General features: G+C 36.9%; 5 protein-coding genes across 9 annotated transcripts; all 5 read right to left on the reverse strand.

The window, feature by feature from the left end:
- Positions 1–4,069: 4,069 nt before the first annotated feature.
- LOC116735527 (protein NLRC3-like) lies at positions 4,070–16,009 on the reverse strand. The gene is made up of 12 exons (XM_032587476.1): positions 15,883–16,009; positions 15,334–15,634; positions 14,642–14,673; positions 14,292–14,525; positions 11,475–13,326; positions 10,242–10,415; positions 9,208–9,375; positions 8,796–8,972; positions 8,378–8,551; positions 7,857–8,030; positions 7,674–7,723; positions 4,070–6,248 (listed from the first exon to the last, which is right to left on the reverse strand). Exons 2-12 carry the CDS (start codon positions 15,609–15,611, stop codon positions 5,719–5,721), a joined length of 3,843 nt encoding a protein of 1,280 aa, XP_032443367.1. The 5' UTR covers positions 15,612–15,634; positions 15,883–16,009; the 3' UTR covers positions 4,070–5,718.
- Positions 16,010–16,795: 786 nt separating this feature from the next.
- Positions 16,796–29,214, reverse strand: LOC116735525 (immunoglobulin superfamily member 1-like). The gene is made up of 19 exons (XM_032587475.1): positions 29,090–29,214; positions 28,750–28,782; positions 28,361–28,672; positions 27,185–27,493; positions 26,569–26,880; positions 24,439–24,750; positions 23,963–24,271; positions 23,134–23,433; positions 22,436–22,720; positions 22,062–22,355; positions 21,685–21,969; positions 21,325–21,612; positions 20,902–21,189; positions 20,029–20,322; positions 19,652–19,936; positions 19,292–19,579; positions 18,883–19,170; positions 18,346–18,627; positions 16,796–18,277 (listed from the first exon to the last, which is right to left on the reverse strand). Exons 1-19 carry the CDS (start codon positions 29,112–29,114, stop codon positions 17,976–17,978), a joined length of 5,091 nt encoding a protein of 1,696 aa, XP_032443366.1. The 5' UTR covers positions 29,115–29,214; the 3' UTR covers positions 16,796–17,975.
- Positions 29,215–34,183: 4,969 nt separating this feature from the next.
- On the reverse strand, positions 34,184–43,726 carry LOC116735528 (deleted in malignant brain tumors 1 protein-like). Its single transcript, XM_032587477.1, has 13 exons — positions 42,894–43,726; positions 40,737–40,772; positions 40,334–40,651; positions 39,771–40,052; positions 39,370–39,678; positions 38,437–38,730; positions 37,633–37,917; positions 37,259–37,552; positions 36,882–37,166; positions 36,522–36,809; positions 36,108–36,395; positions 35,571–35,852; positions 34,184–35,498 (listed from the first exon to the last, which is right to left on the reverse strand). Exons 1-13 carry the CDS (start codon positions 42,922–42,924, stop codon positions 35,197–35,199), a joined length of 3,294 nt encoding a protein of 1,097 aa, XP_032443368.1. The 5' UTR covers positions 42,925–43,726; the 3' UTR covers positions 34,184–35,196.
- A 765-nt stretch (positions 43,727–44,491) lies between these two features.
- On the reverse strand, positions 44,492–53,290 carry atf7ip2 (activating transcription factor 7 interacting protein 2). 4 transcript variants are annotated; one of them, XM_032587481.1, is made up of 15 exons: positions 53,207–53,290; positions 52,089–52,334; positions 50,797–50,869; positions 50,449–50,580; positions 49,846–49,914; positions 49,678–49,715; positions 49,539–49,579; positions 49,393–49,448; positions 48,558–48,603; positions 48,295–48,368; positions 47,970–48,012; positions 46,737–46,795; positions 45,443–45,622; positions 45,176–45,363; positions 44,492–45,046 (listed from the first exon to the last, which is right to left on the reverse strand). In XM_032587481.1, exons 2-15 carry the CDS (start codon positions 52,310–52,312, stop codon positions 44,836–44,838), a joined length of 1,434 nt encoding a protein of 477 aa, XP_032443372.1. In that variant the 5' UTR covers positions 52,313–52,334; positions 53,207–53,290; the 3' UTR covers positions 44,492–44,835. The 4 variants fall into 4 exon arrangements, with proteins under 4 accessions (XP_032443372.1, XP_032443369.1, XP_032443370.1 ...); XM_032587478.1 differs by having other exon boundaries at positions 45,443–45,625; XM_032587479.1 differs by having other exon boundaries at positions 45,443–45,625; positions 52,089–53,249.
- A 778-nt stretch (positions 53,291–54,068) lies between these two features.
- emp2 (epithelial membrane protein 2) lies at positions 54,069–70,312 on the reverse strand. Of its 2 annotated transcripts, none has more exons than XM_032588259.1 (5): positions 70,016–70,312; positions 56,835–57,115; positions 56,633–56,741; positions 56,403–56,543; positions 54,069–55,917 (listed from the first exon to the last, which is right to left on the reverse strand). In XM_032588259.1, the coding sequence occupies exons 2-5, from the start codon at positions 56,910–56,912 to the stop codon at positions 55,748–55,750; spliced, it is 498 nt and encodes a 165-aa protein (XP_032444150.1). In that variant the 5' UTR covers positions 56,913–57,115; positions 70,016–70,312; the 3' UTR covers positions 54,069–55,747. The 2 variants fall into 2 exon arrangements, with proteins under 2 accessions (XP_032444150.1, XP_032444152.1); XM_032588261.1 differs by having other exon boundaries at positions 56,835–57,137.
- Positions 70,313–71,250: the final 938 nt, after the last annotated feature.

Below are 71,250 nucleotides of genomic sequence, written 5' to 3' on the forward strand. Positions count from 1 at the left end.
AACTCTCCTTCAAAACCCATTATGTCATTCATATCCGCAGCTCTGCAATCACTCCATGGAGCTTTCTCAGCTTATTTCCTTCAAGGACAATAAACCTGTAAACACAGTCAGCAAGGACTCACCCACTGGAACAGCAGAAACTTAACTCAAACTTGCACCTGTGCCTCCGCATTCTCAGTCTTTCAGAAACACGGATATTTTCATACGTGTTGCTATGCACATGTTCTCGTTTATTTCCACATGTTGTGCTTTAGCGATTAAAGCTCCATTTGCCAATGTCTGTTATGCTCTCTGTCTTTGCCGTCTGCACGCAATTTGTTTTTTCTTTCATCTTTTTTCTCACCTCTTCATTTGTCTCCATTTTGTTGGTGCATGTTTACAGACAATTTAATCACGACAGGTCTCTGTTCCGTTTTAGAGACTTCAAAGCATCCATTTTAGTATTTCTGTCAGTGACCCTCAAAAAAAAAAAAAAAAAAGGATTTCTTTTTTTCTGTTGCTGCTTTCATTTTGCATCCTTTTGTGACCCTGTCATAAACAAGAAAGAGAAAGCTCGGCGTTCGCCTTGCCTCTGTGCGGCTGTTGATGATTAGTTGCATGTTTATAGCGGCTGCTACCATCTCTGGTGTTGAAAGTTGTTGTTCGTGCTGTGTTTCTTGCTTTTCCTCTTGGATGGAACCTTCTGGGTGGAATCAAATATTCATGATGGCAAAGAAAGGGAAACATCAAACTCTACAAGCTCGCTCCCCGCGCGCCACACTGCGTGCACACGGTTGCCATGTGATAGAATCAAAATGAAATATGTTGAAGCGCACATGTGTATGGCTCACTTTTTTTCTTTCTTTTTTTTTGAAGTGGTGAAGAATTGAAGTGGGGCTTATGAGACACTTTTACATCCAGAAATAAACTATTGTTCTTCCATCCATTCATCTGTAAATAAAAAGAACATAAAAGTTATTTTTTTCCATCAAAACTGAGGCATTTTTCCACTGTGCATTAGGTGTGAAGAAAGCCCGCCCTCTTTTCTTATCTAGGCCCATGTCTGTTTGCTCGAGGGGCCTAAAAAATGTAGGCTTTTACCTTCAGCATTTACTTTTGAAAGCTTGCTTTTTGAAATATTGATGCTTCATCTTGTTAAACAAGACTGCTGCATTGACATTCTTAAGAAAGATCACCTTTCACTGTTCTTTTCCACCTTACCACCGATTCAAACTGTATTTTAGGAGCGAAAAGAACAATTCATTAGTTTCATCAGAGTGAAAAATTTATACGCTGGGGTGAGAAGAAGTTCTGTAAATATGCATATTCCAGTCCCTGCAGCAATTAAGATTTAAAATAGATATAAATAACTTGTATTTACAATTTCCATCTGAAAAGAATTTAACTGTACTGTATTTTAAAAAGCTCAGGGAACAAAACTTAGCGTAAGGTATATTTGTATTCAAAAAGCAGAGTTTATGCCGATTCACTTTGAGTTCCACATTGAACTAGAAGCAAAATAACAGATTAGATCTTTAATTGATATTTTCTTGTCTAAGTTAAGAAAAAGTCCCAACAAGACTGTTTTGATACAGATGTTTATACAATTAAAAAATTATCTACACTGTTGAGTTCCAATCAAAATGCTGCAATACATGCCGTCTGCCAGCAGGTAGCAATAACATCAATTTCACTGCATTAAAAATACAGGAGGAATATTCAGAGCACAGTTAAAGGACATTAGGCTAGATAAGATTAACAAAAATAAAAACTAGAAAAACACCTATTATGTGTTTCTGTTATTGAGCTTCCTTTGAAGTTTAAAGGGAAAAAAGAGTTGACAAAGCAAAACAGACCTAAAAACTGCTTCGCTGTAATTGAGTGCATGAGCAAAGTGGCTTACAACTGTAATGTGCTGTTGTAAGCCACATTACAACAGCAAATACACGCTTTTGTAACACTTTACAGACTGAAAGTGTTTGTTTTGTTACCTATTCTTGAATTTTTTTTTACATCAGAGATGATATGATATGTAGAAATCTTTTAGGATATTTCATGTTAACAGGTTCTGTCTAAGTGACCTCTTGACTACAATGAGGGCCGTGCAAACTAGTCAAACTGGAACATGGTTACTCACAACTTATTTGTCAATTCAGAATATCTGTCTGACATGAAAATATTTGATTATCTAGAACATTTCAGAGTGTACAAGACGTGGGTCTATTCATTTTCAAAAAAATGTTTAAAAATCTTCCATGTTTGGTATGAAAAACTCAGTTTTGCCTGTGGACAGGAGAGCAGGCAGTGCAGAAAACGTCCAGTATAGTGTGGACAAGGTCTAATCTAACAAGATGCTTTAAAATTGCATCCCAACAGTTGCATAGACTACAAATAAAACTTCATTACATGTCACAACTTTTATTTCTTTGGCAATCATTTTCCAAGTATTATATGGTCTATTTATGATGTGTATATTCTGTAGTCTTTTGGGGAAAAATTATCTATTTCAGCTCTCAATATGATTCTGCTTGTGTGCTTTGAACATTTAAACACTTAGCCCACTTTTGAAAGCAAAAAAAGAGAAAAAAAACAGGATTCATAACATTTCATGACTGAAAATATGACTTTAAAGCATCATGCAAATTGCAATTTGACCACTTATTATTACATGTTGCTTTGTTTGATGCTAATCATTAGGAGAATTAATTGTGTTGTGAATTATATATTATATAATTATATATATATAATATATATATATATATATAATTATAATTAATAATAATAATTATTATTAAACACTGGGCAGTTCCAAATCTATTACTGAATAATCTGAAGGTCTACAGGGTCTCAGGAGAACTTTGGTTATTGTTGTCATGTCCCTAACTTTTTAATCCCCTGAAACACTTCTACACCTTCACCTTTAAAACATATGGTGAGAAGCAAGATGAGAATATGAATAAATGATATGCAAAAATAGGGGGGACTCATGCGTGAAGGATTTGGTCTTGTCATTTTTAAAAGGCTTTAGCTCCATATATTTCATGCCGTGTGCGTGTGTACGTGCGTGTGAGTGAGTGTTAGCTTTCTTTCTTCTTCTAAAGTACAGATAAATGCACTTCATCCCAAAAATCAAACAGGAGCCTATGAACATGTCTTAGATTCTCAGATTCAGATTCTAATTAGTTAAGAGTTTATCTTAGTGCTTACCTTATTCTGTAAAATGATTGTGTATATTCAGCAAATGCATCTTTGATTACAGTTTTCCACACCACCAGTAGACTTTTAGGATGCTGGAATGTCATATCCTTTAAAACATTGCCCTCTAGTGGTAGATGAATGGATTCCAGTACAGAACAGGTGAGACTCTCTGAATGTCTGATAGTAGTAGGTTTCTGTATCACATCTTTATTTATGAATGCAGTCTGTGTAATGTTGACAAACAAAAGACTGTTTGTCCCTTTAAGACAGGGGTATCCAAAATGTGCTCCTGGGTATTTCCTAGCCTAACACAGTTTGCTGCCTGGCTAGAGTAGCAAGGGTATAAAAACCAAACTGCATAGTGATACCATTTCATTGTTTTTGACTTCAGACTTTAACGTTTAGGCTGCTTCTAATAAAGAATTTGTGAGGCTTCTTATACCAGCCAGAGACCAGAGAAGTAAACCTTAAGTCTGTAAAACTATTAACTGTGGTGTCTTTGAAAGATTATTAGTAATTGTCATTGTGTGGAAGCAAAATATACATGATTGAATAAAGACTTCTTTTCATTACTGTATGGTCCATTATGAAAACAAAACTTTTACCCATTGCTGTGTTTAACCTGCAAACTGCCTGTACCTTAAGAGTGATCTATTCTTATAAAGATATTTCGTTATGAACCTACTAAATGCCTGCCAAGTTGTTTTAAAATGATCAAGCAAAATGTCTTTTTAAAAGACCACGAGGTATGACAGAAATTTGGTCCTTCATTTTGTCATTTCTGTCATTGATGGGAGAAAATGTCAAGGTGCAAAAATATAAATATGTTAGTGACTAAATGACCACAAACCAGAGTTCAAGACTCAGAGCAAAAGAAAAAGTCAGATCCATGTTAAAGTTTTTTCAATTTTCACCAATTTCATTTATTTTTTCCTCTCTCAACTGTGAAGGTCAGTTTGACTTTGTTAAGTGAACACAGAAGATTTTCAAATGCGGGTTCAGATCTCACAACACTTGTACAGTATTTCATCACATATGCTGCAACTTCTAAACTTCATAAATAATTGAGATGCAAGATTTTTGGACCTCAAGTTACCATCATCTATACTATACAAGATAAAATGTCAAAACAAAATTCCTCTCAACTAAAACAAGTTTATATGTTTCACAGATTTAGTTTTTTTTTTAAAAAAAAGGTAAATAACTCCAACAGGAATGACTGAACAAGCATACATACTACGATGGATTTAGATACTGACATAGCTTGGGTATGTTATTGTACCATATATATTATCTCAGTCCAAAAGTTAAAAATCCCTTTGTAATTTTCCTTGTAAAACCTCTGATAATAAAAACACATTATTTTAAACTTTACCATTAAACAAACAAAAGAAAAAACAATGCACTTAACATCAAGAAAATATACATATTTTAGTTATTTTGAAATAAACAAAAACAATCTGTAATTTTATGATAATTGCTTTAGAGAAAAAGCTTTGTTTCAGAGGTCATAAAGTAACAATGGTTTAAAAATCAGGGGGGTTTTGTTGCTTTTTGTTTTGTCTGTTCGGTTTAATCGGTATCCCTATGCTGGACTCCTTAATTCTCGTTTGAATACAGAGCCTTTGTTGTATACAGGAAACATTTTCCATGGGCTTTATAGCACAGAGTTGTGTATTGGTGTCTTCCTATTATTAAATCGACCTAACCTCATGATAAAGTGAGATTAACTCATTTAGATTCTTTCTTGGGATATATCACAATTTTTTGTTTTCAAACATTTCAAATACGTCATATTCTTGAATTTGTAATGTTAGACTGATGAAAGGCAGGTACTGTAATATTTTTTGAGAATTTTATCATTTTAAGGTTTTGTACAGATGCTGTTTTTCTGAATTGAATGAGTGCACCAGTATTTCCTGCTTAATTGAACAACCACAGACATCACTGCAAAAGAGGAAACAAAGATCAACCAGGCTGCAACAAAGAGATGCAGATGCATTGAACTGAATTAATGAGAAAAACTGAGTTTTTTTTCTCAATTGAGTCTATTTGTCACTTTGTGAGCTGAAAAAACTAAGCAATTCCCCCAGGCAATGAAACTGCTATGACAGGGAAAAAAAAGAAACTTATCCTGAGACGGTGAGATAATTGTTCATTTAAATAAGAAAAGCAATCATTTTTTAGCAAAAAATGAAAATTAAAGAAGTAAAATGACCGCAATCAAATTTTGCATTGAGGCGTAACCGACTTAAGGAGGCAGTTTAAACCCACAACATGAATTTGTTATTATTTATTAACCTTATACACACAATGCACTGAGCACAGTCAGGGTCATCTTAGCTCAGCACATTTCAACAAATTAAATATTAATACATGGAAATGTGTTTAAACAGCACACAATATTTAGAAAGCTGAGGCTTTGGGGCAAAGCAGAAAAACTTTCCCTTTATAGAAACTGAATAAAAGCATTCTTGTGCTACGCTGTTTCATGCATTGTCTATGCCTCACAGCAACCTTATTTAGTCAAATGTCCATTCTTTACTCCATTTCTATTTTTTTTATGTACATCGATCCGTAAGTTAAACCAAAACCAGGATAGAGTGGTTCAGTAAAAGTTGTGCATACTGTGTGCAGGTGAGTCAATTCATCTGGAGACACTTCAAAGAAGGACAAAATACCTGCTGGCCAGTCCAAATACACTCCAAGGTTCCGTGTTTTAAACTCAGTCAAAATCCATTCAGTGGGATCATTGTGCCAAAAAGTTCCATCTGTGGACCAGGACCAAGATTTCTCATTCCTTCCTAAAGAAAACTCACTACTACTGTCTCCACTCCGGGCGATACTTTTGTATGCCACTCCCACCTCACCGTCTGCCAAACTGTGAAACTCAACCTCCCAGTAATGGCGCTCTGTCAGACCCTCTTTACAAAGAACCTGTTGCAAATCAAATCTGTCTGGATGATCAGGATAATGTTGCTTCTCTTGATCAAAATGTGCTTGTTTATTGTCTTGCGTCAAAGTGATTCTTCGCCCTGCAGTGTTTTCATCCAGCGTCAGATCACAGGCATCTATAAAGAACATTATAAACATAATTAATTCTTGAACATCGCATTTAAAATCTGGTAATATCATCCTGACTAATCGAAGTAGTCTAGTCTAGCAACGTTAATTTACACGCAGAACTAAAATTTGTCCAAGTAATCCAATCCCAGTTGCCTGCCTTACATGTAAACAAGTTCAGCAACAGCGCACTGAGATTTTAACATATTGAAAAAGTCAATAAAATGGTCCAACACACACTTGCAAAACTCTTTAGTGGATGTCTGTGATGCTGTATAAACTGGACATTTCAGGCATTTGTGCAAAATTATATTGAAGTTTATAGTCCAGATATTTTCTCAATCCATGAAACCACAACTTTTAATGAGCAGGATACCAACGAGTAAAGATTTCATCTGAAAGAAACCCTTCAGATAATTCCAGAAAGCTGCTATTAGCTGTCTGCAGTCAAGGGACTAAATTCCATCTCATTATTGGGGGGGACCATAAACAAGCAAATTTATTAAGAGCAATTTTGGGCGGGGTCAGCAAAGTCACGGTGAAATGTAACGTAAAATGTGGTTTTAAAAGGTTTTAAGCCACATTCAAGCTGCAGGACCAAAAATGACTAGTAATGTAGATCAAATGTGTTTTTCTCAGTAAGCAAACTGTTGAGAAGTAATTGTTTTTGTTGTTTTTGAGAAGATTGTTTTTGTTGTTGTTTTGTTTTTGAGAAGATTGTTTTTGTTGCCATGTTAAAAGGTGGTTCTCTAATGTTTCCAAGACAGATTGCTTTCAGGCTGTCAAACCAATGCAGACACATTCAAGTGCCGTGGAACATATCTGAAGGTTGTCAAAGGGGCTCCTAAGTATTTAGCTTAAGACCTCCAAAATAAAGGTGCCAGAACCTGGCGACCTGGAGAAGTAAACGATTATTTACTTCAATTTATTTAAAAATAAATATTTGGAGTCAAATAATTATGTAGTAATGCAGCAACTAAATACATTTACATGTGTAAATGTCTTGACTGATGCTCTTTTAAGATGAGGCTGGTCAGAGTATTTTAAAAGATCAACTAGGTTTTCACACAAACCATCAATTGGATTTACAGACAATGAGCTGAGAAAGAGAAAATATCCACAGAGCAGCAGTTATTTTTATGAAAATGCCTTTTTAGTGTCAGAGCAGAATGGGCAGATTGGTTTGAAATGACAGAAAAGCAACAGCACCTTCAATAATGTGGGTCACTTAGACTGAGCAAAACAGAAACCAATTTTGTAATCTAAGGCGTTCAGGCCTTATCAGTGTGTTGTCTCCTTATCAACACACTGATAAAGAGACAAACCTTCAAAGCTCTTGAAGGTTTGAAGGTATTATAAGCTGCTGCTTATAATATTGGAAACTGCTAAGTGGAAGATAAACAAATGTCTATAATAAAAAGCTATATACTTACATCTTCGCAGTAGTTTATGGTTAACCCAGCATTCTTCATTATGGTCCACACTGATGGCAGGGAATACAGTAAAAAAAATAAAATATACAATTATCACATAAAAGATGCATGTACCAAAAAAGCCAAACTCAATCTTGCATCTTAATGCTGAAATAATAAGTTCAGACTCAAGTGAGCTCTTACTTAAGATTTTCTAGGCTGCAGTGTGAATCTCTTTGTTTCTCAGTCAGGGTTTTGATTCCTTGATTTGTCAGGTGATTAAAGCTTAGGTCCAACTCCCTGAGGTTGCAGCAGTCAGACATCAGAGCCTTTGCCAGGGAGGAACATCCATCTTCTGTCACTTTACAGAAAGACAGCCTGGAGAAATCAACCAGCTGACATTTCAGAAAACATAATCTCAGATCGACCATGTCTATCATCCTTTGTGTTTTAAAATGATAGCATTGAGAAACAGCATTTTGTAGACCAGGGGTGTCAAACTCCAGTCCTCAACAGCCACTGTCCTGCAGTTTTTAGATGTGCCACAAGTACAAAACACTGGATTGAAATGGTTTAATTACCTCCTTCTTGTGTAGATCAGTTCTCCAGAGCCTTGCTACTGACCTAATTATTCTATTCAGGTGTGGTGCAGCAGAGGCACATCTAAAAGTTGCAGGGCAGTGGCCCTCGAGAACTGGAGTTTGACACCTGTGTTGTAGACTAACCTTAATGTCTCTAAACCACAATGTGAACTTGTCAGTGCGCTACAGAGTTTCTCTACTCCAGAATCATGCAGGTCATTGTAGCTCAAGTCCAGCTCTCTTAAAGGTGTAGGTCTGGAACTGAGTGCCAAAGCCAGGGTCTCACAACCTCTCGCAGTAAACTTGTTGTGACTGAGTCTGAATAAAAAGTAAATCTCATCAAACTGAGTAGTCATTAAAACATTTCAAAGGAGAAACAATGCACTGTTTTGCAATTCACTGACTAATTTATAACATTGCAAACATCAATAATGTTGAAATTGAGACTGTATGTTGTGGTAAGAAGTACGCTTTTCAGTAGATCCCACAGTTGCTGGAGAGAATCTGTCTTTCACCTGTGTGCTAGAGTAAAGAAAAGTATGCAGTTTATTTTTGATATTACCTCAGGGTCTCCAGTGCACAGCTTGTGCTCATCAATGACGATGATAGGATCTCAAGTTCTGAGTCGGCAAAATTGAGGTAATTCAGTTCTAGTTCTCTCAGATTTGTCGAGTTGGTTGTGAATGCCTTCCCTATCTCATTGCAGATTTCTCTAATCTCATTTCTGTTCAGCCTTATCCTTGAAATGGAAAATAAAAGTCATGATTTAATGTACAGACAGGTAATACCAACATGATAATCTAAGATAATTATATAGTGGATGATAAAATTTAAGTAATTTTGATGCAGCGTGAACATTACTTGCAATAATAAAGCTTTGAAGACATCAGTCTACAAAGGATAAATCTGGTTTTTTACCATATGGAGAAATTCATAGGGAACTATGTCCAGTAAAACACATTTTCAACACTGACCTGAGCTTCTCCAATTTCTGGCACTGAAGCGCCTCAGAGATCACCGGCAGTAGTGATTTTCCCAGCACGTTTTCACTCAGTTCCAGTTCTCTTATGTTGGAGATTACTGATGTTACAGCCGAGGCCAACTCTTCTGCCACTGACATTGAGTGTCCGTTTCCTGAAAGACTGCACAACACATTGAGCAAAACTAAGACAAATCTGTTGAATAAACACAATATGTTTGGATCAATTTGAACTATTTATTATTTAACTGGCGCCTTCTACACAAAAACAAGGTGATAACAGCCATAAAAGCCTTAGACTCCTAAGACTGCTCCTCATTTGTTTTGATATGTCATGTTGCATAAGCAGACAGAAAACATCATATCAATGAAGTCTCTTTTAGAAAAAAGAAAATTAAATCCTTAGAGGTGCAAGCCTGTGTGTGGAGCATTTTTGGTTAAAACATGCTTGTTCTTCATTCGGTGAAGTGACTTACAATATTAGGGTAGCCCAATATATCCTCAAGTTAGAGTAGAGTGTTTTTTGTTTTTGTATTTTTTTTTCAAAAAGTTAATTAAACATAACCACTGGCAACAGTATACAATTTACTCAGTAAACACTTCCATTTGTAATAATCGACTCCTATTCCACATAAGGTTTATTGGCAAAATAATGGCTCCTGCAGTGTCAAAATTATTAACAACTATTAGGGGAGCAACTTGTGCAAAGTGTTATTTAGCCAAAACCCAGACAGTGGAATTATCTCTTTTTTCAAGCTTTTGAACCTTTTTCTTGCCTTAGCAATATTTCTAATAAGTTATGGAAAGTTACCTTCAAAATTTAAAGTATTTGAGTTGTTCTTTCTCGGACACCTTTAATGCAACTAATTTAGCCTTTATCAGCTTGCATCAGATGTTTCTGACACCTCACCTACTTTATAGTAACAGTCAGAACAATGCATTTAAAGTCAGAATTTTGTTTCTTTTGTACTTTGTTCTATATCAGTAAAAAAAAAGAAAAACAACAATAAAAATATAACTTTCACTGACCTGAGAGCCTCCAGTTTACATGGAGAGTTTTTCAGTCCATCAATCAGTACAGTAATACCTTTATCATTAAAAGTATTATGTACAAGATGTAGTTCAGTTAGTGGAGAGCGTGGACTCCACAGAGCCGAAGAAATAGTTTCACAAATCCAGAGGTCAAGATCTGCACCTGATATTCTGCAAAAATGAGACAAGCCTTTAAAGTGGAATTATGTTTTACAGACAAAGTAATATGCCACTTAAAAGGAAACATGGGGTTCTATGAAGTGGTTATAGTTGATCACTACCTTAAAGAATCTGCTCATCTGAGAGACCTAGTCCTTGGTCCCCTGTTATGACTTCAAGCTTTGAGTAAACATTTGTTTCTGATGCTCTTTGTTGGTTTGCATGAGTAAAACTGGCATGTGGTTCCATGATTACCCAAGAAAGTAAATTAAAATTGTACTTTTTTTATGATTTACCTTTAAAACAGCAGTCTCTAACTGCAGTTCTTGATTCCTGCAACTTTTAGACTTGTCCACTTGAATTAAATGGTGAAACTGCCTCGATAGCATGCAGTCAAGCTCTACAGAGATCTGCTAATGAGTTCATAGTTGAGCCAAGTGTGCTGACACATAAAGACATCTAAAGGTTGCAGGACACCTGCCCTTGAGGACTAGAGTTTCAGGACACTGCCTTAAAAACCTATTCTAGAAGAGCTATAATTTGTTATCCATGCATCTTTTGTTTAAATACAGTATATAATAAAGTCCAACATGATATATTGCTGTATTAACCAGTTTTGGTTGATTATACCAACTCGCACAGGTACAATGTTTATTTATTTATTAAGTTATTTAAGTTTTGTGGTGACAGATTTAAATCTAAAATTTTTATTAATAATCTTATTGAGCCAAGTAAGTTATTACTGGCTGAAACACATAGTTCTTCTATCATTTAATTAATTTACTCTGAAGTTTACATATGCACACTTTGTAGTTTTTACCCTGTGAGTGTGTGAAACAAAAGTCAAGTTCCTTTTTTTGCTCACAATCTTGACCAATATAGATGATTCTGATCACTGCAGTCCTTTTTTAACTGAAACCCAGCAAACCCACACTGTAATATTACAAAGCAGTTCAAATACTTCCACACATACTTTCATTGGAAAGTTACTTTTAAATACATTTTAAACAATTCATATTTAACCCTAATCAGTTAATAGTATCACTAACCAAAAACCAAACGATAACTCACCTGGCCTTTCTACAGTTTCTCACAGCTGGGACAATCCTGAAAATGCCCTTTACTTTTGTTGTGTATTTCGCCAGGTCAAATTCCTCAATAGGTGTAGCTGACATTAGCATTAAGTCAGCCAAAGCTGAACACTGAACAGGGGTGAGCTGTGTTTCTGGGTACTGATTTGGATTCAGAAACTGTCTCACGCTGTCGTACAGGGAATCATCTTTCAGTTCAGTCATACAGTGAACAAGGTTCAAACACCTGTCTGGAGAGCAGTCCAAAAGATCAATTTCTGTTATACTTGTCCTGATCTTCTCAACAACTTCAGAGTGGTCCTCTGTTTGCTGAATGAGCCCTTGAAGCTGCTTTTGTGTCGACTCTAAGGACATGCCAATGAGGAACCTAAGAAACATGTCCAGTTCTCCTGTCTTTCTCGAAGTTGAATTAGCTATTGAAATTTCCATTAGCTCATCCAAAGGGAGATCAACTGGGTGAACATCCAAGATTGTCTTCAGCTCGTCCTCAGATCCTATCAGAAGGAAATCTCTGAGGCTTTGAGAGTCAATTGTTTTACTTGCAAAACTCCTGTACACAAAGAGAGCAGCAAAGTACTCCTGAATTGTCAAATGCACAAAGCAGTAAAGCTTCTTTGAGTGAAAGATGCTCTCTTCCTTGAATATTGTGGTACACAACCCACAGTCGACTCCAGCTTTCTTTGTGTCAATGCCATAACTTTTTAGATCATCACTGCTGAATATAATTTCCCCTTTGTTCAGTTTTTCAAATGCCATTCTGCCCAGTTTGAAGATGAAATCTTCATTCAATCTGAAGATTTCAGTGATCTCTAACTCGTTTTCCTTGTCGTATTTCTCAACAGCGATCCTTATCTGAATACAAAAGAAGTGTGTGTACATTTCAATAAGAGTTGTGGGTATCTTAGTGGTTTTCTCTCGACTGCTTTCCATTTTTAAAAGCAAGTACTCAAAAACCTTTGAGGCAATCCAACAGAAGATGGGTATGTGACACATGATAAATAAGCTCCGTGAGTTCTTAATATGATCAATTATTTTTTCAGCGACCATTGTGTTCTGAACTCTATTCCTGAAGTACTGTATTTTCTGTGGATCATCGAAACCTCTGACTTCTGTCCATTGATAGACATATTCTTTGGGGATGCGCTGAACAGCTCCTGGTCTTGAAGTTATCCAGACAAGCGCAGAGGGCAGAAGATGTTCCCTAATGAGATTAGTCACCAGGATGTCTACAGATGATTCCTTTGTTGGGTCTGTCAATCTTTTAGTTGTTTGAAAGTTCAGTTTAAGCTGACTTTCATCAAGGCCATCAAAAATGAACAAAACTTTGTAATTAGCAACATTTTTAGCAACTGCTATGTTCTTGAGTACAGGATGAAATTCTTTAACAAGAGTCTCAAGGCTGAACTCATCGTCTTTGACCAAATTAAGCTCCCTGAATGGAATCATGAAGATGAAGTCCAGGTCTGGATTTGCTTTTCCGTCTGCCCAGTCAAGAATGAATTTTTTTACAGACACAGTTTTACCGATTCCAGCAATCCCCTTGGTCATCACTGTTCTAATAGCTCTCATTTCTGGTGTGCTTTGAAAGATATTGTTGCAGTTTATCTTAATTCCTTCTGTTGCTTGAGTTCTATACTTGTCTTCAATCTCCCAAATCTCATGCTGCTTATTGACATGTTCATTTTCTCCTTGAACAATGTGAAGCTCCGTATAAATCTGATCCAATAATTTTATTTCTTTATTATCTTTTTCGGTGCCTTCCAACTCCCATGCGCACTTTTTTCTCAAGTATTCTTTGTTATTTTTGATGACGTCTTTAATGATATCTTCAGCTGTGGGAAAAACAGTGAAAAAATTTTAAGTTTTATTTTTACATCGTATCATTACTTTATTTTTAAGCATGTTATTTACTCGTGTACATTTTGATCATTTTTTCAGATGAACTTACACACTCGCACATTCCTTTAGAGCAGAGTACGCTATAAGCTGCACAGTATTTATGCTAAAATTTTGCCCCTACTATACACTGCACATTCTATTCTATTGTGTGATCATCTTGGGGTGAAAGTTCAGGTAAGCCAGGTCTCTCCTGTTTGCACATTTAAAAAGTGCCCACATGTGGTCAAATTTTTAGCATAATTAAAAAATACTTGGGTTAAACTGAGTGTCAGTACAGCATCCCAACGTATGTAATTAATTGTGCCAGCAAAGCATCTGTATAGCATAACAAGAGATTAGTTGCGATGTGCACAGCACAAGATTTCTCATAATAATAGAAATAATTCATTTGACCAGATAAAAAGTATTGTAGAGATTATCACCATTTATATTCATAGAATTACATTATTTTAGCTTTAAAAGCATCAAAGCATAAAATAATAAAAACAGCTAATAAAAACATGACTATCAACAACAATGGCATTTAACAAAACTCACTTCTTCACGGTCCTTCAGCAGTGCTTTTAATGTCACCTGCTGTGTCAATTTATAGTCTTGAGGAAAATCATTTCAATCACTGAGGGCAGCATATTTCAATTCTCACTTAGCCACGTCTGTCCTAACTTTGGGAACTTGTGGGACATAGATATAAAAGCATTTTACTTTGTGGAAGCTTGACTTAGCTAGGAATAGATTTACATATGCTGCTATTTCGAATCAGTGCGTAAACCAGGAATGGTGTTTATATATTTTTGTTAAAAAAAAAAGTTAAAGTCATATATGTGACAGTGTAACAGCTACCTTTGGCAAACATCATAACTATTAAAAAAAATATAGACATGAAGTAAACATAACATACTTTCACAAGTCTCAGGTTGAATTTTTCCAAGGATATCGTAGAAAGCTGCTTTTGCCTTTGGATAATTAAGTGCTCTAAAGAGTTTTCTCATTCGATCCTGGTTCACAGAGGAGGCTTCGATTTGGTCATACGTCTCCTGGTGGATTATCTTCAACTTGAGAATCTGGTCAGCTATGGTCATCACTGGAACTACACTCTGAATAAGCTCCGGCATGTTACTGTCCACCCAAGTTGCTTGTTTTAATTAAAAAAAAAAAAAAGGTTATTGCACAACATAGCAACAACTCAATTATACTTATGTAATTCTGCATTAGGAGACTGTATTTAGACTTTTCATCTTATCTACTTACCTTTCTCCTCAGCTGATACAAGTTTGGATGAGCTGACAAAAGACAAGAGCAACTTAACTTTATAGAAATTAGAGATGCTTCAAGCTAGTTTTATTGCAGTGCTTTAAGTGGAACAAATAAGTGCAGGTAGTTCCCTAAAAGTCATAAAAATATGAGACAGAAACATAATATTTTTATATAGATCTGCCTATCGATCTAGTTCAGTAGTTTTAATAAATTAAATGACAAAGAACAAAGCCGCCTCTGAATCAAATCCAAGTGAGTGTCTTGCAGTGCATAATAAAGCAGCAAATTGAAATAATTGTTCTTTTGTTGTTGTTTTTTAGAAAATCCTGTATAACACCTTGTTTGAGTTTTGTTAATCTATAATGTTGTGCATTTTTTCAGTTATACAGCTGGATGTGTAGTCGCACCCTTTGTCAGGGGTGTCTAAATCCAGTCCTCAAGAGGCACCATCCTGCAGATTTTAAATGCATTCCTGCTCCCACACATCAAATAGCTGAATTCCCTCACCAGCAGCAGTCATGGTATGAGCAGTTCATCTGATTTAGATGTGTTGGGAAAGGAATGTAGGTACTTGGTAGGAAGGCAGCTCTCAAAAACTGGACTTGGAAACCCTTGCCCTGCATGTATAATGATAAATGCACCTTGAATAATCCTTAGCAGGATAAAAAATATATAATAAGGCTTACCTTGGATTGGGAAGTTCATGAGATGTATCATTTGCCAAACTGATAAAGTTCTCAGTAGAGTCCCTTGTCTCAAAAGACATCTGTTCTGCTTGACTAGATAAAGCCTCTCCCATCAATGTTTGCGTTTCATCTTTCACGTCCTCTAAATGCGTTGGCTGTGCAGCTGAGGAAGTGTCTCCTTGTTTCTCTTTGTCAGAGTCGTCATTCCTTTTATCAGTTTTACGGATTCCTTTTGTCACTTCCTTATCCCTCGTGGTGGCACAGCACTTGTTCCCCATGTTATTTCTTCACCACAGTGACTCTGTCAGGTATGAAATATTTTAAAGCAAAAACCAATCCAAACAAAGAAACTTTACATGCTGTTCATCAAGGTTTACAAAGGGCTTAAACAAGCTCTTTAAAAGTGAAAGTAGAAGTCTTGTTTTCTGATCTTTGATCGTCTCATGTTTTACAAGTGAAGATAAATAATTTACCATACTTCTTGTTTTATTTTAGCTGTTAATAATTAACATTAATGTATCATTTGAGACATGTGGTAAAATACTTTACCTTGACATCATGTAGCAAGCAAGAGCAGAAAATCTGGGCGTCAAATAACCTGTTTAGTCTTTGTAAGCCTGTGAGCAGTTATTTTTTCCGGAGACAGGAAATAGTCACTCACAGAGTGAAAACCCAGCTGTAAGACTGTGTGTGTGTGTGGGTGTGGGTGCGTGGGTGGGTGTGTGTGTGTGTGTGTGTGTGTGTGTGTGTGGTGGGAGGAGGGGATGTTTCAGGCTATCCACATAAATTCATGTCACTACAGTTGAGGCTTTAATCATAATATTGGATTAAAAATAACATTAACAGACTAACCTCACTCCAACCCTGCTTCTATGTGCTGAGACCTTTTGATTACACGTGTAAAATAAAAAGGAAATGAATATACTTATGTACCAGTGGAAACCACTGGTACAGAGAACCAAACTCCTTCCGTTATTTTAGCTTGCCCACTCTCTCCACAAGATGTCAGTATAGACTGTCTCCCACACGTCAGAAATGATGGCTAACCAGAACAAAATCAGAGGGGTGTTTCGCAAAACTGGGATAGCAGATTGAGTTGGGATTTTCAACATATCCTGACTTAATTAAGCCTCGATTCATGCAATCAGATTCATAATTAAAGCCCCAAAATTCATTGTAAATATGTGGCAAGACTTGAAAATGAATGTTCACAGACTCTCTGTGTCCCATCTGAATGAGTTTGAGTTAGTTTGTAAAAATTGGGAAAGGTATTAGTTTTGGTATGATGTGAAGACATACCCCCAAAATAACTAAAAATAACTCGCATAAAGTCAGATATGCTCATTTTTGAAGTGTACTTTACATTCCTACTCATCCAGTTCTACTCTTTTTGTTACCTTAAGGAAGTTAGAGGGTTGACACGTACAAGTATTTAAATGTCAGAATCAAAATCAACCATATATTGGGCTACATAATTTATTAAAATTAACCACCAGACAAGAACGCCATCAAATACAGACCAGTGGTAATTGCAGTATGAAGTCAGAGATATAAACAGGCTCAAAATCTAAAAATGAAACGATCATATCTTAACACATAGAAGATTTTACATGAAATGAATTATGAAGAAAAATTCTAAGTATCAATGGCTACAGAAATGATTGAACAAAGTCACAGGAAAAGTTCAAGTCAGGAGATTTTTTGAACTCACTATGCAACAAATTTTCTTTTTATTTTTGCTCTCATTGGGTTATCTACCATAATTACAAAAATACATTTAAACCGAGTGTTGTGCTTGTTGTTGATTTTTGCTTTGTTTTTTATATAATATGGAACACATTTTTTTGAGGCCAATGATGTAGACACAAAGTTTGTTCCTCATAAAGGTTTCAATGTGGATTATGTTATGTATTCTAATCTCATCAATTTTGTAAAACAGTTATTTGCTTTTATTTACAGAATAGCACCTACCACCTCTGCTCTGGATAAGCACCAACATTTATTTTGCTTATAAAACAGTGACAACTTACACACTTGTCTCTTACAACAAGAATTAGATTAGATTAGTTTAGGGAAGCCATTGGTAAAAATAGTTAACTTGAATAAAAGGCACATGTTAACTGAGGAAGGAAGGTTACTAATCCCACCATAACTTAAGTTGTCAGAAACAGAAACTGTGACACTGTCACTATTAGGCAAGGCCAAAGTTTGATGGTCCACAGTCTGCTGATAATAACAATAACGGTAATCTTCCTCATGGTTATATTGACTTCAAGAAATCTAAACGTAGAGGAGTTGGTACTTGATAGCACTAACTACAGAAATGCTTCAACAAAGTCATGGGAAAGCCTCTAGTTTATTCAACTAACTTTTAAGACCTTTGCTTATCCTTTTTGTTTTCATTACACCCAGTAACCTATCTGCCGTTTCTCCCTCATAGAAGTTTATATGTGAGTTATTTTGTGCTCTTTCATCTCAACAGTTATGTAAATAATTACATGCTCTTTGCATCAGCACTATGATTTATGTTACTGATTACAAAGTGACAACTTACACACTCACCTCATGCAACATTCATTAGATTACATTAGTTTAGGATAGCCATATAATAGGAGATTGAGGAAGGGTCACACACATGAACTTCAGTTATTAGTAACAGAAACTGTGACACTGTCACTTAGAGGGGAGGTGAAAGTTTTATATTCCACAAGTTTTTCATAATAACAGCGGAAATCTCCCTCATGATTATTATTGGCTTCAAGAAATCTGAACGTAGAGGAGTTGGTACTTGATTGTTGGGTCTTATTGAATGATCCAGAGGTCTTCTGCAGGGTGAATGAGCCGCCTAAATATTGAGTGGAGACAGAACAATTGATGGCAATGAGGTCACCAAAAGTAACCACGCCTGCAGGCTCCATGGTGATGCTTGGTTTTGGAAGAATCACTAAAAACATAATGAGAATGTTATTTATTTCATTTTGAACTATTTCATTAAACTAATTTCACACTTACCTGTCACATTCAGGTTGACATTATCACTAAAAACAGAGCTAGAATCTATTCTTTGAAACTGACACTGGTACGATCCCTCATTTGTAAAGTTCACTTGATGAATATGTAAAATAGCCGAGTTGCTGCTTGAGTCCACAGTCTGGGTAAAAGGACCTGGGGTCTTTGTGAAGATGAATGATCCTATTAATTCCACTCCAGTGATAGAACAAGTAATGTGGACATCCTGGCCCCACATAACCACACCAGTGGGCTGGATGGTGATGTTGGGCTTTGGTAGGCTCACTGAAAAATAACACAATGTCAAATTAGAAAGATTTAAAAGAGGACCAGAGTGCGGACTGGAGACTCACATGGACATAAATAATTTATTGACATAGCCAGATAGGTAGAAGCAGAACAAAATAATGCTGACAATGGAGGATCCAGGAAACAAGGAATGACAATGGAGTAAACCAGAAAGAGACAGTGGAGAAAAAACAACTTAAATATACTCTGTGAAAGTGAAAAACAATCTAAAACATAAAGAGCAGAAATTACCATTTAGTTGGACAGAATCACTCAAGTTGGTGCTCAAGTCTTGATTAAAAGACCTTCTTTGAAACTGACACTGGTACCATCCACGATCCACCAAGCTGACTTGATTGATTTGAAATGAAGCCGAGCTGCTGCTTGAATTTACAACATGAATGATTGTTCCTGAAGTATTCTTGAAGATAAATGATCCTCCTACTTGACCCTCAGAGACTGAGCAAGTGATGTTGACAGTCTGACCAATAGAAGCCACACCAGCAGGATACAAAGTGATGCTGGGCTTTGGAAGAAATACTGAAAAAAAACACAAGAAAAAAGCTTTACAGCCCAAAGACTTCTGTCATAATTCACAGTGAGGGGATGTCACAGCAAATTTTAGAGATCTCATAAGAAGTGGCAAATGTAAATTAAATACCAGTTAGTTGGAGAGAATCACTGAAGCTGGTGTTGAAGTCTTGATCAGAAACTCTCCTTTGAAACTGACACTGGTATAATCCTTCATCTCTCAAGTTAGCTTGAGTGATATGGAAGCTAACTGTGTTGCTACTCGAGCTTACAGTTTGGATGAAATTACCAGGCATTCTCCTAAAGACAAAAAATCCTCCTACCCGTCCCTCGATGACTGAACAGGTGAGAGTGGCATCCTGACCCCACATCACCCCACCGGCAGAATCCAAGGTGATGGTCGGCTGTGAAAGGTTCACTAAAAAGCAACAAAAATGTCATGTCTTTTCTATGTTTAATCAAATGGCTAAAGCTATTAAAAAATAATTACCAGTTAGCCAGACAGGGTCACTAAAGTTGGTGTGAAACACTTCACCAGAGACCGTTCTTTGAAACTGACACTGGTACAATCCCTCATTTCCCAAAGTGACTTGCCCGATATGGAAAGTAGCCATGTTGCTGCTTGAGTTTACAGTCTGCATGACAGACCCGGGAGGCTTTGTGAACGTAAATGATCCATTCAATCCATCCATAACGTTACATACGATGCTGATACTCTGACCCCAGGAAACCAGACCAGTAGGCTGCAAGGTGATGTTGGGTTTTGGAATTTCACCTGAAAAATGGTGCAAAGATTGGTCACCTGTTATAATCATTTTAACCCTATAGTAAGCTCAGTTAATCTGCAAAATAAACATGAAAACAAACCTTTTAAATAGAGCGGGACATCGCTGCTGAAGTTGGTGCTGAAGTCTTCATTAGAAATCCTCACTTTAAACTGACACTTGTAGTCTCCCTCATCGGTAAAGGTAATTTTAGGGATATACAAAGTAGCCGAGTTGCTGCTTGAGTTCACAGTCTGGGTGAAAGAACCTTGGGTCTTTGTGAAGATGAATGATCCTATTACTTCCCCTCCAGTGATAGAACAAGTAATGTGGACATCCTGGCCCCACATAAACACACCAATGGGCTGGATGATGATGTTGGTCTTTGGTAGGCTCACTGAAAAATAACACAATGTTAAATTAGGAAGATAGAGCACCAAAGCTCGGACTAAAGAGTCACATGGAGATAAATAACAAAAAAAATACTGACATAGCCAGATAGGTAGCAACAGGGCAAAAATAATGCTGACAATAGAGGATTTAGGAAACAATAAATGGCAATGGAGTAATCCAGGAGGAACAAGTGGAGAAAAGTGATCATATACTGAGTGGGAAGTGAATATGACAAAAGAATCAAATGAGTTAATAATAGGACAGTGGATCCAGCTAGTAGATGAGAAAATAAATAACAGCTGGAAAGGGGAGAAGGTAGAAAGAGAGTGAAATGAAAGATAAACAAAGTAAGAGAATGAAAAATGGGGAACAAATATTCCACCTAATAACAGTGAACAGGACACACCAGTTTAAAGGAACAAAACAATGAGCCTAACTGAACACAAAGAAAAAGTAAAGACAAGAAAATGAATAAAGAAATGATCAAAACAGAAAATAACTGAAGTTAGAAGTCCACACACCTGCACCTAAAGGCTAGTTTTCTATTTATAAACAATCCACAAACATAAGAGGGTGAAATTACCATTTAGTTGGACAGAATCACTCAAGTTGGTGCTCAAGTCTTGATTAAAAGACCTTCTTTGAAACTGACACTGGTACGATCCACGATCCACCAAGCTGACTTGATTGATTTGAAATGAAGCCGAGCTGCTGCTTGTATTTACAACATGAATGATTGGTCCTGATGTTTTCTTGAAGATAAATGATCCTCCTACTTGACCCTCAGAGACTGAGCAAGTGATGTTGACAGTCTGACCAAAAGAAGCCACACCAGCAGGATACAAAGTGATGCTGGGCGTTGGAAGAAATACTGAAAAAAAAAAAAAAAACACAAGAAAAAAACTTTACAGCCCAAAACCTTTGACATAATTCACAGTGAGGGGATGTCACAGTAAATTTTAGAGATCTCATAAGAAGTGGCAAATGTAAATTAATACATAATTACCAGTTAGTTGGAGAGAATCACTGAAGCTGGTGTTGAAGTCTTGATCAGAAACTCTCCTTTGAAACAGACACTGGTATAATCCTTCATCTCTCAAGTTAGCTTGAGTGATATGGAAGCTAACTGTGTTGCTACTCGAGCTTACAGTTTGGATGAAATTACCAGGCATTCTCCTAAAGACAAATAATCCTCCTACCCATCCCTCGATGACTGAACAGGTGAGAGTGGCATCCTGACCCCACATCACCCCACCGGCAGAATCCAAGGTGATGGTCGGCTGTGAAAGGTTCACTAAAAAGCAACAAAAATATCATGTCTTTTCTATGTTTAATCAAATGGCTAAAGCTATTAAAAAATAATTACCAGTTAGCCAGACAGGGTCACTAAAGTTGGTGTGAAACACTTCACCAGAGACCGTTCTTTGAAACTGACACTGGTACAATCCCTCATTTCCCAAAGTGACTTGCCCGATATGGAAAGTAGCTGAGTTGTTGCTTGAGTTTACAGTCTGAATGACAGAACCAGGAGGGTTTGTGAACGTAAATGATCCATTCAATCCATCCATAACGTTACATACGATGCTGATACTCTGACCCCAGGAAACCAGACCGGTAGGCTGCAAGGTGATGTTGGGTTTTGGAATTTCACCTGAAAAATTATGCAAAGATTGGTCACCTGTTATAATCCTTTCAATCCTAAAGTAAACTGAGTTAACATGCAAAATAAACATAAAAACATACCTTTTATATAGAGTGAGACATCACTGCTGAAGTTGGTGCTGAAGTCATCATTAGAAATCCTCACTTTAAACTGACACTTGTAGTCTCCCTCATCTGTAAAGGTAACTTTAGGGATATTTAAAGTAGCAGAGTTGCTGCTTGAGTTCACAGTCTCACTGAAACTTCCTGAAGACTTCCTGAAGATAAATGACCCTCCTCCTTGTTCATTAGTGACTGAACAAACCATTCTAACATCCTGATCGAGAGTAATCACTCCAGAGGGTTCAATGCTGATCGTGGGTGCTGGAAAGATCACTAAAGAAATGACACAGTTGTTATTGTCTTGGCACATTTATTTAGAGTTTTAAGAGTAAATGGATGCAAAAAAGTAATACCTCTTAGCTGGACTGTGTCACTAAAGAGAGTGGTGAAGTTTTCATTGGGAAGTATGATTTGAAGCTGACACTTGTACCAACCCTGATCAATGAAAGTGGCCTGAATGATATAGAAAGTAGCAGAGCTGCTGCTTGAGTTCACGGCCTGGCTGAATGAGCCTGTGGTCTTCGTCAAGACAAATATCCCTCTTACTTGTGCATCAGTGACTGAACAACTGATGCTGACATTATGACCCAAGGTGATGTCACCTTGAGGAGTAAGTCCAATAGTGGGCCTTATAAGGCCTGTCAAAAAACACAATATATAGTGTCAGAGTCACATAGTGTCACCATAACATAGTAAATACATTTCATAAAGGACTGACAAGCTTCAGATTTGATGTAATTTCTGTACAATGACAACACAGATTATATTTTCTTCTATTTATTACAGCACTTTTATACAGTCTCTCGTCAACAAAAGGCTTGTCATTGACATATTACGCAATAGATGCACACACTGCACTGTTTCTGGATGTAACAGACACAATGACATTACATTAAGTTTTGCCTTTAAAGTTACTTTAATTAATTTAATCAACATTTGAATTTATAAAATAATAGAGTAGAACTTTTTCCAATTTCTCCCAATGAGGATTTAAATTACAATCAACTACTGTAAGTTTTTACTAATACCTTTAGTAGGAAACTGACATTACCTGAACAGATGACACCAGCATCCTGACTGTGATTACAGTTATGCACACCAAATCCACTGTGAGAGCAGTCAGACAGATATGTTTCGTTGCCTTTACAGGCCACCTCATCAAGCCAGATTTGTCCTGTCCCCTCTGCAAACTGATGGACACTCACTGCTGTACCACAGCCCAGCTGTCTGCAGACCACTCTAGCATCATTTATGTCCCAATTATCATTGCAGACTGTTCCCCAGGACCCACGGTTATAAATTTCAACTCTTCCAGAGCACCAAGCTGACCCAACTAATTTTATGTTGCTGCCTAAAAACAAAATCAATACCAATCAGGTATAACATTATAACCACTCAAACTGTATGCTACACATTATCTCTTCATCATGACACATGTTAGTAGGTAGGACAGATTAGGTAGGCATTGGTGGCACAGAAAATTAGAAAAGGTAACAATTGTACCAAGTTTGACATGGGCAAAGTTGGAATGGCTACATGACTGAGTCAGTTAATTTCTAAAACAGCAGGTCTTTTCGGGTGTTTCCAGTTTCAGTAATCAATAACTATTGAAACGATTAAATGATAAAGGAAATAACAGTGTAGAACCAGTAACAGAGTGATGGTAGGCTAAGCCTGGTGTAGTTGAGAAGCAAAGGCTAGCCTGTGTAGTCCTGTTCAACAACAAAGCTGCTGAAGTTCAAATTGCTTAGGAAGTGAATGCTGGGTAGACAGTTGCATAGCTGCAAAATAGTCAGGGGAACTGACTGGGCATGAAGTGATATTGATTCGTTCATTTCCACAAACACACACTTGTATATAGCAAAATGAGAAATTCTCACCTGAGCAGATCACACTTGCATCTTTGTTGTGGTTACAGTTGTGATTCCCATATCCATTGTGTGAGCAATCAGACAGATGTCTTTCGCTCCCTGCACAGCTCACATCATCAAGCCAGATTTGATCACTTCCTGGCCCAAATTTGGCTGACTGAGGGGCAGCCAGTGCTGCACCACAGCCCAACTGGCTGCAGACTACCTGGGCATCATTTATGTCCCAGGCGTCATCACATACTGTTCCCCATGAATAATCATAATAGATTTCCACTCGACCAGCGCAGCGAGAAGACCCAATTAATCGGACTGGGGGACCTATCAGGCAGGTAAATTAAAATCACAATATTGTAAAAATCAAAATGCAGCATGTATTTATGAAATACGTGACGGAATCCTGAATCTGTAATAATACTAAACACATCCATGCTACTCAGCAAAAGCATTTAAATATGAATAATATATTTTTAAAAATTCATTCTCACCTGAGCAAAAAATAACAACATCCTTACTGTGTCCACAGTTGTGTGTTTCAGAACCATTGTACTGACATTCACTTAAAGAAGTTTCATTTCCTAAACATGCCACTTCATCGAGCCAGATTGGTCCAGTACCTGGGCCAAATACACCCCATATACTGGTACTTGTTGCTGGACCACAACCTAATTGTCTGCAGGCAACATGAGCATCATTCATGTCCCAACCATCATTGCAGACTGTTCCCCAGGAGTTATTGTAGTATACTTCAATTCTTCCAGAGCATAACGCACCTGAACCAGCCAATCTGATCTGAAGATCTTCAGTTACACAAGAAAACATAGAAATCATCAGTATTTCACAAACAAAGAAGGTGTTAGATATCAAAACTCCCCTGCAAAAGTGTTCATTCCTCTCTTACTTATTTACATTTTGTCACACTGAAGCCACAAACTTAAATGCTTTAATCAGACTTTAGGTGAAAGAGAAACTGAAATTGTCACCTATATTGATTCTTGAAAATGACACGTCCCTGTTAAGATGGCAAGATTGTGTGAAAGAAGTAGAAAACCTGAACATATGAAGCTTTTTAATGTGACATATGTATGATTAAAAAGAAACTAATTTAACCCTCCTGTTATGTTCCGGGTCAAATTGACCCGTTTTAAAATTTACAAATTAAAAAAAAAAAATAGAAGCATTATTTTTGCATGAAACGTTTTCTATTTGTCTTAATAGGTGCACTCTAGACATAAGTTGAAAATTTATTCATTTTACACATTTGTACCAAACCCTAGGTCTACTTTTTACATCGATACTGTTCGGGTCAATTTGACCCGGCAGTCAGGTTAAAGTGCAAAAAAAGATTTTAAAATGTCCAATTCTATATGTTTCCTTGCAGTTATGAACCATATTTCACCACACACACACTCACACGCAAACACACCCAACCACACACACACAAGCCCACTTTCTCACTATTCTCTTTACTTCACTAGGAAACTGCGAGAAAGCAGGTGTTCACACAACCTTTGACGGGAATCTTTTCTGTTCCTGTGGACAAACTCCACCCACTCTGAGTGACACTCAGCAGAAGTGGAGAAAAACATAAATACTCTCTGCATGACTCATTTATCTTGATTTTAATCAGCGGGTCAATTTGACCCAGAACAGTATGTGTGTCTCAAGTTCAATTATAAAGATCACCCTTTGGTAAAAAAAAAAAGTATAATATAAAATAATTTACCAAAGGTCAACTTCAAGGAAATTATTGTTTTTTTGTGTCTAGGTTTTTTTCAGTGGACATTAAAAATCTAAATTCCATTTTTTATGTCCAAATGAGTAAATGAGCAGGTTGTCGTCATTGATCCTTAATTTCTGAGAAATAATAAAACATCATTGCACAAATATTGATTGAAATGGTTAGTATTGGAGTTAATAATCAGATACAAAAATGTTTTGGAGGAATTTTTTGGTTTCTGACACTATTGCATGATTAAACACTCCCTGGGTCAAATTGACCCACGAACATTTTTGCTGTACCCTAGAAACGAACATAACAGGAGGGTTAAGAATGGACAATAGTGAACCTGCAAGAAGTTGGCTGCATTTTTATTAAGTTTTTTAATCAGTTTCACTCAAAAACTGTATTCAGTCTTCTTTAGAATATTTTACCATCCAATCACACTGTCTTCATTGATAACATGCTCCAATTTCCTCCATATCACATACATTGTGATATGTCATTACAAGATATGTTGTGATAACATATCTTGTCTACAACCATTTCCAGGTGACCCCAAGAATCTTGCAGGTGGTGTCAATCAGGAACATGCAGGAAAATGTGGGAATATTTCAAAATTATTTCATAGGCAGAAACAATGCATGACGCACTTTTCAGGCTTTCATGTCTGAGAATTACAAAGACATTTGCCATTTTCCTTTCACTTCACAATTATGTTTTCTTCAAGTTTGTGTTTGCAATGCGCCAAAATGTAAAATAAAAAATAAAGTACGGATGCTTTTGTTGTATTTATAAGCAGGCTGGAGCTTAAAACATTTTTATGCCCAAATTCTATCAGTAGAAACAGAGTAGTTACTCTGGTGGATTAATTTTACAGTAATATATGCAATCTTACTTGAACAGATGACACCAGCATCTTCGCCGTGTCCACAATTGTGAATCCCAAATCCGCTGTGCCCACAAGCGCCAAGAGAAGTTTCACTTCCTGAGCAGACCAGATCATCAAGCCAGATTTGTCCAGTCCCCTGGCCAAAGGAAGCTGATTGTGGAGCACCCAGAGCAGGACCACGGCCTAGCTGTCTGCAGGCCACCTCAGCATCATTTAGGTCCCAACCATCATCACAGACTGTTCCCCAGACACCATTGTGGTAGATTTCAACTCTTCCAGAACATGGTTCGTTTGATCCAGATAATCTGATTGAATAATCTGCAAATTTTTGCAACATGGAAAAACAAAAGTATTCAACAAAGACAATATGCAAATGTCTGCTGTGAGTGTACTTCAGACACTTACTGACAAAATGTGTTTCATTTTTTTTAATTATTATTTTTTTTTTTTTTTAAATCCAATTCTATCGATCTGTTTGTGGGCCACACAGGCTTTATTCCTAATCAAATTAAAATCTGTCCAAAGTTATTACTCTTTTTTTACAATATAAACTTTGTTGATAATGGAAACAATTTAATAAATTAAATTTAAAAAACTATGAATGTAAAGGACACAACCTTACTTGAACAGATGACACCAGCATCTTCTAAGTGTGCACAATCGTGAGTCCCAAATCCCCTGTGCTCACACACGGCAAGAGAAGTTTCATTTCCAGAGCAGACCAGATCATCAAGCCAGATTTGTCCAGTCCCCTGGCCAAAGTAAGCTGCTTGTGGAGCACCCAGAGCAGGACCACAGCCTAGCTGTCTGCAGGCCACCTCAGCATCATTTAGGTCCCAACCATCATCACAGACTGTTCCCCAGACACCATTGTGGTTGATTTCAATTCTTCCAGAACATGGTTCGTTTGATCCAGCTAATGTGATTGAGTCTGTAAGTTTTCATAAAATAATAGAATAGAATAGAATATACTTTATTGATCCCCAATAAGAAATTGCTTGTTTGTTGAAAGTTACTCCATGTAACATATATATTACATATATATATAATATATATATTACATACAAAGTTTGTAATATATATATATATACCTAAGAGTGATAAGTTCATAATGGCTAGACAGAAACAAAAAAATAAATAAATAAATAACAAGCAATCGCATGCAATATATTAATCAATACATAACCTACGAATGAGCGCAGAAACAAAATGTATCAATTAGCACAGACTTGGGGATTGTAAAGCCTGATGGCAACAGGCAGAAATGACTTTCTGTGGCACTCTGTGGTGCACTTTGGCAAAATTAGTCTCTGGCTGAAAGTGCTTCTGTATCCGGCCAGCACGTCATGGAGTAGATGAGACTCGTTGTCCAAGATGACCTGCATCTTGGACAGGATCCTTCTTTCTGACACCACTGTCAGAGGGTCCAGCTCCACTCCATCGACGTTACTGGCCTTCCAAGCAAATGTATTCAACAAAGTAGACAATATGCAAATATCTGCTGTGGGTGTACTTCAAACAGACGCTTACTGACAAAAGCATGTTTGATTCTTTTTTTTCCTACATTCCTTCTTTTTTTTAATAATTAAACTGTATGGACCTGTTTGTGGCCACATGGACTTTATTCCTAATCAAATTAAAATCTGTCCAAAATTATTACTCTTTTTTAAAATATCAAAGTTTCTGATTAAAAAACTATTACATTTTTTTAATCAAAAATATTACAATTCTTTTTTTTATTGGAAACAATTAAATAAATTATATCAGAAAACTATGAACGTAAAGAACATAATCTTACTTGAACAGATGACGCCAGCATCTTCTCCATGTCCACAATTGTGAATCCCAAATCCGCTGTGCCCACACACGTCAAGAGAAGTTTCACTTCCAGAGCAGACCAGATCATCAAGCCAGATTTGTCCAGTTCCTTGCCCAAACTGGGCTGCTTGTGGAGCACCCAGAGCAGGACCATAGCCTAGCTGTCTGCAGGCCACCTCAGCATCATTTAGGTCCCAACCATCATCACAGACTGTTCCCCAGACACCATTGTGGTTGATTTCAACTCGTCCAGAACATGGCTCGTTTGATCCAACTAATCTGATCAGATTATCTAAAAAGAAAGAACTCAAAGCTTGGTTTAATATGAACCACCACAGAAATTGCACAATTTGTGACAAGTGAACCAACCTGATGCAGAATATGAAGACAGGAAACAAGAGACTGCAGTAGAAGAAATAAGCAAAAATGATCCATTCAGTGTGGTTAATTTCATACTTGACAAATAAATCATCAGAGGACAAAATTTGATGAGGTATGGTAGTTTGGAAATTCTGCTCAAAATAATTTACCATTTCTAATTTACTTCAACCTAACTTAAGATTATGAACAATTATTTTGTCATTTTCATAACCTTACGTTTTTCCAACTTCTGTGTTAAACCACATCTGCATGAATAACCAATAATGTATGTAGGATCGATGTACAAATTTGAAACATGAATCATAAACAAGTCATCTATTTTTCTCACCTAAAAGCAGCAGATTGTACACCATCCTGTTGACTGAGCATATGAACAGAAGATTAAATTGAGACACAGAGAAGAAAAGTCGGTGATGAAACTAGTTTCATCTGAGCTTGCAGTCAGGTATCCTGTAACAACCTCTGGGGCTCTTCTGCATATTATAATTAGATCTACAAAGAGCAAAATTCAAGGAAGTAAGATGTAATAAGGTGTGTTGGAATTTTTTCTGTGTGTTTTATATGGGTTTTATAGCCTACAAATTTGCCTATAAACAAAACATTACAGTAGTAAAGGATTACATGAAGCTGCCTTTGGATGAATAGGTGTATTCATTTTAGTACCTAAAAGTACCTTTTAGAATCTAACTTATCTCACAATGTGAGAGTGTGATGTGAGATTGTACTAACTGTAAACAAAATAGTTCTCTTGCTTAAGTTTTAATACATGTTTTTACCAAGACTACTCATGCAAGTATACATTTAATTTAAATCAATAATTTGTATATCTATGTCACATTTTATGTTTATATTATATTTTACACAAAGAAAAGATCTCCAAACAGAAGTGCAGTGGATCTAAATAGCTTTAAAACTCTTCTGTGAAAATAACCGGATTTTCTGATGATAAAAATCATCACAACAAGCTACAACTTGAAAACTTTGTTGTCTTGCAGTATCAAATCACTAACTTTTCAATTTTGTTTACAATATAAAAAAAATCCCCTTTCTTACAACAGCCGTTTTGATTTGGACAATATAAGACATTTGGTCTGATTCCTCACTGTCTTCTCATAATAACAATAGTAATTTCCCTCATGCCTTTCACTGGCTTCAAGAAATCTGAATGTGGAGGAGTTGGTACTTGATGGGTAGGTCATGCCAAATGAATCTGAGTTTTTCTGCAGAGTGAGTGATCCACCTAAAATTTGAGTTGAGTTGGATCAATTGATGACATTAATGTGGGTGTTGTGTCATAGTAACGTAGAGCATCCAATAGCATTTTTTCTGTGTGTTATTGTTGAAGTCTATCAGAGCCTATTATATATTTTTTTGGTTATCCGTGAAGTCTTCTCAATAAATAAGATGTAATTCAATCGTTAATTTGTTTTGATTATTGGAAAAGGCAAACTCATATATTCATTACTCTGAAAGTGATATTTAAAGTGTAATGACAACTATTATTTACAGGTCATGAAAACCTAAAATTCAGTTTCTCAGACAAACAATATTACAAAGGAACAACAAAAAATGAAATTTAATACTGTAGTGCTATATAGTGATGACCATCATAAGAATCATAGGTAGAAACTGGAGGTGCATTGACAGTTTACAGGAAGATGCTATCCACAAGGAAGGTAAGCCGTAAAATAATTGCAAAAGAATCTTGCTGTACAGTGTTTTGTATGAATTGAAAGCAGAATGGGGGGGAAAAAAATGTGTCGCAATCTACCATGAGATTTAGAGCATTTCATTGAGATCTTAAATGCAGCTAGTAGCAAAACTTTCTGAAAGATTTCCAATCAAATAAATAACATTTATAATTACATTCTACCTTGTTTTCCAAGTGTATCAGATGGATTTACACTCTGTAAAAAATCTTTTTCCAACATACATTTTTTGATTCTGAAGTCATTTTCTACTTTTACAGTACAAATAAAGTAATGAGCAGTGTTCCTGTTTTAAACCTGCCTTCCCATACACCTAGTATACTGCTTCATTAATAATCTTTCAACTGGAAAAATTGTCAAAAATGAATAAAAGTTCACTTGATCAACTTGCAATAGAATCTATCCTTTAAAATATTTCATTTCCCTTTTTTCCCATTCAGGAACTAATTCATGCATTTCTATAACAGTGGGAAAACTAGTTTAAAGCTGTTGTCAGTCAGCTTGGTCAGTTTTGATTTACGGGTTAAAATGTTGACATCCCAATATAAGTAAACTGTATTAACTCTGCATATAATAATCAACGTCAAGTTTCACTCACTTCAGACCAGTTTAAGTAGTAAACATCTTTGTTGCTGTGGCGACTCTGTAGACAAACCGAAGATTTTAAACACACACGACAAGGCAATTTGAAGTTTTAGGGAGCAGCAGGAATATATTTTAATGTAGGAAAAGTATAAACACCACTAGTGTGTTCAAGACTCAATGTTCTGCCATTTCTTTAGAGAAATTTTACTTCCTGACATGAGACATTATATTGCAAGTTGTTGATGCAGGACCACGTCCCAATAATCTTCAGGTCATCATCACTGGTCTCCAGAGCTAGACCCATATGGCAGCAATTGAGTATATTAACTTTATCAAAACTTTATTGAAACATTGTTTATAACCTAGTTATAACTTAGACAAACTGTAGTCTGTAGCTAAGTGATTTTAAGAGCATTACACATTCAGCACTTGAGTTTTGTTCTGGCCACAAGTTGTTCAAGGTCCCAGATAAGCTGCTGTGTCACTTTTCTCAACTGTGAGTGTCTGTTTGGTGAGTTCCTGTGTAGTTTTTAATCACCATTTTTAATCAGAAGATTCTTTTTATGTTTCAAAAACTGTGTATGAGTGGGGAAAACCAGGAACAACATTGCATTTTGTAAGAAAACAAGATATATCAACAAGAATATCACATGAGCATCTGATCATGTAAATTTGTCCTGGGCTGTGAATGAATGAGTGTTTGTAAATGAATAATCCAATAATAATTTCACAGCCATCCACCAGGAACAGTCGTTGGTTTACTGCGATTCATGGAGTCAGATATAACTTACATAAGCAAAATAAAAAGAATACACAATTAATCTAAATTAACTGCATAAATCCCAATTCTGTAAAATGAGAGGAAGGAAAATGTAGAGGTACTATTGGGATAACAATTGGTGGGTTTTCCGTGGTCACTATTTTTTCAATATTTATTGTTTTATAAATATTTACATTTTAGGGCTTGGCAAGGAACGTCAAAAGGCAGATACTTATAAGTTTAAGCATTCAGAAAAGCTTTAATAAAGAAGCTGTAAAATTAAAGCACCATAATACACATCCTTTGCGTCTCCCCTAATAAGGATAATTCATCTTAATCACTAACAAATAACAGGACACTTCATGGAAAAGGATCATAAATGTATGTATGTATAAACATATATAAAGGTTGGTATGCTTCTAATGTAGGCAGCTCCCTGCATAAGAAGCATACCAAGCACACACCCGGATAAAAACCATAGTGCGGCAATCAATAAAAACTACTCACTCTGTTGTTTTAGTCAATTTAAACAATTAAGTTGTGTCCCCTCTTTGCAGCTGCTGTTACAATTTCTTGAGTCTATCTGACCCATCAAAAGCGTCACAATTTTCAAGGCTTACAACTGCCTTGCTTTCTTTGTTCCAATACTGATACTAGCACAATATTCACAAATGAATTTTACATGCAACAGCCCACATACTGCATGCAAATATGTTGCTTAAATTCTTCTATTATTAGTTTTAGCTTATTGAAAGAAATGCATGGATCTGACCAAAAATAACCATTCAGAACCAGGAGGACAGTCTTAGTGCTGTCAATCAACCTCATTCACTCACTGCTAAGCGTGCTAATGGAAACCTTTTGAATTTCTATTTTTTGAATTTCTATGAGTAACAAATTCGTTTTTGTGTAAGTGTAAAAAGAGTAGAGAGAGACAGAAAAAATCCACATAGATTCCCTGGAATGATGCTAACTAGCTTGTCACTGAACACAGCGTTGCTCACCTTTTTCACTGGGACAGGGGTTAGCGGTTACAGTATTCTGGTGTCCAGGTTAGAGCTGCTGCTCATCTGTTAAGTGTGATAAGAGGTACAGGGGGCAAGTTAAATATATGAAAATGTTGTTAAATTCTTTCCTTCATTCATTAAATGCAAGTGAAATGGAGGCAAACTGTAGTCTGTAGCTAAGCTAACTATGCTAAGTGGTTAATAATCTCACACAGCCTACTCACCTGGAGAAAAACTGGGCTATAAATTGACACTCTTGTCTTTTTTTATTTCTCTCTCTCCTTGAAAACTTGACTTTATAATTTTTCTTAGCAGCATAGCAGCTGTCACAGTCGTTCTTGTCTTCTTCTGACTGCTGCTGAACGCCGTCAACATCAAGCGCGCTAAGCAGGAACGAACCATTTCATATGGGGGAGGAGGGGGTTCAGAGCAAATATAAATGTGTGCTTTTTGGTCTTAGAGTGGTAACATTTAATTTTTACTGCTAAAACAATTTTTAAAACATTATATTATTAATTTTGTATTTTTTTTCTATTTCTATAAGAAAAAAAAAACTATTTTTGTGGGAGGGCCCCACAGCAGCCCTTGGAATTGTCCTAACTTTCCCCTCCTGCTCATCTGCTCCAGGAACCAAGTCAGAGAAGTTTGACTTTCTTAATATTCCAAATTAACAACTGAGATATGTTTAGTATATTTACCAAACTTGTCTAATGGAAGAAGATCCTTTTCTGCACTTCAGCCCAATTTTTAAATCTCCTTAGCTCAGTATAAGCGGTCTTTGTGTTTACACAAGATTTTCAAATAAAAACCTGAAAATGCAGAATGCGTTTATATTCACACCTTTGTAGTCAATACTGTTTTTGTATGGAGGCCAAAACTGAATTTCTTGGCCTGCGCTGCACTTCCATCAATGCATACTCATGTGTTAGAGCACGCTGCTCTGTTTAATAGCAGTTAAACATATTCTCTCTATTCTTGTTTGGTTTGTGAAGTTCAAATTTGGGTGAAGCTCGAGCACAGGAGGGAAACGCAATACCTAAATTTGATCGTGAATTTGTGGCAAGACTTTAAAATGAATGTTCAGACGTTCATCTCCAAACTGAGTGACCTTGAATTATTTTGTAATTTGGAATAGACAAAAATTTCAGTTTCTAGGTGTCTGATACGGAGATATAGCCCAAAGTACCCAGGACATCCCATAAAGCCCAGTATGCTTGTTTTTGCAGTGCATTGTACATCCATACTCATCCAGTTTTACAGAATACTTTGGTTGTTAAATGATCATCGGTAGAAGAAAGATTACAAAACGTTTTGTCACTCACAAAGGTTTAAATACCAGTAACAAAATCTACCAAAATTTCGGCTACATCATTTATTAAAATTCACCACAGACAAGTCAAGAACACCATCAAATACAACACAATGATAATTACAGAATGAGGACAGAAATATAAATAGACTCAAAATCTAAAAATAAAGCAATCACCTTTTATCCTATAGAAGATTTTACATTACATTTGTGAAGGAAAAAGTCCAAGAAGCAATAACCCTCAGGAAACCCTCAAATTTACTCAACTAACTTTTAGAACTTTTTCATTTTTATTTTCATTACACCCAATAGCCTATTTATGTCGTGAAAATGATACTTGAAATTATTGGGGGCTAAGCAGTGGTTCAGAAAGGGACAATTTGTTTAAATCTAGTTGTGTGGAGTATCTGGTAATGCTGTTTTGCAGCGTCAACCTTGATCTCAACCAAGTTTCTTACCCCACTGAGGTTTATTGTGCGTTATTTTATGTACTCTTACATCTCAACAATTCTATAAAAAATAATTCTTCCCTCTTGTTCCCTCCCCTCAGCATCAAGGCGGACAAGAAGATGAAGAAGAAACCCAGAACCTTGCACAACTGCAACCACTTTTTTATCTGTACATCTCTATATACTTATATATATACATATACATTCTCAGTTGTAAAACTTTTTACGCTATATGTCTAGTTATTGTACATCTATTTATTAATTGTTTAGGATAATTTTAGTTAGACTGTGTCTTTTATTGTTACTCAATGTTAGTAACGCCCTGTCTTGTATCACTGTGGGATAGTGAGAAACGTCATTTCGATTCCCTTGTATGTCTGGACATGTAAGAGGAATTGACAATAAAGCTGATTGATTGATTGATTGATTGATTGATTGTTCACTTGCTGAATATATTTAGCAACTACTAACTCTGTTCTTTGTATCAGCACTATGATTTAATTGGTTGATTGCATAGTGACAACTTACACACTCACGTCATGCAACATTCATTAGATTACATTAGTTTAGGATAGTAATATAATAGGAGATTGAGGAAGGGTCACACACATGAACTTCAGTTATTAGTAACAGAAACTGTGACATTGTCACTTAGAGGGGAGGTGAAAGTTTTATATTCCACAAGTTTTTCATAATAACAGCGGTAATCTCCCTCATAATTATTATTGGCTTCAAGAAATCTGAACGTAGAGGAGTTGGTACTTGATTGTTGGGTCTTATTGAATGATCCAGAGGTCTTCTGCAGGGTGAATGAGCCGCCTAAATATTGAGTGGAGACAGAACAATTGATGGCAATGAGGTCACCAAAAGTAACCACGCCTGCAGGCTCCATGGTGATGCTTGGTTTTGGAAGAATCACTAAAAACATAATGAGAATGTTATTTATGTCATTTTGAACTATTTGATTAAACTAATTTCACAAACACTTACCTGTCACATTCAGGTTGACATTATCACTAAAAACAGAGCTAGAATCTCTTCTTTGAAACTGACACTGGTACGATCCCTCATTTGTAAAGTTGACTTGAAGGATATGTAAAATAGCAGAGTTGCTGCTTGAGTCCACAGTCTGGGTGAAAGGACCTGGGGTCTTTGTGAAGATGAATGATCCTATTACTTCCACTCCAGTGATAGAACAAGTAATGTGGACATCCTGGCCCCACATAACCACACCAGTGGGCTGGATGGTGATGTTGGGCTTTGGTAGGCTCACTGAAAAATAACACAATGTCAAATAAGAAAGATTTAAAAGAGGACCAGAGTGCGGACTGGAGACTCACATGGACATAAATAATTTATTGACATAGCCAGATAGGTCGAAGCAGAACAAAATAATGCTGACAATGGAGGATCCAGGAAACAAGGAATGACAATGGAGTAAACCAGAAAGAGACAGTGGAGAAAAAACAACTTAAATATACTCAGTGAAAGTGAAAAACAATCTAAAACATAAAGAGCAGAAATTACCATTTAGTTGGACAGAATCACTCAAGTTGGTGCTCAAGTCTTGATTAAAAGACCTTCTTTGAAACTGACACTGGTACCATCCATGATCCACCAAGCTGACTTGATTGATTTGAAATGAAGCCGAGCTGCTGCTTGAATTTACAACATGAATGATTGTTCCTGAAGTATTCTTGAAGATAAATGATCCTCCTACTTGACCCTCAGAGACTGAGCAAGTGATGTTGACAGTCTGACCAAAAGAAGCCACACCAGCAGGATACAAAGTGATGCTGGGCTTTGGAAGAAATACTGAAAAAAAAAAAACACAAGAAAAAAGCTTTACAGCCCAAAGACTTCTGTCATAATTCACAGTGAGGGGATGTCACAGCAAATTTTAGACATCTCATAAGAAGTGGCAAATGTAAATTAAATTACCAGTTAGTTGGAGAGAATCACTGAAGCTGGTGTTGAAGTCATGATCAGAAACTGTCCTTTGAAACTGACACTGGTATAATCCTTCATCTCTCAAGTTAGCTTGAGTGATATGGAATGTAGTTGTGTTGCTACTTGAGCTTACAGTTTGGATGAAATTACCAGGCATTCTCCTAAAGACAAAAAATCCTCCTACCCGTCCCTCGATGACTGAACAGGTGAGAGTAGCATCCTGACCCCACATCACCCCACCGGCAGAATCCAAGGTGATGGTCGGCTGTGAAAGGTTCACTAAAAAGCAACAAAAATGTCATTTCTTTTCTATGTTTAATCAAATGGCTAAAGCTATTAAAAAATAATTACCAGTTAGCCAGACAGGGTCACTAAAGTTGGTGTGAAACACTTCACCAGAGACCGTTCTTTGAAACTGACACTGGTACAATCCCTCATTTCCCAAACGAACTTCTGCGATATCTAAAGTAGCCATGTTGCTGCTTGAGTTTACAGTCTGCATGACAGAACCCGGAGGCTTTGTGAATGTAAATGATCCATTCAATCCATCCATAACGTTACATACGATGCTGATACTCTGACCCCAGGAAACCAGACCGGTAGGCTGCAAGGTGATGTTGGGTTTTGGAATTTCACCTGAAAAATTATGCAAAGATTGGTCACCTGTTATAATCCTTTCAACCCTATAGTAAGCTCAGTTAATCTGCAAAATAAAAATAAAAACACACCTTTTATATAGAGTGAGACATTGCTGCTGAAGTTGGTGCTGAAGTCATCATTAGAAATCCTCACTTTAAACTGACACTTGTAGTCTCCCTCATCTGTAAAGGTAACTTTAGGGATATTTAGAGTAGCAGAGTTGCTGCTTGAGTTCACAGTCTCACTGAAACTTCCTGAAGACTTCCTGAAGATAAATGACCCTCCTCCTTGTTCATTAGTGACTGAACAAACCATTCTAACATCCTGATCGAGAGTAATCACTCCAGAGGGTTCAATGCTGATCGTGGGTGCTGGAAAGATCACTAAAGAAATGACACAGTTGTTATTGTCTTGGCACATTTATTTAGAGTTTTGAGGGTAAATGAATGCAAAACAGTAATACCTCTTAGCTGGACTGTGTCACTAAAGAGAGTGGTGAAGTTTTCATTGGGAAGTATGATTTGAAGCTGACACTTGTACCAACCCTGATCAATGAAAGTGGCCTGAAGGATATAGAAAGTAGCAGAGCTGCTGCTTGAGTTCACGGCCTGGCTGAATGAGCCTGTGGTCTTCGTCAAGACAAATATCCCTCTTACTTGTGCATCAGTGACTGAACAACTGATGCTGACATTATGACCCAAGGTGATGTCACCTTGAGGAGTAAGTCCAATAGTGGGCCTTATAGGGCCTGTCAAAAAACACAATATATAGTGTCAGAGTCACATAGTGTCACCATAACATCGTAAATACATTTCATAAAGGACTGACAAGCTTCAGATTTGGCATCATTTCTTTACAATAACAACACAAATTCTATTTTCTTGTATTAATTTCGGCACTTTTATACAGTTCTTTGTCAACAAAAGGCTTGTGATTGACTTATTACACAATGGATGCACACACTGCACTGTTTCTGGATGTAATATACAAAATATTGCATTAAGTTTTCCCTTAAAGTTACTTAAAGTGCTTTATTTATTTCCTGAAATACTGCATATATCTTTTTAAATCAGTCCCAGAATTATGGAGAGGTACAGTCAATGCGTAATTCATTGTCACTTACATTGGTAGGGATTTTTTGAAGGGTTGCAAAACATTTGAATTCATAAAATAATGACTACAGTAGAACTTTTTCCCAATGAGGATTTAAATTAGGTTCAACTACTGTAAGGTTTTATCAATACGGTTAGTAGAAAACCTACATTACCTGAACAGATGACACCAGCATCCTGACTGTGATTACAGTTCTGAGCTCCATCTCTACTGTACGAACACTCAGGCAGATATCTTTCGCTCCCTGTGCAAGTCACTTCATTAATTTCTCCTATTCCCTCTCCAAAGTGAAGGACACTCAGAGATGTGCCACATCCCAGCTGTCTGCAAATCACTCGAGCTTCGTTTATGTCCCAGCTGTTATTGCAGACGGTTCCCCAGGATCCATTGTTGAAGATTTCAACTCTTCCAGAGCATCTAGTTGGCCCAATTAACCTGCTCAGGCCGGCTATGAAAGCATGAGGCACAATTAATAGGCAAATGCTGAATGGGAAAAACAGGATGTAATAAAACATATACAAGCAATTTGACTGATTCTTTTGTTTAATGGCATTGTTCTGAAATGTGTCTAAAAAGTAGAGCTTTACCAAAATGACGCAAATGAACACATTTTAGGAAAATTCGACAATAAAGGGGCTAAAGATGACTGAAGACTAATCAAAAGTTGCTAAAACTGAGTATTAGTTTAATAAATATGCTCTCTATTCAAAACAAATAGCAAAATTTTGCTTATCACAGTAAAACATCTGAACAGGAAGCTGGCCTCTGAGTTTGTGGAAAACCTTTGCATCCCCAAATATTTGCATATTTTCAACCTTCATCCAACATGGTATTTAAAATAGGGACAAAGACAGTTTTTGAAAGGAAAATATTTGGTAAAATGTATAGATGAGCAGTTTAAAGGATGGTCACTGGTTTATTACAAAACAAATATGTATGAGAGTACACAATGCCAAGTCTTTTCTCTAATAGAAGCTCGTATTAGAAAGACAAGCCAGAGAACAAAACTGTTCTACTAGAATTCATGTTTCCATGTTGGTTTTGAACTAAAACTACATTTAGAGAGCAGTGATGAACATTTTCTCACCTGAGCAGATCACACCAGCATCCTGACTATGACTGCAGTTATGATCTAAGTATCCTCTGTGTGAGCACCGAGTCAGATGTGTTTCATTCCCCATACAGGCCACATCGTCAAGCAGGATTTTATCTCCTCCTTTTCCAAAGTACGCCAAGTGAGGAGCAGCCACGGCTACGCCACAGTTCAACTGACTGCAGACCACCTGAGCATCATTCAAGTCCCAGCCGTCATCACACACGGTTTGCCAGGCAGCATTATAGTAGATTTCAACCCGTCCAGCGCACCGAGACGGCCCCGTTAGACGGACTGGATAATCTATCAAGTGCATAAGATTCAACTGTTGATGTATAATAATTATGAAGAAATTAATAATAAATTATGGAAAGTACAAAGAAACTGAGCCAGACCTGAACAGTAGACATAAGTATAGTAACCATATTGGTATGTCCAAGAATAACTGTGCTGACATTCCATTAGAGAAAATTCACTTCCTGAACAGCTCAAATCAGGCAGCAATGTGCTGCCTGAAGAGTAGCCTGAGTGAGAGATTGCTGGACCACAGCCCATCTGTCTGCAGGCCACATTTGCAGCATTCATGTCAAAGCCGTTATAACTGGGTACGCTCCATCCCCAATCGTGGTATAAATAGACATATCCATTGCATGATTGAAATGGCAAGATCTGTTGAGCTATAAGAAGATAACAAAAAGAAATAAGCATATGCTGTTTTACTGACTTAACAGCAGCATAGATGGATGTGGCTACAACAAGAAGCAGGAACAAGCCATATCTGTTTAAGAAAGACACTTCTGAATAACTACATCACTTTAACGAAAGAGAACTGTGAGTTGGCTACTATTCTCAATACAGCTAATCTCACATCCATCATTATAACAGGACTGAACTGACTTTATCAGAAATCCTGAGTGCTGTGTGTTACCTAAAACATCGGATTTCTATATACACTTACGGTAACAAGTGACGCCTGCATCCTCGACATGCTCACAGTTGTGGGTTCCAAATCCTCTGTGGTAGCATTCAGAAAGAGACTTTTCGTTTCCTGAACAGCCAACATCATCCAGCCAGATTTTTCCTGTGCCTTCACCAAAGTAAGCGGATGCATGAACAGTCAATGGTGGACCACAGCCTAACTGTTTACAGACTACATTAGCATCATGATATTCCCAGCCATCATCACAGACTGTTCCCCATTCTCCATTGTGGTAGATTTCAACTCTTCCAGTGCAATACCCATCTGACCTCGAACCAACCAATCTGACAACGTTGCCTGAAACAAAATAAACAATAAATAATCACTTAAAAAATAAGTATTATACAAACAATAACTACAAAAGTTGGAGATATGGACTGACCTGTAGCAGTTGAAGATAAGCACAGGAGAACAGAAACTGTAGTAGAGAGAGAGAGAGAGAAAAAAAAACACTTGGTCATGTGAGAACAAAGTAATAAAACACCAGAAAAGCTTTGAAAACATAAAAAAAAAACTATTTTTGACAAAGAATCTGATAAATCCAGAGCATATACTGGCCATGTTTTTGGTATGTCTTTTCTGACGAGTTCTTCACATGTCAGCATCTTTCAAGATATACAATGACTGCTCTTCAACATACATTATTACCATAATAAAATCACAGTTCACAGCTACAGTGCCTTGCAAAAGTATTCGGCCCCCTTGAACTTTTCAACCTTTTGTTGCTTTTCATTCTTCAAACATAAAGATCTAAACTTTTTATTATTTTGTGAAGAATCAACGACAAGTGGGACACAATCGTGAGGTGAAACGAAATTTAATGGATATTTTAAACTTTAACAAATAAAAAAACGCAAAGTGGGGCGTGCAATATTATCCGAACAGAAATAATATTTCTGTTCGGATAATATAATATTGAGTTAATACTTTGTAGCGCCACCTTTTGCTGTGATTACAGCTGCTAATCACTTGGAGTATGTCTCTATCAGTTTTGCACAGCGCGAGCTCAGTGAGGTTGGATAGAGAGCGCTTGTGAACAGCAGGTTTCAGCTCTTTCCACAGATTCTCGATTGGATTCAGGTCTGGACTTTGACTTGGCCATTCTAACACCCGGATACGTATATTTATGAATCATTACATTGTAGATTTTGCTTGGGATCATTGTCTTGTTGGAAGATAAATCTCCCTCCCAGTCTCAGGTCTTTTGCAGACCCCAACAAGTTTTCTTGGCTGCATCTCTGATCAGTCTTCTCCTTGTTCGAGATGAAAGTTTAGAGGGACGGCCGGGTCTTGGTAGATTTGCAGTGGTCTGAGACTCCTTCCATGTCAATATGATCGCTTGCACAATGCTCCTTAAGTTGTTTAAAGGAAATCTTTTTGAATCCAAATCCGGCTTTAAACATCTCCACAACGGTATCTCGGATCTGCCTGGTGTGTTCCTTGGTCTTCTTTTTTTATGGCGGTTGGCAAGCAACTTATTGATGTGCATTACCGCCATCAACTGGAATGGAGTGTGAATCGGGATGCTACATATATATCCCCCCCCCCCGACCCCTCCAAAAAATAAAAATAAAATAAAAATAAATTAATTAATTAATTAAATAAATAAAACTTATATCCTTTCTATCAGTTTTGTTTTCTTAAGCTAATTTGTTAAATAACAAAAATATTTAGAAGTAGAAATTTTGTCCAAAATATCTTGTATATTTAACTGTAATTTATTTTCTTGTAACAGACAAACTAATTCCCTTCTCTCAACAGAATATTTAGAAAATAACAACAAAACATGTGTTCCTTGGTCTTCATGACGCTCTCTGCGCTTTAAACACAACCCTGAGACTATCACAGAGCAGGTGCATTAATACGGGGATTTGATTACACACAGGTGGATTCTATTTATCATCATCAGTCATTTAGGACAACATTGGATCATCCAGAGATCCTCACTGAACTTTTGGAATGAGTTTGCTGCACTGAAAGTAAAGGGGCCAGATAATATTGCACGCCCCACTTTTGCAGTTTTTTATTTGTTAAAAAAGTCCAAGTCCAAAATATACAATAAATTTCGTTTATTCAAACCACAATTTATTGCTCATTATGTCTATTGTTCAGTATTACAATCTAAAGAACAATCCTTCCAGTCAAATATTTGGTCCAACTAAACAGCAAAAGCACAAAATCTTACCAAGTGTTTTTGGTCTAGTTTCTACTGCATCTCAGTGCACTTGAAATAAAATAAAAGTAAAGCTTGTTTTAAGTCAATAATTCCTTAATATTGATCAAAAAGTACTATTTCCTTTGGCAGATAATTTTACTTATTACAAGACGTGCTTTCCATAAGTGAAACAATCTGCCAGTGGAAGTTGGACTTTTTTTTTAATCAATAAGCTCCACTGTCTTGCTAAAAAAACTCATTATAAGTTACTTTTGTCTTAATTCAGAAAAACTAGAGCAAAAATACATTCATTCGTTCATTCTACAATTTTCCTATATTGAACATTTTAATAATACATTATTCTAAATTAAATATTTTACTCACCTGAAATCAGTCCCAATAACGGATCTAACATCTTTGCAGCCTGAAAAGTTGGTTACTCATCAATGACCTAATGCAAACACTACAGGACAGAACAGCAGATGGTACCATTCACGATTGCCCACTTAGTCAACCCAATGGGGGGAGACTAAGTGGGCATTTGTGTAAATACTAGTCAGTAGTTACACAAAAAAGGATGTTTGTATGTACTGAAATCTGAGCCAGATACATGACCTCATACTTCCTTGTATTCAAAGAAGCTCTTTTTTTCTTTTTTTGTTACTATGGATGTATTTACAGCAAACACAGAGCTGCTGTTAGTCATGTTGCTAGCTGGAGATCTTATCTGTCCCTCATATGTCAAAATATGAAGAATTTAATCAAACAGGTACTGTTTTATTATTCTGTTTTTTTTTTTTTAGGAAAAACATTTCACACTAGGCGACACTCAGGCCCAACACTTTCTATTTCTTTATAATTGCTCACTCAATGTGTTACTGATACAAACTAGTACATGATAACTTTGCTTTCCTTGTATGGCAAGCTGTTGAACGCCTGGCTAGTATTTCTTGGAAACCACTTGGGAAGTGTAAGAAGGGAAAACATATGTACATCAGACTCTATTAATTCAATTTGAAAAGGAGGAAAGCAAACCTTTCATTTAATTGCCAATCATGCTTTTTTTGTGTCTTGGTCTGTGACATAAAATCCAAATAAAATACATTGAAGTATTTAAATATATTGTGGTTGCAATGTGAAAGATGTGAAAAAGATCCGTATGAGCTCTGGATGTTATAGGTGTTTAAATCTACAAAGTTTGTAAACAGATTTTTGGGTTAACAGGTAAAAACTCCACTGGTCAACAGTCAAGTAATTATCTGGGGTTTTTCAGCTGTTTTAGGGTGATTTTGATGTGCCGAATCTAAAAATCACATTGGTTTTGCTCAATCAGGTCAACTTTCTGAACTAAGCTACATATTAGTTTGGGATGCCGGGATGCAGTCATGATTATTGATTAGTGTTGGACTCTGACGAGAGACATCCCTGCATACGAGGTGTTCGAAAAAACGGAAGTTTATGCCCTGAATTTTGCACAACGAAGATGTAATGTTCAATTTACATGTACTTACCCTTATCAGTGTTTATTATTCAATTTACAGAAATCCAAGTTTGTAACATTTAATTAATATTCTCTGTTAGAAAACAATTTTTTTTTTCTCCTAAAACCTTTATTTGGATGAGAATTAATTAACGTAAATGAACTGATAATGTCACCAAAATGTCATCAATTTAGTCAGATCGGATTTCTCTAAATCAAATTTGAATAAAAACATGGCCTGACTGAGAAAAATGGATGTCATCTTTTGGATTCAGCAGAGGCTGAAAGCCCGAAACTCAAACACGAGCAAACAAAGCAGAGGCTGTTGCTCTGCACAATGACATTAGTGTAGAAAACCGAAATGCAAATGTTCTAACTGGTTTAAAACAAGGAAATGAACAGGTTGACCTTTTAAGCACACAGAAAGGCACTCGCTGATGTTGTGCTACAAATTACATTTAGCGTTCATAAGATTCAAAAAAACGCCAGTAAATTATCCAAGTAAAATGTAACAAAGATTTTATTCAACAAAATTTATGTTAAAATATGTTAAATCGTTTTGACTTTACAATGGAAAAAATGTAACAGCTGATGAAAAGTAACATTTAAAAGTGAACTTTATTAGCAAATAAACAAAATCCAACATTTTGTTAAAATCTTGATTGCCTGCAATTATTTTAAAAAAACTAGAACCTGACTAAAACTTTTAAGAGACCTCTTTCTAAGGCTACAGTGTTTAATTAATTTTACAGGCATTTGAGTGCATATTGTTTTACTTACAAATAGTTCTGCAACAAATGAAAGCTTTTAGGTTTCAAAATCGTCCTGCCTGCATCCTCTTCTGAATTAGTCCGGTAGGATCGCCGTAACAACTTTACTATAGGGTCCGTAGCGACCAAATATGTCTTTGCCCACCACAACAGCACACAGCTTGTGCCCACGCTTGAACTTATTGATCAGAGCGCACATGGGCAGAGGCTTGGCCTGCAGTTTATCATAAGTATCCCACTTGAGGAAGACGCCGCTCCCTTTAGAGGTCTCCATCGTCAGCAGGATGCTGCAGCAGGGAGAGAGAGGAAACGTGCGGCATTAAACTCTTCTCCTTCACAATATTTTCAATATATTTTAATAATAGCAACTATCTCCCTCCTCACAACAGGGTTATTTTTTCAGTGCCGTCTCTTACGTGTAGCTTTCCATCGGTGGCAAATTGGGGTCTTTGTCCTCCACGTTCCAGAGGACGGAGACTCGAGTCGGATTCCTGATGAAGGCCAGATTTACGTCTACTCTCGGAGGCATCTTGTACGAAGCTGCTTCCTTCTTCAGGACGGCTGGGAAGGGGATGTTGGGAAGAGGCGGACACATGAGCATGTCCTAAGGGGGGGGGGGTTAAAGAGATGTGATGAGAATTGCAAAAAGTTATTTGTCTTCCATTGTGGAGCATCTGAAATACCTCCGCATTGTTCATCGACTCTATGCCTTCCAAATCATTGGATGCGGGACTCCTACTGTGGCGAGGAGGGGAAGCTTCTTTTTTTAACCGTTTAGCCATGGGCTCGTCGAAATGGTCTTGATTCTCATTATCGCGGTCTTCGTTGCGGGAACCTGTTGCCTCTGTTTTTATACTGGCAATCTTCTGAATTTGACAAACCAAAAGGGAAAAAAAAAACAACAAAAACAAAATAAAATCTTATGGAAAATATGTGGTTGATTTCTCAGTTGCATTAACATTTACAGTGTCGGCAAGATGCTTACAATTCCTGTGTTACTCAAGTATTAAAGTGATACTGACACAAACATGTTCAATATTTTTTTCTTTTTTAAACAGAACCATGAAAGATTTCGGTGTGCAGATTTAAATTTATTTTCTGCTTTAAGCCCATATGGGCAGAATTATGCATACAGTACACAGTAATAAAAAAACAGATCTACACATTTAAATGGCTGCTACCAACTTGGATCTCAGGCTCACCCTTTGCATATCCACAGATAAGCTTACGGCAAAATTTGCGTTGAACACGCAGCGACTTTTCCTGGAAGTTTTATCCAAAATCTAAACATAGTCCACATCTTTTAACAGGGCTTTGAGGAGGGCGTTCTAACAGCTCAACACCATGCTGCTATTCCTATTCCACCACTAGTTTTGATGAGTTTCAGGGCTCTATGCTGCAACACTAACAGTGCCCAGGTTTTCATTATGTGATTCAAAATGATACCCTTCAGTGAAAGCAAATCGTTCAGGATGTTGAAAAACTGACCAAGAAATACGGCCCACTTCAAAATTGACATTTTCAAACTTGTGGAAATTGAAATAGTCCACATGGACAAGTATCATTACTTGTTTTAATGTCAGAAAATCGCAAAGATACATTGCTTGTATGACCTGAAAAAAAAAAGGTATTAACTTTGCTTCTTGCAGTTGTAGCTAGATTTATGTTATGTTCCTTGTATTTTCACCCTGCAGGAACTTAGGAAGGATTTCAAGCTAAGGACTGAGAGTTCCTCTACGTTCAAAGTTAAATCATCCGAATTATTCTTGTTTTCCATTTACATGCACTAACTTGTTGTTCTGCAAAATCACTGAAGTTGATCATCAGTGCATCCAGAAAAACCAACGGGGTGACATAAGAACAATAGCAATGGGTGATGAAATTTAATCTTCTTTCAATTTTATGATAAAGAAGTCTAAGTATTTTTTTTTAAAAAACAGCAGTAAGTGTTAACAAGTAAGCAGACTCTAATCCTACCTTAAGTTCTGGAGAGTCACAGGGACTAAGACACGGTGGCGGCGGCCTCTCACATAAATCTGCCCAGTCACAGATAAACAGGAGGGAATAACAACAAACAGCTTAGTTTCTATTCAAATGCAGATTGATTCAATTGAATCTAATCAATTGGAAAACTTTTGCACACTGCACTTTTCAGTTTTTCAGTTTTTTATTTGTAAAACAAAAGCTTTGAATTGTGTAATTTTCCTCCTACCGTAATTCACTCTCGTATACCACTTTGTGTTGGTCTTTCACATTAAATTCAAATGAGACGTACGTATTTATGTTTATGGTTTAATGTGACAACATACGAAAAAGGGGTGTGAATATGTTAGGTGAAATGTATATATATATTATCAAATATTTGTTGTTTCATTCATCCTAATAGTGTTGCTTATATGATGTTCTGTCTTATATGCCTTTATTGTTTTCTTTCCTTTCAGCATAAAGAATGTTTCTGTGTTGTTGATTTACTTTGTTTCCTTTTTACAAGAGGGCCTCCCTGAAGAAAAGCAGTGACAACCGTGCTCACAGGGTTTATTACTCAGTAGGAACTTCTTCTTCCTTTGAGCTGTTAGATAGCTATAAAACCGTCGCCTTGAAGATGTACAACTTGCTCTGTTTTACCCTGTGACTGGAACCGAATAATCTAGTGCAAGATAACATGTGTTTAGTTAGTGATTGCCATTAGCACTGCAACTAAGTGATGAAATGTTTTGCCCCCACCCCTTAGAGTTGCAGTGTTCTCTGTGATAGGGACTCTGAAAGTAATAAAAAGAGAGGAGCGGACAAATGTGTTTTCAGAGCGGTTGGAGATTTGTAACTGGAAACACATTTCTGTCCGTTCTCCTCGCGAGATCAAAAGGATCTAACTCTCTTGTCTTTTCTGTGTTTGTTCAATTTGTCTTTAATAGGTGTCAAACCTGACAGAATACTTTCGAAAGCCACTGTGTATGTGACTCAGGATAGGAGGATCTACTGTGTGCCTGTTGTTTAGTATTTGTTTTACACTGTATTCCAGCTAATCCGTTAGAAATACAAGATGCTGGCGTAAAAGAAACATGGATAAACTGTAAATGTTGGGACATGTTGTGATATATCAAATCAGTGCCAGGGAGTATGTGTGGATTTGTGTGAGAATCACACAACATACATGTGCAGTCATAAAAATGTATTTATCTGGTGTAGTCAAATATCTGCAGAGCAACTTACCTTCATTACTTGACCACTGATTGTTTTGTCCCACTTTTCTTTCCTATGATGGAAAATATATCTACTTAGACGTCAGAGGGTATATTCATGCCATACTTAAAAAGAAGTTGTTTCAGCTTCTGCATTGTTAGCCACATTATGATTTGCTGTATAAAATTGCCTGTGCACAAACATTTTATAATCATGCATTATAAATTAAGAGATTAACTCATAATGCATCACTTCTGACCACACAAAGCCTACACTGTTTATTGAAATGAATTTCTAAATGGTTAAAAAAAATACTCAAATCAATATGTTTAAACAAGCCAAAATATCATTTTACCTTAGAAACAGGAGAACACAGAGGAGTCAGAACAGGAGGAGGGTCCTCCAAATCCGCCAAGGCAGTGGTCAACACTTCAAACAAATCAGAAGAGGCAGAATGCAAAATGAAAAGATTATAACTAATAAATATAATGTTATATTTGTAGAAATTTTTGAATAGTTAAAAATACACGTAAGCCATATTTTATTCTATAAACCAAATACCAGAAATCAATTTTTACCTTAAAGACTAAAATGTTTGCTGCTGTGACATGAACTTACCCTCATTGTCAGCACGAATATTCTTCAGTGCGTTTCTTGTTGTGTCCTTAACAAAACAAACCAATGAAAATCTGCTTTATTATGAGTCAAACAGCAATTATTTGACAAAATGATATCTGGCTATTTGCTGCCTGCACTGTCAAAAAGAAAAAAGAAAAGTCTCTAATTTACAGGAATTTACATCTCTAATTTTACCATAAAAAATTTGTATAATTCTGGCAATCACAGCTGCTGGAATTATATTTTTACAGTGTGTAATCAAACTAATTTTAATATCAAACTATAATAATTTGGGTAACGAGAGAAATTAAGTTTTACAGCAAATATGGGTATTAGTGTATTTTTTTTTAGTATCTATTGAGAAAAATATGTAAATTCGTTTTATGAACAGAAGAAGTCACAATCAAATATGTGTTTTAGAAAACATTTTTCCTTCTGAGACTGTCAGTAAATGCTGCATATGTGTTTCAAAATATGAATTCACTTAATGCGGTTTAGCAGTAAAATAGCAGCACTTAATGTAACAGTGTAGCCTATTGGATAATGTACATGTTTCACTCTGAAGATGTTCTCCACTTTGTTAGAATTCAAATGATTAAACTGGTTGAGTTATGGCTAAAAAGACGAAATACTAATACCTTTTACACCAACAATGTTATTGTCATTGCAATAAAAAAAAACATATATTGCAAAATATTTTAATTGTACCCCAACGTGCAGGTTTTGTAAAGCAAATCTGAGCTGATGCACCTATCCTTCTTGGAAACTGTGCATTAAATAGTTCAAGACTAAACAGACTGATTTACTAATAAGGGATAAATTGCTCCATATTTACCATCATTTTGAGAAGCTCCCCACTTTTCGCTTCACAATTTGTTCTGATTGAGTCTACTGTGGTTAAAAGGAAACAAGCACACAAAAATAAAAACAAATGCAATGTAAATGTGGATACCAAAGCAATTTTGCTGAATGAGCTCTTACTCCGTGACGAGGCTTCCAGAGGGTCGTACTCTGGGCCTTTCCTGCAAAGTTGACAACAAACCTCATTATTTCCACCTTTATTCAAAGAAAACAAATTCAGGGTCTTTTTCTGATGAAGAATTAAATGGGCTGAACGTACCCGAGGATGTCAGTGTTACCAGTGGAGGCCGCAGAACTCTACAAGGATGTTGAAAATTAAGATTCAAATTTGGGATATATTGGAATTATTGTTAAAATATTAAGATTAAGATAAAATTTACCCATAAACAGAGGAGACTACGAGTGGAGACTATGAGATTGTACCAACCTGTTTCTGAATACTTGCTAAGTGGGAGAGAGCCACCTCCGCTCTCCTCGTTATGGCATCGACTCGATTCTTATAAAGAAAGAAAAAGGTGTTCAGTAAAAACAGCTCCTTTTTTTGCAAATGGCTCATTAACTTTTTTTTTTTAAAGGTTTTGTTGGCTCTAGTGGGCTTTATTTGAAAGTAGTTAGACAGAAAAGAGGGTAATGAGAAAGGGGGAAGACATGCGGCAAATGTCTGGAGGCCAGGAATCGAACCTGCCACCACTACCACGAGAATTATGGCCTCAATATATGGGTCGTGCTTTGCCCTGTGCCACCACAGCAACCCCAAGTCTCAGTTACTTTAACACCCTCCGATACACTGTGTCATCCTGCTGCATAATCAAGCCATGATACCCCAACCATCTTCCTTCGCTACTGGTAAGAGGTTATTTTCCTAGAATGCTGTACTTTGTTTATGCCACGTATGCTCTCTGTTCTTGTGTAAAATAATTTTAGACTCATTCATGTGAAGAGCATCATTCCAGATGTCTAACCTTCTCTCTGGCCTGATTGCCGACGGTACAGATGTGTACAACAAAAACACAAAACATTTCCCCCCCACCTCTAGTCTCTGAATGGACGTTACGAAGCTGGCTTCATCATTTGTGTCTTGAATGTGTTGTATAATGCTCTCAATCTGCCTTTCTTTATTTGCCACAGCTTTATGGACCTCCTGCTCTATCAGAGCTTGCACCTGTGGAAACACAGAATGTCATTAAGAATACAAATTCATTTTGTATGAATTTGCATTTGGATATTTTCAAATATCTTGCACATGCAATGTCTAGAGAGATATGTCCAAAGGAATCAATTGCACTCATAGTTTTAAAAGCTTTGGCTTAAGCTTTTTTTTTTTATTAATTGCATTCTTAAATTAATATTAACCTCAAACTATCAGGTATTTTCTTACTTCTGACTGGGAGATCTTTAGCCTCATGTCGCCGGCTTGAGCAGGTCCAGACACAGGAGGAAATGTCTCTGTTCTTCTCAAGGAAACAAAAGGTAAAGAGAAACAATTAGAGATTAGCAAAGTTTGCCTTTATCTGTATTTACCAACAAAAACTATAAAGCAAGAATTATTGCGTCGAGCAGACACCACTGTGAGAGAAAGTCAAACACCAGAAAGCAACATGAGCAACATACGACATTGAAGAACTGACAAACAATAGAGGAATTAAGAACAGGTTGATAAAAAAAAAGAGAAATGTTTTCAAACCTTTTTTCAAACTGTAGTGCAACATAAAAAGTTCAATTTGTCTGTCTTTCTCTTAGACATGGCATTCCCCAAGGATCCCTCCCTAGTCCCATCTTGCTGCCTAATGTTGAACTTGAGGTCTGTTCTTAATAAACATAAGATTTCCACTAAAATTTTTAACTACAGATTTGGTTCTTCATTCATTTAATCCCACCTGCAACAATTATTGCCAGACATTTTTTCTAACTTCCAGAAGCTCTAAAAGAATTGTTTTGACTTTTGGCAACTAATTGAAGTTTTAAAATAAAATAATAATGTGTCTACTCTAAGCAATATAAATTTTATGTATCTAGTGTGAAAGGTTACATGACCAGACCTCTTTACTTCCTGCCTGTTACGCTGGACGTAAATGTCTGTCATAAACCTGAATAAGAGGAAGTCAGTAAAAAACTTTAGTAAACAAATATAAATAAAATATTTTGAGCATATGTTCTTTCAAGTGTCTTCTACTGTCTTGAATGAATGATTGAAAGGAATGCATCCTTTCATTCATCTTTTAATCATAAGAAGAGTGAAGGTTAGCATGGCAACAATTGTTGACAATAACTTAAGACACAAAATATCACGTCAGCAGCAAAGCTACTCAGAAATACACTAATAAAGCTCTTGTGACCAAGACTGACCCAAACATCTATTCTATGAGAAGAGGTTTAACAATTCCCAGGAAACCATTACTTTGGTAAGTGAAAGAGAAAAAGCTCTTATAAAGGAGCAATACCACTTTTCTTTGGTATATTTTCTATCCAAGCAGAGCAGTACAGTCAAAGCTCTCTTTACAGCCCAAAAATAGAGATGTGCAGACATCAATAGAGACAAAGAAAGCAAAAGAGACAATCTCTGCGAAAGTGCAAGCTAGAATGGTATGTATGCACGTCACACTGCAAGCTGCGATGTTTGTAGTTTAGCTTGCACTACAGCCAAGGAAGCTTTTCACACAGATAACTTACTCATTAAGAAGATGCAAGGCCACCTCTGCATCAGACCTGAATCCATGTGAATCTTTGAGGTCGCGCCAACTTTGAAAGGCCCCGCCAATGTTTATTCGACAATCTCTCCGTAAGCTGTTCAACTGCTTTTTGGAGAAATGTTTCATTCTCTTACGTTTAGCTGACAGACCAGCAGGTTCGCTAGAGCAAGTGAAAGCTGGGCTTTGATTTGGTGTGGATGACATGCTGGGTTAAGTCTCTGGTGTACTGTGGAAACAGAAGCCCATAACATCAGGCACAAAGCGTAGAGGGGCATCTCAGTAAAGTAGTATATCTCCAATATCCCTAGTGAGGTCACAACAAATGCTGTTGCCTATCTCCAGCCTGTCAACAGGCGAGAGGCGGGTTGCACCCTAGACAAATCGCCAGTCCATCCATCGCAGGGCAACCAATCAACCTAACAGTCATGTTTTTGGACTGTAGGAGGAAGCCAGAGTACCTGGAGAGAACCAGCGCATGCACAGGGAGAGAACATGGAAGCTTCATGCAGAAAGACCCTGGGCCAGGATTTGAACCCAGGACTTTCTTGCTGCAAGGAAACAGTGCCATTATGCAGCCCAGTGTGATTCAATTCAAAAACTGAAATTCATTTATAATCATAACACTGATATATCTCAGACGTTTTGAGTTCTTGTTGTTGTTCTGATGACTACCTGATTCGCCATTAAAATATTTTCAATCAATAAAGGCAGGCTTTAAGATTCAATAAGGAAGACAATATTAGTCAGGCAGTACATGGGGACTTGCAAGATGGAGAAGGAGCTTTCCAGAACAACACAGTCTTAGAAATATATCTTAGCTTTTCACACACGTCCTTAAAGAAACGTTTTGAAGCATAACAAACACATTCACTTCAATGGGTAAAATAATGATGCTTCAAACTTGTACGTGTTAGAAGATGATGGCACAAAATAACATTATAGAGCAACAGTTTTCCTCTATTCATACATTTCCGATACGGTGGAGAAGATGCTTCTAGAAAAGTACAACAGCTTCAAAGTTGCTCGTTCTACCTTAAGTACCTGTATTTCAAAAACATTCAAATTATTAGTCAAATAATTTACTAACAGTAACAATACCTCAACAACACCTCTGAGCTTCGTCTCTCTGATTTTTTCCGGGTTTTCTTCTTATTCTATTTACGTTCAATGGCCGCTGGCAAATCAACCGCGCAATGTGTGGACGCCACCTACTGGACTGGAGTATGCACTGGTAGGAAGCCAAAAGACCCTTTTTCCTCAGTACAGCTAAATGAAACTTTAGATTTTTAAATGAAGAGAAACATACAAATTTGCAAGACTACGAAAGCAACATTTTCTTTATGACAAGAAAAATGGATTTAAAATATATTGCTAGTAATCAAGTGTCATTCTCTAGATGAAATCCAATGGATTCCGCAAAATACAGATGCTCAGACGGCTTCCCTGAATTTAAGCTACTCAGATAAACATCTGAAAAACATATGAACCTGTTTTTTGTCCTTTTTGGAAAATCTAGCAGATTTTATTAGTAGTAGAAACTGGTTGAGTTAGGAAAAAGTCTTTGTTTGGTCACTATTACTTTCGATTTAATGCATAAGTGCACCTGGGATTCTGGGATTGTCTACATTGTCTCATTGAGACTTCTTTTTTTCAAATAGGACTGGAGGAAATTCCACTCAATGGTGTTATGGTCGCAATTATTACTGTAGCTGTAGGAGAATCTGACTGTGTGAAACAGAAATAAGCATTTTGTTATTTGAGGGTGCCTTTCTAAAACTTAAGGAGACCTCACAAAAAAGTACAAATAAAGGAATACAGGATCAAACAATTATTTATAATAATTATGAAATATAGAAACTTGTCATCAGCATAGGGTAATGGTAAGAGATGTTGTTACACTACTAAGTTTACAGATACAGAATAAAATAAGTCCAAGAACAGAGCCTTAAGGAACCCCACATGTGATCATTGTTTATTCAGATTTCTTATTGCCTAATGAAAAATTGTAATCCTGCCTCCATTTTCCCATTTTTGCTTGTAGTTTTAATGTAGGTCAGGTGTTCAAACCAAAGTCAGGAAAGCAGAGAACAACAAACATATCAATACGTAATATGAATTAATATTAACATTTATTAAAATTTATATTCAAAAGATGAAAGGGCAAATATCTGTATCCTTAAAAACAATGTTGCAGTTCCCAAACTGTCCACTGGGTGTCAGTAGAGTTTTATGTGATACATAAAAACACAACATGATGTCCAATAGAGAGATGTTGCAACTGAGGTCAAAAACAACCACATGACAAACAAACCGGAATAAAAACAGCAAACAGTGCTCTGCAGCACTACACATGTACAGGAAACAGAAAAAGAAAACTCTATACACCGACAATTGTGTTTAACATAAGCTCTTAAAAAGTTAAATATAACAATATGAAATGCAACGCAAGTTAATACTTCAAAAAGCTTTTTCTGGTGAAAGAAATTGTGTGTTTTTATGGTGGTTCTAATGAGAGACAATTCATGGCAAAGGCAGGTCAAATTTGGTACCAGTAAGACATCTGATTAATTAAGGTTTATGATTTTTAGTTGAAAAATAAAAATAAAAATTTTGTTCAGTGTTGAGATTTGCTGTAATTTTAACAAATGTGTAGAAATGAAACAAAATGAATTCACATTCTTGCCCTACAACATATTGTTCCATTAAATTTTCAAGTATCAGCTAGAGACAGCAGAGCATAATCATTTGCATGTCCATTCTCCCAGTCCTCTTTATTTTAGTCTTCCCTAGACTATGTGGTCTAAACTCCATCCAGTTTTTCTATTACAAATTAGCGCAATAAATCACTGATGGCCAATTTGAACATTTTCAAGAAATTTCCAATTGCTTGCTTTGAATGTTCAAACATAAACAGCTTGATACATGTATCGGTTAATAAGCATAAATGAAATATATTGTTCTGAAAGGGAAATAGCTTGACCAGAAGGGAAGAACCGACAAACGTTTCTTACTTCAAACATCTTCAGTATCTAAAAATACATGACAAACAGTGGTTTAGAACAACAAATAGCTTTTCAGAGAAGCTATGACAAAAGTCAGTAACAAAGAAAATCTTCATTCATATTTCAAGTTTGTCTGTTTCGTTCAATTATAATCCCAAATAACACATTACATCACTGGTCCATCTTTCTTTAAGAAATCACAAATTAGCATAAAAAGAATACAAACCAAGCGTCAAAATCCTACATGTGACACTTTCGCTATGACTTCACTACACTTCTTTTATGCTTTGAGTAATATATATTATTTATTTCTACTGCTAAAACCTAAACTGAATTAAACATACACTTCAAATATGTACACAAAAATGTTGCAATTTATTGAAAATATGGGCCCTTTGGTAAATCCTTTCGTCACAGTCAAAGAAATTTTTACACTTTTCTTTTTGTGAAAATTGTTGGAATTGGTTGGCAAAAGAGCAAATAAAGAAAACAATGTGTTAGGAAAAGCTGCTGACAGGGATTTAAGTTCCAGATGTAAATACTAAAAACCTGATGGAGAGAAAATGTGAAAATGCCCCTTTGTTGTTATGCATGAACATCCAAAAATCCTATCTATGTTGTTGCTTGCCTGTCACATCTATTTGCGTTTCCTGAGCACCAGGTACATAAGGCCGCTGATGAGAGTCATGGGAAAGCTAACCCATGCCACGATGTAAGAGGAACCGTAGGAGCCAGATTTGAGACTGGCTGCATGGAAGTTCTCATGCTGAGCTGTGTAGATGGACGCAGAGGTCATCACACATAGAGCTGGAAGGAAGAGACAAAAAGTAAAAGTTACAAGTCAGCTAGCAGGGACTTCAGTGAATGTTCATGATGCATTTGTGAGTGTACAAATTTACTGCAGGAAAATCAAGTATGTAGTTTCGAAGTGTAAAATAGTACTCAGATTGCTTTTTTAAGAAACTAATAACACATCGTGTTGCTTTTTATTTAAGATTAACAGCAAATGTCCGTTTTTTCCAGAATTATTCTATACATCTTAACATTTTGCACAACTGCATGTGAATTGATAAGGTATTCACACTGAATACTAAATAATACATTTCACACAAGTGGATTCTATTCTATAAATTTATCATGCATATTTACTGACTGTACTAGATTTCATTTAGTGGCAAGAAGTGGATCTTATCCCACTTCTGGTTTTATGTGGTAGCAACACCCAACAGTGGTAGCAAATTGCAGTCGACAACATCACATTGGTAAAGGGATAGCATGTGTGTTTTACGTACAGGCAAGCAACTGGATAATAGCTGTGAAAATGAATCTCTCTCCCTGTTTGATGCTGAACAGCTGAAGCATGAAGACAAAGAAGCTGACGCAGCACAAAATGGTTGCCAGGATGATCGCAGCCTGAACTGCCTGTAGATAAACTGAGGGGGAAAAAAAGTGAAAATGAGCTTTAAATTCAAACAGCTCAAACATGTGTTAGGAACACAGAGTTAGTATTTTATATTATCACCTTCGGTAGAGTGACTGTTCACCACGGGGTAGCAGGTGCTGTTACAGGAGTACCACAAGTCGGCATAGATTACTTCATGACTGGTAGGTGACGCCGCCACCCACCATGCCTTTATCAGGGAGGGATAGGTTGACAAGATTAAAAAGCATATCTTGAAACGCTGCGTGTGGAAGACATATATAGATCATTAGACTGTGCTTACATTGTGAATTGTAGCAACAAACAGCAAGATGGCTGAAGCCAGGTGAAAGAGGATGATGAAGGCTAAGATGATCAACATGGCTGCCCCTGTTAGTCTGACGCTCTAGTGCACAGTGTCCGTCTCCTTGGTTTCCAGCTGGTTGTTGCAGGAGCTGGTTGGTTCTTCACTGGCTGGAAACTGTAAGATGTATGTTGATGCTTCGGGTAGGGCTACTTCTGAATGCTTGTGCTTTAGGGCACACAGGCTGGGCTGCTGGATGAGGGTGAAGACTGGATCAAAATCTGTCAGAGGTGAAAAAAACCCCTGTAAAGATTCATTTCTGTAGTTATATGAACAATTACTGTGAAATATAGATTCTCACTGTAGGCCACTTTCACAAAAATTCATGAGAAACTCCTGAAAGGAATTTAGATTTTTCTTACAGACAACAGATAAGAATAAATTCAACCATTATGTATTTTTATGTGTGCTAACTTTAAACTAAATGAGAGGTGAAGAAAGTAGCATTAATGTGCATAGCTTTCAACACATCTGGAGCCAATTCCCAACATTCAGCTTTTGCAAACTTCTGAGAAAAATGCTGTGGTACTAAAACAAAAAAAAAAAAAATTGTCGTCTCAAAGTCTCCCTTGAAATTACAGAGAAATGTTTGTGTTGTGTCTGCTTCTGAGCCTGTGTCTGAGATGCTAAGCTTGTTAGTATATACATCTGTAGAGTGGGAGTGTTTATTTCAAGGCTTTAATTCAGACAATGACTTGTTGACAGAACCAAAAACTCTAGATACACAATTCTGTACTACGGTGGACAACAGTATGAAATGTATATGCAGAACAACTCTTAAACTCAGTCAAATTGAATCTACAAATTATAAATGAAGTGCAGACAACGTGTAGTTTCAGATCACAGATTATTCTTCCGTTTGTTCCTTGAAGAGTCCCCTCGGTATCTGTGTCATTATAACAAAAGTAAAAGACCACAGCATTTGGCTATAGAAATCAGCATAACACACGTGTCATCAGTCATTTAGATATAAATTCTCTATTTTTATTTCCTTTTAATCCATACAAGAAGCTATAGCTGTACTGAAGCTTAAACTATCTTATTATATTCTTATAATATATTATAGTAATATAGTATTAATACAATTTGTCACAGTGCAACCATTAAACTTCATATGTTTGTGAACCCTCCACAGGTATTACTCTTACATAAAAGTTACATAATGTCTTTTCCACATTTTCTGTGTCCCCTACATTGCTTGTGGTAAACTTTAAACAGCTCCTCCTTATAGTATAAGGAGTCCTGGCTTTTTGACCTGCCAATACCAATTTTTTGGTCTGAAATGTTGCTACTTATAGCAAGAAAATTGGCGAGTTGGAAACAGGGGCCTTAGTATTATTAGCTGCAAATGTGCAGACATGACCTGGTGGGTGGATCTGTCAGTCCACCCTCTCTGATGACGGAGCAAAAAAAAAACTCAGTGGATAATATTATCTTCACATGTAAGCATTGGCCGATCTCCCAAAATTAAAGAACTCGTGGCCAGTTTATCAGTGCATCCCTACTTGAAAGCTATCTATCTATAACCTCTGGGAAAATGTGATACTGATCTGAACACCTTTTAGAAGTCCAGTGTTGAGCATTGACACAGGCCAAGTTGTACCAAGGATTTAAAAAGTTTCGGTTTCAAAACTGAAGCAGTGCTGTTTCTATAATTCCTATATAACACGTCACAGAAAGTGTCAGAGTGACAGGAGCCGTCTCTAGCTATATGACGGACAGAATAAATCTATGTTGCGAGGCAAAAAGCTGGTCAGCAATTATAAGAAGGCTTTGATTGCTGTAATGCTAATTAGATCATATTTTCCTCAGATTACTGAGTAGAGTATTAACTAAATCTGATTATGGTATGAACAATGCTAAGATTCACTGCATTTATTTAATCATGAACTGATTATGTAACCAAATAAGAGATCTGTCATTTATGTTGTTAAATTTGTGCCAGACAAGTGACCTTATAAATGAAGCTACTGAAAGGGGCTGAGCTCTGCAGAGGAGCTGTTTATGTTCATATCTGTTGGGAATAATATTTCATCCAGTCTTTCCTGTCCAGTGAGGACAGTTCCTCACTGGACAGTTCCTATTTTGGACAAGTATATTCACTAACTTTGGTCAATTTTATAGCATTCCTTTAAATCAAATCAAATCAAATCAAATTTTATCTGTATAGCACATTTCAGCAGCAAGGCATTTCAACGTGCTTTACCTCATATCAAACACAGATACACAATGCAAGATAGAATCAACAATCAAAACATGACATTAAGTCAAGTTCCATCAATAAATTTGTAATTGATTACGTTTCAAATACAATCCTAAACAGGTGGGATTTTAGTCGAGATTTTAAAAAAGTCAGTGTTTCAGCTGTTTTACAGTTTTCTGGAAGTTTGTTTCGAATTTGTGGTGCATAGATGCTGAATGCTGCTTCTCCTCGTTTGGTTCTGGTTCTGGGGATGCAGAGCAGACCAGAACCGGAAGACCTGAGAGGTCTGGAAGGTTCATACAACAACAGCAGATCTTTAATGTATTGTGGTGCTAAGCCGTTCAGTGATTTACAAACTAACAACAGTATTTTAAAGTCTATTCTTTGGGCTACAGGGAGCCAGTGTAGGGACTTTAAAACTGGTGTTATGTGCTCTATCTTCCTGGTTTTAGTGAGAACGCGAGCAGCAGCATTCTGGATCAGCTGCAGCTGTTTGATTGATTTGTTGGACAGACCTGTGAAGACGCTGTTGCAATAATCAATACGACTGAAGATGAATGCATGGATGAGTTTCTCTAGATCTGGCTGAGACATTAGTCCTTTAATCCTGGAAATGTTCTTCAAGTGATAAAGGGCCGACTTTGTAACTGTCTTTATGTGGCTCTTGAGGTTCAGGTCAGAGTCCATCACTACTCCCAGGTTTCGGGCCTGATCGCTGGTTTTTAGTTGTAATAACTGAAGCTGTGCGTTGACTCTAGGTCCAAAAATAATAACTTCAGTTTTGTTTCTGTTCAGCTGGAGAAAGTTTTGGCACATCCACACATTTATCTGTTCTAAGCATCTGTTCAGTGATTGGATGGGCTCTGAGTCACCTGGTGACATCGTAATGTAGAGCTGTGTGTCATCTGCATAGTTATGGTAGCTAATATTATTTCCTGTTATAACCTGAGCTAGTGGGAGCACATAAATATTGAATAAGAGGGGTCCTAGGATTGAACCTTGGGGTACCCCACATGTGACCTTTGACCTCTTTGATGAGAAGTTTCCAATTGAAACAAAGAAATCCCTGTTCTTCATGTAAGATTCAAACCAGTTTAGCACTAGACTGGAGAGTCCGACCCAACTCTCCAGTCGATTCAGTAAAATGTCCAACAGAACCAGCACTGTGGTTCTCCCACAGTCCGTATTTATATGGGTGTCATTGAACAAGTTTACTAGGGCAGTTTCTGTGCTGTGGTGAGCATGAAAACCTTTCTTTCTTTCTTTATAGATGTCATAATAAACGTGAAGTTGAGTTTTACGCCAGTTTCGTTCTGCCCTACGGCAGAGTTGTCTTGCAGATCTAACTGTTTGTGTATTTCTCCATGGAGATTTCTTCCTACCAGACACAACCTTCATTTTAATTGGGGCAATGGAATCAATAATATCTGAGACTTTAGACTGAAAATCATTTACCGAGTTATCTACGTCATTACAGCTTAAGGGTGAGGAAGAAGAGTAGATTTGATTAAATGTTTCTGCTGTGTTTTCTGTGAGAGAACGTTTTGTGATGGTTGCTGTTTGTCCAAGTGGGTTAAAAGATAAAGAACTTTCAAAGATAACAGCGAAGTGATCCGACAGGGCGACATCAGTTACAGAGACATTGGAAATATTCACACCCTTACTGATAACCAGGTCCAGTGTGTGTCCTTGAGTGTGTGTTGCTTGTTTGACATGTTGTTAGACCAAAAGTCTCTAAAATATTAGAGAGCTTTTTTGCCCCTCTGTCTTGGGAGTTGTCAACATGAATGTTGAAATCACCGACAATTATTAAACAATCATAATCAATACATATGAGAGATAGAAGCTCATTCAAGTCAGTAAAGAAATTTTCCACGTATGCTGGACTTTTGTATAAAGTTAGTGTCAAAGTTCGTTTGTGGCCTTTAGCCTCAATTCCAAGATACTCAAAACAGGTGAAGTGACCCAAGGAAATTTTACTACTATTTATAGGATTCTTAAATATTGAAGCCACGCCTCCTCCTTTTTTATGTTTTCTATTCTCACTTAAGAAATTGTAGTTAGGAGGCGCAGATTCTATTAGTACGATCAGTTCATTATTGTCATTCAACCATGTTTCTGTCAGAAACATAACATCAATATTATGCTCAGTGATGAAATCATTAATTAATAGAGCTTTAGCACAGAGAGATCTGGTATTTAAGAGAATTTGATTGATAAGACGGGTGTAAAGATAATATCTGGGCGCCGGCCTCAGACCTCAGAAACGCAGAGTGATGGATCCTCTGGGAAGTCAGAGGCAGGTGGCTTAAATGAAGTGAGGTCTGCTACGTGAACGCTAAGGAGAGATGTGCCAAGGCAAACCTGTTGATTCATTCCATCTGTAAATTTAAGAAACTCTGGTCCAGAAGACATTTCTTCATAGGTATCGTGTAAATCCTGTGAATGAGTGGGGGAGCAGAGAAGGAGGTGGGAAGGAGGAAGGGAACCAGTCGCTCCGTCTCCAGTCGATGTTGTATCAGCTTGTTTTGGAATAGCTTTAAGCATATAGGTGGGTTAAAAACATTACATGGCTGTATATTAAGCACCTCATAAATATAACGATCACAACTACTGTCTGTCTTCTGTGTATTGTGTCTCACATCAAACTCTGTCAATTATGCCGGACAAGTTTACACAATCTGACGTCAGGAACAGCCTCCCAATAACACTTGGAAGCTGTGGAGGCAGAGACCCAAACAAAATTAAAGGCACATGTGTGAAACTCAGACACACACTCAAAAACACAGAGCCAGACAGTAGTGGAATTAGTCTCGTCTGCCAAAATAGAGCTACAATAAAAACAACCTCTCTCCGCCAACAGGAAGCCAACCGTCGTATTTGTGTGCCAGTCGTGCATGTGGCTGTGGGATGTGGCGTGGAATAGGACCTCCCACTTTGAATTGGGGGGAATCAACAGCATTGGTAATGAGCGATGGGCTATTTTATATGTGTGTTTTCACATGGGAATAATTCAAGAATAGAAGGCTACAAAGCTCTACATTTTATTAACTTAATTCTTTATCTCATTTCCTTTGTCTGGAGCCAGATGTTCCAGTTCTGTCATGAATAGCAAATGCCCCTCCTTCTGATGTCCCCAAACCAATTAAAAAAAGAGGAAAGCATTCCATTCTGGGTCAGGAAAAAGTGCATTGCACTTCAGCACAAAGCATGTAAAATCGTCGTTTTTTCCAGCAGCAGCAAGTAAAAGGTGACAACTCCCAATTGGCAGCACAGGTATAAAAGCAATACAAAATGCAACTGAGAGATAAGTTATAGTTTTATCTTGAGTTTGCTTGCCCTGCCCTTTTCTAATGCTGCCTGGGCAACTGTCCTAATTCATAAACTACCACTCTGGGTACCACAAACTCTGGTTTGAGCCTAATTTCCTTAAAAGCCTGATGGCGTCACACGAATCTGACAAGCTAAAGAACAAACTAAATAACTACACCATTGGCCTCCAAAGCTTACCTAAGCAGCAGGTAAATTCTTTGGTGGAAAGCTTTTACACGAACACAGTTGCATCTGTAACAGCTATGTCATTGTCAGGGAACAGGGGAGGAAAAGAGAGGAGGCAGGAAGAGACGAAAACGATTTCCATTGGAGGGCAGGGTGAAGGACATTACAAGTGTAAACACACACACATTTTTGGTTTACCAAGAACCAAAATAAACAACCAAAAAAGAAGGAGTTTGGATGATTCAACAGCATAACCAACATAGAGTGGAGTGGACATCAAAGCCTGTCAATGACTTGGCATGATTATGTAAATGTTAAGAATGTAAACTTTAAATGCCAAGTCCTATTTGTATGACACAAAAACAAATGTCTGACCTCCCATTTTCAAGTGTCATGATGATGCTGAGCAATTTTTGTATATTTTGGTCATTAATTCAAAATTTATCACTTTGGGCTGAAATGTACCATGTTAATCCTGAATTGCCACTGTCCTCCATGTTTTACATCACAGGCCTCCAATCCCAGTGTTAATGAGCCACTGGAGTGGAACTTTAAATCAATTCCTAATCCAATGCACTTGAATCTAATGGCTGAAATACCTGGCCTGATAATGAGCCATTCATTTGATTCATGTGTGCTGATTTCTGCAGGCTAGTCTTTTCCCTAAATAACATTTTTTCAGGGGGCATATGGGGGGGCTTGATACCGAGGGGGGGGGGGGTTACAAAAGTGGAAATTAGATCTTATTTAAAGAGCTTTTGAATTACAAAACCCACTCTACATGTAGCCCATAAAGTTGTGTAGCTGAAATAAGAAAGGGACAAACATAAATTATAAATTATAATGGAAGTCACTTTAACTTGAGCACAATTTCTGAGCTTATTTTGTACTGGATGAGACAGTGTTGCTGTATGTGATGTTTGGAAACTCTGACTTTTTGGAGCCAAATATAAAGAACCACAGAGACAGATAAACTTCAACCACCAATTGAACGGGCTAACACATGCAACTACAAGCAGGCACACATGCAGCCATTCCTCCTCTCCACTCAGCCTTATAATAGGAGGCTGGGGGACTCAGTATTTGAGTACAAGTTGGCGTGTGTGGGTGGGTGGGTGTGTGTGTGTGTGTGAGAGAGAGCATGTCGGCGGATTCTCTTGCCTGGTGGAAAATGCTGACTTTTAAAGTCCTTTTTTTTTTACTCCTTTCATAAAACACAAAGCCACAGACTTAACTGGGCTGCTGAGTCTCACTCCCCCGTCTCTCTCAGTGTCCCACTCTTCCTGTCTCTGTCCTTCCTCTGTGTTCCTCTCACTCCTGCTATGTAAATGAGTGACTGAGGTATAAAAAGATCAAAAGAATATTTTTCTCTTTTAACTTTTTTAAAATTATTTTTTTTAAAACCCCATCACAACTGTTTTGCATATAGCCTTAAATACATTCAAGTTATTCTTTTGAATTTTTTTGCTTTATATTCAGTGTTTGTAGATTTCAAACTTTTAGGTCAATTTAACATAAAGGGATTTTTTTAAAGGATATTTGTATTACTTTAAGGATTATTAGGTAGCAATAAATAATTTGGAAACTAAAAATTATCCAAGTTGTTTAATCCAAACTGTTGCCAAACAACGGAGTGTGAAAATTTCCATCAAGGGAAATATAAATCTAATTTAGATTTTTGTAAATTGTAAGGTAACTAAAAATTATATAACTTCATAAAATGCAGTTCAGCAAAGATACAGTAGAGATTACTACTCTCCAACTAGAAAAAAAACACATTTATATGTGTAGAAAAGGAAAATAACTCATAAACAGTGAACCGTTTAAAGGAGTAGTTGACTACTTAACTGTGATTACGATTTAAAAATGTCAGTCTCGTTAAACACAACTAATCGGTTCGCGTCTATCAACAGGGTAAGTTCTTTTGCTAAATGAGATTTGGCAGCATGCTTTATAGAAGGAGATGCAATTAATGTGTTATAAAAAAATACATTTAGTCTGAGCATTGCAACACATTAAAACTGAAACAATTATGTTGGAAGTAATCACTTACAGAATCAATCATTATTATTATTATTATTATTATTATTATTATTATTATTATTATTATTATTATTATTATTAAGGAATAAAAGTAATGAAACAAACATGAGACTACTTGAAAGAAAATGACCATTCATTCACCTGCTCAAGAACCGGTCACTCATGTTTTTTGTTTTCTTTTTTAGCCTTTGCAGTTAAGGCATTAACTTAGATTAGATATAAAACTAGCATATTTAGCAATTTTCTCGACAATAATAGCAGAATTGTTATTATGAGTAGAAACGTGACAATCTTCAGAGTTCTGAGGGCCATAACACACACAGTACCAGAGTTACAGTCAGCAACTACTACAACATCCAAAAGAGCAAGGCAGCGAGCTGTGACCGCAAGAATGTGACAGTACGCTATAATCTGTGGGCTGTGCTGAACCACACTTTCTGTTAAACACAAGTTTCTGAGATAATTAAGCTGCTTTGTTATTTACCTGCTGGGCTGACTTTGTTATCTGCACTCACTGGGACTATAACTGAGCTGTCAAGTCGTAGGTAAAACTGATCAATCTCAGTTACTCCAAGTCAGCCCCGTTAGCTTCTTTTAGAAACTAACATCTGCTCTATAGTGTTTCACCTTTATGCCACACAGAGCTCATTCTAAACGTTAGAATCCACTGGCAGAGCAAAGAAGGCTGCAATGGCTATTATACAGCTAAAGTGGAAATATTATTAAAATTGAAAAATATTTCCACAGATTAAGGTTACAATTTCAACAGTTTTTTTCTCAGACATAACCTGTGCAATTTTTCATCTTCATCAGTACATTTTTATAACATCAGCAGCCATGGTGCATTGTTAGATAAAATATAAAAGGCACTTCCCATCTCTGACAAGCTAATACAGATTAGATTGGAAGTACACACAAAAGCTCGCAAGAAAGCATATACACACACACAGAGCTGCAGAGTTATAGATAAAAGCGGTTTAATGTGTGTAATTTCGAACACTTTTACGTGGAATAGTCCACTATCGGAGAAGAAGAGGCATATAAGTGCTCTTATATGCCTCTTCTTCTTAGAGGAAAAGGTTTTCTGAACTGCATGACAGATGGTAAAACACTTACTTTTCTCTGGACAAAGATTTAACAGTCCATCCAGAGGATGTGACCACAGGATAGGCCCAATTTCTAGACCAAATTTTCCGTAATATGTCAACTTGATTGTGCCATATTAAAAGAGAAGCTTAGTTAAGTGAAGAACCTTCTTTCAATTTGTTTAGGAACTGCAGATTTCACAACTCTAGGTTCTAGCACATCAGTGCTTCATATTTCTACATATATGAAGTGTGATTGCAAAAGTTTATTGTAATGTATGAAGTCTAAATATCAAAATATTTTTCCAAATTCATTTTTATTTTTTACACATGTATCCAGACATATAAAGTCATTATTTTCAGACTTGCCTTGCCGTACATATCCAGACTTCATTAGTACTATAAATGTAGAAAAAAGGAGTCTCCATGTTTAATTTTATGATTGAGATTACATATATAAATAAAATATGTGAAAACTTAGTGGTAAAAAATGCATGTAATGCCTCTAGATGTACGATCTTTAATGGTATTTTACCACTTTTTAAGAAGTCTTAATGTGCAATAGAGCGATGGGAAAAACACTTTGGCTTTCCATTTATTTTCTTTTTCTGGATGTAGCCTCAACAGAAACCTCACTCCGCTCCTCGTTTATTTTCAGTAAGGACAACTGGTTTACTTCTTGATCTTTAATGTTTAATCTTCATACAATAAACAGTAAACAAGACCTTTAACCTTTAGGCTCCAGCTTCCAGACAGTACAGGACGAAGTTAAAAAAAATCGAGAAGCATAACCAATTAATACTTCAATTGATCAAGTATTAACAGAGAATTTTTAAGAACCAACCAAGCCAAACAGGATTGATTATTATTCTAAAGGTTTCTCCCTGTTTTCATATTATTAATTATTTCTTATTACAAAATTAGGGAAATTTAATCAAAGCTTATTTATTTACTAATACATTACAAAGAAATGAGCTGTATGTAAATACTAACAGTCAGTGGCAATTTTTGATATAAGCCATACAGGCAGTTGCTCAGGGTGGCATTTCAAAGAGGATGTAGATGGCAATGCACCACATTTTATCCCAACCCAGAGCCTCAGATAAGTTCCTGCATTTTAATTGGTTGGAGGGCAGCAGAAGGAGTCACTGGCCTACGGCACCATGCATGCAAGAGCCACCGCCACAAACAGCTAGCATGCAGTGACTGAACAGATTAACAGCTGATTAAGAATCAACCGTGTCACTCTAAAAGACAAGTACAGCCAAAGCTCTTTTTTAATTTATACAACAACAGCCAGCAATATGCGATGCGTCTGTATATGCACGTAAATAAAACACAGTCTTTTAAAAGCGCTAAAATATTTTACATGGCGTAGATCTGTAAATACTAGAGTAATGTAGCTGTTGCAGTCTTGATGGCTGCAAAGGTGCCTAAAAAACAATCCACACACATAAATACACACAACTGTTTTCCTCCTCTGCTTAGACCTCCCTCTGACATAGGAATTCCTTCATGTCGATTGCCAACAAGACTTTTATGTGCCTGTGTCTTTTTCCCCTACATTCCTCATGTGACAGCCTTGAGTAATGACTTTCACATGGCATAGTGAGACAGAAAGAAGAACTCTACTTTCATCTCCATCCCCACCTGTTTATTATCCCCCCATTGTCTGCCTTTGTTCTTCCCCTAAATGCTCTACACTTGTTCGGAGGCTATATATCTGTCAGTCCAGGATACAACCTTCTACATACCTGGGTGTTTAATGTCCCATTTGTCACATTCACACCTTTCTCTTATCAGATGCACTCACATGCCAACACCTCCCACCACAATGGACGCCTTTGAGAGTAAGAATCTTGTTGAGAGCGATTATTCAGAGATGGAAGAAATATGCAATGTCTCGTCTTATGGGTGAGGATGATAAAGGGACAGGTGATAGATCTGTCCATAACTACACAGGTGAAGCTTTAAATTATCTCAAATAGGTTGGGATCACTAGGAGCACCATTTACAGTACGATGAACTGGACTCACATTTTGAAGCTGTCTGGTTCAGAGGCTAAGGAGAAAGTGTTTAAGAAAAAACAAGTATGACCCACAGAATTGGGACTGAACACTTACTTAATTTAATAAGATGCAAATGCAAGTAAACTGTTGGGTAAAGTGTTTTTTTCTGGATTTTGAGGTGATGTTCATTGGTTGCTTGAGTTATTCTTCCATCTAAGGAAAGCTTGAGTTGTTTCTTGTAAAGGTAAACCAACACTGTTCAGTGTCAGTGTGAAACTGCACATCTGGAGTTAACAGGTCTAAATTGAGCAATCTTATTTTTCTACATAAGTTGCTGAAGTGCACACTGAAATTTCCAAAATATCTGCATGTATTTGCAACCAAACTTAAATTAAGGTACAAGTCAGGACAGTGAGCAATCAGAAGGTAAATAGTTTTGAATCAATCCAATTTTTAATCAAACCATTAGTTCACTTTAAAGTCTGTCTAATGATATACCGGAGAAGGTTTCAGAGGTACCAGATTTTTGTCTCCCACCTGTTGCTCTGCACTGCAGGCCAACTGGCCAAAAGGCTCTTACACCTTTCAGAGTCTCACAAAAATGACAAAGTCGCCAGTTTGGAATATTTCCAGTCATAAAAAATAAAAACAACCACGGGAAGAAAACTAATGACTCATTTCTACTGGGTGGCACAACACGGGTCGGCGCGCGCGGTCCACTGCGATGTAGGAGAGCGTTACTTCCAGTTGAACTCTCACTGAACAGACAAGGTTAAACCCAAATGCTTAGAGAGACGTCATTCTAGTGTGACGGAAAATGTAAGGCACTAGTAAGTCTCGTGTTGATCACAAGTAGTGATGTTTATCTGCCTCTAAGTCAATGTGACATCAGTACATCTTCCCTAACCATAAAGTTGATGTACAGCTCAGTGAAACGTCCTTCATGGGTGGGACATGAAGGACGTCTCACCCATCTTTTTTACCTGCAGTTCATTGCAGGTACCCCATCAGTTACTCCTCTGCTTGTTAGATGAGTGTAGTCTGTGATTAGCAGAATAGTATAAAGGAATGACATTCTGCTACTAAATTCAGTTGTTCATTTAAATTTTCTGTTTCAAAATTCTATTAACAATAAAGAAATACTATAAATAATGTCATTATAACAGTAACAAACAATATACTACTTTGTGTTAACAAAACAGAGGGAAACCTACTGTCTCACTGTCTCAAAAACGTGATTAGATTCGTGTAAATCATGCTAAATTTAGTCAATGTTATTGTATGAGAATTTCATCTTGGTTTATGTCAACAACATATAACATTAAAGCAACATTTAGCTTTACAGAGACTATCTCTCCAAACTAAATAAGTGTCCCCCCCTTGTCTCAAATACATATTGGTAGTTTTATCCACAAGAGGGCGCCCTACGTAACGGGAGACTGCAATAGCGATGGACTGACACAAAGTGTAAGACATGCACTGTTATGCATTAGGACACATTGTAAAAGCAACTCCATTATATATGGGTCTTTTATGTAACTTATTTTTGCTTGTGATAATTTCACTAGTCACTAATCATGAGTAGGGCATTAACCGCCGGAGTTAAACTGGCATCTTACTTAACAAGCCCCTAAAATAATGAATGAAATAAAATCATATTTATTTTATTGTGCATCATCGTGTTGTTTTAAGAGTTATTGTATCCTGATGTATTTTGCAGTTATTCCACTGTAGTTTATATTTGCTGATTGCGTTATTGGTTATTTCAATTGTGGATACTTTGGACAAAACAATGTTTTAAAAGTGTCATAAGAATAAACTTAGAAAGTTTGAAAACGAACTATTTTTGATTAAACTAATCTAAAATTTAAAAAAAGCGAAACCTCTGCCACTTTGAGTTGCTGGGGAACCTGCAAATTCCCTGCATCAACTTAAGAAAAAAAAAAAAAGCTTTCCTTCCCAACGCACCAAACATTCATTCACTTTGGGCTACGTTTCCCTAAAAGACACACACTCACTGACAACGCCCCTTTCATCTTGAGCGCCTCAGTTACGAGCTTGGCAAAAATATCCGCGGGCGAAATGCGACAGAAAGGGACTTTTCAAGAGTCAAAACATGTCAATAAACCTTTCCAAAATAGATGGAGCACTAAGTTTAGGGCGCAGGTTTCTCTCACAGAAATGGAAAAACTCAACTTTATATCTGAATAAACTGAGAATTGCACGCAAAGGTTTGCTCAACATTTCAGTGAAACAAACATAACCAATTTTAAGTTTACTCACCGAGTTTGGGACGTGCAGGAAGCAAATATGTGTGAAGTTCCCAGAAAAGAAGGAAATAGACGTGTTAGAGAAAGAAAACTACACACAGCAGGAATCTTCACTCGAAGCCCCCTCCTCAAAAACAGACCCCCAAAAAAAGTCCAATAGGCTCGCGCTCTCTGACCCCGGCTGTCGCGAGCGCGTGTGGGAGGGCTTGAGACCTAAAGCAGGGTGTGGTCTCTGGTTGGATCTGGGCTCGGGAGCTGTGCGTGAGTGCGTAACGGCGGTATACGAGGACACAATCCAGTGATGGCTTAACCAAGCAGTAGTTCTGCTTTAACTGAGTGACTCTAGGAAATGAATTTGTGTGTGTGCGTGATTGTATTTGAGGTTTTGTGGGGAAAGTGTTTCCTCACATGTGAAAAGAGAAAGGGCTGGGAAGGGAGGAAGAGAGACGTTCAGTTAGAGGCAGACAAGAGGAAATTAAAGAGATGAAAAGGGGATGGAAAGTCAGAAGCAGGGGATGAAGGTTCAGAAAGAGTGCAGGATCTGGGGAAGGAGGAAATGGAATATGATAGTAATCCTGCACTGAGTGCCTTGCAGAAGGATTCATACCCTTGATGTTTTTTCACATTTTGCCACGTTACACCCATAAAGCTATTATTTGACAGTGGATTTTATGATGTGGGTCACCACAAAGCAGTACTCTATTGTGAAGTGGATCAAAAAAATATACATGGTTTTAAGTCTTTTTTTAAAACTCTTTTTAAAACTAAATATATTGTCATCAGATTACCTGAACCACCTTTTTCTGCAGGGCAGGTCTTCCTCATGTCTTTTAAGATACACTGTTATCCTTTGCTGTATTTTCTACAGCTAAATACCACAAAATGCCCAGTAAAACTACCATAAGACATCTTTACAAGTAGTTACTGTAATTTGCATTGCATTATGGGTATAGTACATAGTATTACAGTAACTTACTGTATGTTTTGAATTTGCAGTAATTTACTGTTTACACATTACAGTAGTGGTACTGTACTTATAATATACAGTAAGAATTATATTTGATTCCCAACGGTCATCATACACTGTTAGCCTTTGCTGTATTTTTTACAGTTAAATACCACAAAATGCCCAGTAAAACTACCATAAATAGGGTGACCATATATATATATTTTCAGTTGGGAAAACCAGGACACGTTGTAGCGAGGGGGGTGGGGGGGTCTGAAAGCGGGGAAACTCTTTTGTAAATA

Source organism: Xiphophorus hellerii, chromosome 16 (genome assembly GCF_003331165.1).
Source record: "Xiphophorus hellerii strain 12219 chromosome 16, Xiphophorus_hellerii-4.1, whole genome shotgun sequence".
NCBI classification, from domain to species: domain Eukaryota; kingdom Metazoa; phylum Chordata; class Actinopteri; order Cyprinodontiformes; family Poeciliidae; genus Xiphophorus; species Xiphophorus hellerii.

Coding starts and splice junctions, on each gene's coding strand:
- LOC116735527 (XM_032587476.1), bottom strand. CDS start 15,611: ATGGGGAACAAGTGCTGTGCCACCACGAGGGATAAGGAAGTGACAAAA. Junction 8,552..8,795: donor TGTGCACTGGAGACCCTGAG/GTAATATCAAAA, acceptor CTTTTTATTCAG/ACTCAGTCACAACAAGTTTA. Junction 6,249..7,673: donor CCATAAACTACTGCGAAGAT/GTAAGTATATAG, acceptor TGTTCTTTATAG/ATGCCTGTGATCTGACGCTG.
- LOC116735525 (XM_032587475.1), bottom strand. CDS start 29,114: ATGGTGTACAATCTGCTGCTTTTAG. Junction 28,783..29,089: donor GTACAATCTGCTGCTTTTAG/GTGAGAAAAATA, acceptor CTTCTACTGCAG/TCTCTTGTTTCCTGTCTTCA. Junction 19,580..19,651: donor TGACCCTGTCTGGCTAACTG/GTAATTATTTTT, acceptor GTTGCTTTTTAG/TGAACCTTTCACAGCCGACC.
- LOC116735528 (XM_032587477.1), bottom strand. CDS start 42,924: ATGTTAGATCCGTTATTGGGACTGATTTCAG. Junction 40,773..42,893: donor GTTATTGGGACTGATTTCAG/GTGAGTAAAATA, acceptor TCTCTACTACAG/TTTCTGTTCTCCTGTGCTTA. Junction 35,853..36,107: donor TGATTCTGTCCAACTAAATG/GTAATTTCTGCT, acceptor GTTATTTTTCAG/TGAGCCTACCAAAGCCCAAC.
- atf7ip2 (XM_032587478.1), bottom strand. CDS start 52,312: ATGTCATCCACACCAAATCAAAGCCCAGCTTTCACTTGCTCTAGCGAA. Junction 49,915..50,448: donor CGTCCATTCAGAGACTAGAG/GTGGGGGGGAAA, acceptor TTTCTTTATAAG/AATCGAGTCGATGCCATAAC. Junction 46,796..47,969: donor TCAGTGGTCAAGTAATGAAG/GTAAGTTGCTCT, acceptor GTGACTGGGCAG/ATTTATGTGAGAGGCCGCCG.
- emp2 (XM_032588259.1), bottom strand. CDS start 56,912: ATGTTGATCATCTTAGCCTTCATCATCCTCTTTCACCTGGCTTCAGCC. Junction 56,544..56,632: donor GAACAGTCACTCTACCGAAG/GTGATAATATAA, acceptor TTTCCCCCTCAG/TTTATCTACAGGCAGTTCAG. Junction 55,918..56,402: donor TATTATCCAGTTGCTTGCCT/GTACGTAAAACA, acceptor TCTTCCTTCCAG/CTCTATGTGTGATGACCTCT.